This window comes from Triplophysa rosa, linkage group LG9 (assembly GCF_024868665.1).
Source record: "Triplophysa rosa linkage group LG9, Trosa_1v2, whole genome shotgun sequence".
NCBI lineage: Eukaryota > Metazoa > Chordata > Actinopteri > Cypriniformes > Nemacheilidae > Triplophysa > Triplophysa rosa.
Genome location: NC_079898.1, coordinates 11274751 through 11339676, shown reverse-complemented (window position 1 = coordinate 11339676; position 64926 = coordinate 11274751). Strand labels below are relative to the sequence as shown.

General features: G+C 38.2%; 2 protein-coding genes across 4 annotated transcripts; one reads left to right on the top strand and one right to left on the bottom strand.

Annotated features, from left to right (window-relative positions):
• Window positions 1-27002: 27002 nt before the first annotated feature.
• her3 (hairy-related 3) lies at window positions 27003-28292 on the top strand. The gene is made up of 4 exons (XM_057341682.1): window positions 27003-27115; window positions 27216-27311; window positions 27433-27514; window positions 27876-28292. Exons 1-4 carry the CDS (start codon window positions 27062-27064, stop codon window positions 28265-28267), a joined length of 624 nt encoding a protein of 207 aa, XP_057197665.1. The 5' UTR covers window positions 27003-27061; the 3' UTR covers window positions 28268-28292.
• Window positions 28293-32051: 3759 nt separating this feature from the next.
• Window positions 32052-62291, bottom strand: LOC130558936 (probable G-protein coupled receptor 153). 3 transcript variants are annotated; one of them, XM_057341675.1, is made up of 6 exons: window positions 61741-62200; window positions 57654-58086; window positions 49516-49705; window positions 38274-38303; window positions 35302-35321; window positions 32052-34563 (listed from the first exon to the last, which is right to left on the bottom strand). In XM_057341675.1, exons 1-6 carry the CDS (start codon window positions 62091-62093, stop codon window positions 33790-33792), a joined length of 1800 nt encoding a protein of 599 aa, XP_057197658.1. In that variant the 5' UTR covers window positions 62094-62200; the 3' UTR covers window positions 32052-33789. The 3 variants fall into 3 exon arrangements, with proteins under 3 accessions (XP_057197658.1, XP_057197661.1, XP_057197659.1); XM_057341676.1 differs by lacking the exon at window positions 38274-38303 and adding an exon at window positions 37633-37817 and having other exon boundaries at window positions 34019-34563; XM_057341678.1 differs by lacking the exons at window positions 35302-35321; window positions 38274-38303 and adding an exon at window positions 37633-37817 and having other exon boundaries at window positions 61741-62291.
• Between the last annotated feature and the right edge of the window lie 2635 nt (window positions 62292-64926).

The window sequence follows — 64926 nt, the reverse complement described above, 5'->3', positions numbered from 1 at the left end:
TGTCTCTTCAAATTTCTGAACATGCAGGACTGCCTTTAAAGTCCAACAGTGTCATGCTTGTTGTTTTTGGTTTTTAGTTTTCTTTTCTCATTTGCTGGTTTTCTCCCGTTTCCCCGTTAGGCTACTCACGAGGCTGATTTGTTCATTACCCACACCTGGTTATTAGTTCCCGACGCCGCTATTTTACCTTCCCCTTTTCTTTCAGTCCCTGCGGCGATGTATTGTTTGTTACTCGTGTCTGTGTGCGTCTCTACATTTTCTTCCAGAACACGCAGAATCGGATTTAATCTCCATATTTACGGACAGTTGGGACTATTCATAAACGCTGGCTTTGGACTCTTCACTGGCTTGGTTTTTCCTCGCAATAGCTCGCTCCCTTTCCAGACTAGGATTACACACGGACTTTTGTTTGCTTACTGAGCTGTGTCCAGGAATTCCCTCACGCTTTTGTTTGCTTGGTTTACCGTGTACCAATAAACGCTATTTTTGATTCTCTCCCGCATCTGAGTCATATATATATATATATATACCGTGACAGTGTGTGCGTGAGTGCGGTAAAACAGAAAATATTACATGTGCAATTTCAAACTAATGACCCTATACTTAAAACGCTCTTTTTCCCTTCTTGGCCAACCAACCAATCACAGTCTTCAAAAGACATAACAACGGGGTCAGCTCCACCTCCTCACTTAGATAAAAGTTTTTGTCTTTTCCTTGCTCACAGTTGCTCTCAGATTGGTCCTGAATAAGGCTCCTACATAGAAGTTTTTAAGTTAAATTAAGAGCTTTCTTAGAAGCTTTACGAATACGGGCACAGGTCTTCCTAAGGTATGTATGTGTTTCACACGGAATAATCACTAAAAATTCAGTAATTAAATAACACAATTTGTAAACCCTCAAATCCTATAAAAATGTGCAAAGGACATTACAGAGGCTTGAGTGGACATGATCAAACATTTACAGCCGTTTTCAGGGTAGGAGAAGGCTTCAGGGCATTTGTAAAGACCCAGCATAAAGTAAAGTATTTCCTTCAATGCATGACTGCAGTACACGGTTATGGTATACAATGGCAAGAAAAACTATGTGAACCTTTTGGAATTTCATGGTTTTCTGAATAAATTTGTCATAAAATGTGATCTGATCTTCATCTAAGTCAAGGGTCAACAAATAAAATGTGTCTAAAATAATAACACAACATTTTTTTGGTCTTTCATGTCTTTATTGAGAACAACCAAAAAACCTTGTAGTGCTTGTGTAAACAGTATGTGAACCCTTGAGTTAATGACCTCAAAAAAGCTAATTGGAGTCAGGTTTTAGCACACCTGGAGTCTCGTTAAGATAATAAGTTTGGAAGTGTGGAATACAGCTACTTTGACTGATAAAAACCCCTCAAACTTTTGGAGTTTGCTCTGAAGACAAGAACAAGTTTATGTGAGCTATGCCTCGCCAAAATGAGCTTTCACAGGATCTATGATCAAGAATTGTTGATTTACATAAAGCTGGCAAGGGTTACAAAGTTATTTCAAAGACTTCAGAAATTCACCAGTCTACAGTTAGGCAAACAATCTACAAATGGAGACACTTTGGGACTGTTGCTACTCTACCAAGAAGTGGGTGCCCAGTCAAAATGACACCAAGAGCACAACGAAGACTCATCAATGAGGTAAAGAAACAACCCCGAATGACAGCCAAAGATTTGAAGGCATCATTGGAACTTGCTAACATCTCTGTTCATGAGTCTATGATACGTAAAACACTGAACAAGCAGGGTATCCACGGCAGGACACCACGAAGGAAGCCACTGCTTACTAAAAAGAACATTGCTGCATGCCTGAAGTTTGCAAAACCGCACATTGACACTCCACAGCGGTACTGGCAAAATGTTTTGTGGACTGATGAAGCTAAGATTGAACTATTTGGAAAAAACACACAGCACTACATCTGGCGTAGAAAGGGCACGGCATATCATCATGAAAACATCATCCCAACTGTAAAGTATGGTGGAGGAAACATCATGATTTGGGCCTGCTTTGCTGCATCAGGGCCTGGCCAGCTTGGAATCATTGTGGGGAAGATGAATTCCCAAGTATATCAGACAATTCTTCAGGATAATGTGAGAATGTCTGTACGTCAGCTGAAACTGTGTAGAAGGTGGGTGATGCAACAGGACAACGACCCAAAACACCGGAGCGAGTCCACAACAGAATGGCTTCAGAAAAACTAAATCCACCTTTTGGAGTGGCCAAGTCAGAGCCCAGACCTCAACCCAATAGAGATGCTATGGGTTGACTTGAAGAGGGCCATACACATGAGACGTCCAAAGAATATGACCGAGCTAAAGCAGTTCTGCCAGGAAGAATGGGCTAAAATTTCTCCTCAACGATGTGCAGGTCTGATCCACAGCTACAGGAAGCGCCTGGTTGAGGTTATTGCTGCCAAGGGGGGTCAACCAGTTATTCATTCTGAGGGTTCACTTACTTTTTCCACTGCCATGTTGAATGTTGAATGAGTGTGTTCAATAAAGACATGAAAGATCAGATTTATTTATTTATTTTTTAGACACATTATGTTTGTCAATACCCTTGACTTGGATGAAGATCAGACCACATTTTATGACAAATTTATAAAGAAAACAATGAAATTCCAAAAGGTTTACATACCTTTTCTTGCCACTGTATGTAAAAAAAATAGGCCAAGTCCTTCAACAGCAGAGCAAATAACATTTTTGAATAAAAATGTTTTTATGTAAAAATGTGAGACATTGTGGTTTGATTTCTTTTATTAAGCCTATATTCATTTTCTCTGACAAAATAGCCCATATCATTTACAACGCAGAGCCTAAAGTTTACAAAACCAGGCTCAGGCAGTTGTCAGACATATAGCCTATTAAAAACTAAAAATAACTAAATTTTCAACGAACGCTTCAACCAAGACTCGGACCTCCGACGACGGTACGCCAGTCAAGAGCACTAATCGCTCCCCCACACATTCAAACAAGCACCCCATACAAACATAAATTGTAATTTGTAACATAGACGTTTTGGGACAAAACGCGCAAATGACCACTAGGTGTCACCGTGGAGACGGGTGTCGGATTGCTTCGAAGCCTTGAAACCATACAGGCCCTGTCCCAAATGGTGCACTTCATGTGGACTTGCGGTCTCGTGGACTTAAATTGCGCATGCTCGCCAAGTCTACGAGTCCGTAGAGTGTCCCATTTGTAATTTTTACGCTCTCAAGTGTCCTCATCAGCGACCCCTTTGTGCCCTTGATGCGGTCTTCGGCGAAGCCCGCACTGCAGCAGGCTCCACACAATTTACAACCCAGAAGTCCTTGCGAACGCCCAATCACAGAAAGTATGGGAGGAGTGTCGTGGATGTCAGACATATACATATAAACATGACAGATACATTTTTAAATGTATGTTTTGATCAAATTCAAAATTAATTTCTTATTCACATTATTGCTTATTTTATATTAAGCCAGCTATTCAAGAATAAAAACTTTTAATGCAGTACATTTTCTTACTTTAGTTAATAAGCCATGTTTTGTTGTAGATTTATATCTAGTTGTCTCTGGGCTCTGTAAAGCTGAACAACACAGCTTCTGTATTACAGAGATTTATTAAATAACAACATATGTGCATATTAGGAACACATTATGCACATTTAGTATAGTGTATACAAATAAATTAATATACATATGTAGTTGCATTTACGTCATGCCAAACGAATGCATTACAAACATAAGTATCTATTGTATAATGCTCGGGTGGCATATCAACATATGAAATACAGAACTATAAAAACCGGCAGCTCCAGTCCCAAATAGCAACAATGGGACAACAGTGTGGTCGACTTCACGTGGCGCTGCGCAGACTGATCAGCGAATGACAACAAAGTACCGCGAGAGTGATTAGAAAGCACCGCTTGCTCTTTCCGGTGTGAGGACCTCAAGTCTGTCCCAAAATGCACTCCCACGTACCCTTGTGGTCTCGTGCCTAGTGCCGTATAGGTCTGCACTTCCTGACGTCACCAAGTGTGGACTCGGAGGACACATTTGGGACAGGGCCCAATAGTAGGTACTGTTTTTGTGTTGGAATAGTAGGTACTTCTGAGTGCATGCCAAAAGAGATTGCAAACACTGGGACGTACTAACAGGAAGCCGAAGCGAAAGTGGCCGTTGTTGCGTGAGTCATTCTATAATTAGGGGTACATTTCATATCATCATATAAGTGAAGAAATCAGTGTGTTTTTTTGATAAATATTCTACTTGTTTCCATAATATATCACTGGAATGTGCAAAATTCATTAATTGGCAAGCTTAAGCTCAAATGATAACTTAAATATTTAAATCAAAATAAACATCTGATTCATTATTTTGTCAACTGTGTTACAGACAAAAGTTGTGTCATAGAAGACATGAATGAAATACTAAGCATTTGATAAAACATTTGTTTGGAAGTTCTTTAGTCTATTCTTCAGTGTGTTTGTGGTTGTTTGTCTAACTGCTTTGAAAATATGAATTTTGAGCTGGATAATTGATATTCTGTGGGATAGTATCATCAAGGATGATTTTTTTCCCTCTACATTAATCCACATTACGTTGAATTTAGAGTTATTCAACATTATTATGTCAGACCTTGCTCTCTAAAAATGTCCCCCATCATTTTTATTACAGTTCAGCCAACATTTAAACAAATTATGGCACAAAAATCCCATGTAACACAGTTGACAACAAAGTAACACAGTTGACGGGAAGCATTAGGAAAAGAAGAGAGAAACGTTGCTTTATGATAAAAACATTATTTTTGATAACAAATCTACAATCTGTCAGATGCAATTAAGGCATGCCACTTTTCTCGTTGTTTCTTTAAATATGCAGCGCTTTTCTCAGGATCCGCATCGTACTGGCGCTGCTTCTCAGCAGCAGATAACCTCATCTCTCTAGACCATGTCATGGTCCTGCCTTCTTGTTCATGATTTTCTAGTCTTGTGGCAGGATCGTGACAGATCCCTTATGTTTAGTGTGAGAAAGTCATGGTTTGTTTATCATTTGACATGCCATGTGCTTCTCTCAACGGTTTGTGTGGAGAAGAACCCATATGCAGGCAGCAGCGGTGAAGGGGTTAACAAATTATTTATTTAACAAATAAAACACAAAACAAAAACCCACAATGGGGTAACGAAGACAGGACTAATATAAAAACAGAAACCAAAATACTGAGGGGGCAAAAACAGCAGGACAAAAATAACTAAAACTTAAACACGACACAACGTCTTACCAAAACAAAGAAGGGTAACAAAGGCAGGGCAGGGTAAATAACAAACACGTACTTCACAGGCAAGGCAAGGAATCAAGGACACGAGCAAAACACACCGCCATCTACAACCAGGTAGGTACAAGAACAACGATCGAGCACAGGACAATGAACATGAGGATATTTTATAGGGAGACAAACAAAGGATAATAAACGAGGGGCAGGTGAGGAACATGAGGCAGGGAAGCAATACAGGAAACGAGAGGGGCGGGGCCAATGACGAGACACGAGAAAGCACATGGCATGTCAATGATAAACAAACCATGACTTTCTCACACTAAACATAAGGGATCTGTCACGATCCTGCCACAAGACTAGAAAATCATAAACAAGAAGGCAGGACCATGACAGACCAGAAATTACTCTGTTTTGAAATAGTGTATAGCATAATTGATAGGGCTAAAATTACATATGTCATCAGGAAACTGTTATTTCAAATCACTGAAACATATCAAAATGATCCATGAAATTATTGTTTGTTAATATGAGTAGGCTATAGGGGTAGAATGGAAAATATCTATAATGATGTCGTTAAGTCTAGCTAGAGTATAAGGATTTATTCAGTGTATGGATAATATTGTTGAGTTAATCCCTGTATCATTCAAAATTTTAATAACAATAATTAAAAAATGGTTTCAGATCAGCTGACTTCTTCCCTGATAAGTATAACTCAAATCATGCATTTATGTAATTACTACCTTATTACAATTTTATATATTATAATTTAATTTCTGTGTAGTATCAATTTAATCAAGTTAATGTTTTTAATCAATGGACTTAATAAGCATAAACCCAGTAACCCCTTACAACATTGTCAACCGTGTTATCCCTGTCAACTGTGTTACACTTGATGGGTAACATAGTTGACAGGTAACATAGTTGACATTTCCTCCATTTTAGACCCATTTTAGGCCCTACAGACCTTAAACATGTCACCATATGACCTTGATCAACTTATATTTCTATGTACTTTCTTCACATTTTGTTGATTATAACATCTAAGATAAATACACAAGAAAATGTTGATAACATAGTTGATGAACAATTAATCCACTCCATATGCAGACAATCATTTTGATGAAATATTGAAGAGGAGGAGTTGAAAATTACCACACTGTCTTCAGAATTCCTGCCAAAAAGGGCGTGGCATCACACATTGTTGATTATTTGAATTTGGAGCAAACCATTGCTGATTTATAGGGGTTATATAAATGGGTAACATAGTTGACAAAGATTTCTCGGACACACACAAAGTGAATAATTTTATGTTTATTAAGGATTCAAATAGTTTTAAAAACACCTTTATCATGTTTTAATGATTATTTTGAACAAATAATGCTGAAAATAATATACACAAACATGTCTTCTAGGGTTAATTTTGAAGAGCAAACTTGAAATGCATGAAATCGGACAGCACAAAAACTGCAAATTCCCGTATATAATTTGCATTTTTTGCTAAATAAATTAAAGAACTTGCTAACTTTCTTTATTAAAAGAAAGAGAAATATCACCTAATATAAAATTGGTCATTGCTTGAAATTAATATTTAGTCAAATTGATAAATACACCCCATGGACATGGTATGTACCCGTAATTATAGAATCACTCGCCTAGACAACATTGTGCCAATAACGTCACACACATAAAATACAGCTCTTCTTTCCATTAAGGTATTTATTATTCATTATTTCTATGTAATGTTTACTGTATACTTACTTTGTTATTTAGTGACGCATCAGTTATATATTTATTAATGCAGTGGAGCGTCACTAAACTCCGCCTACTCGCGGTGAGTTGTGGGTAATATCAGCCGTATAGAGTTGCATCATTCTGCACTTCAATTTCTACCGGAAGTAGTAGACCATCGGGAATCTTTGGAATACTATTTTCAACAACTACGATTTGGGACATACTAATTCTACTTTCGAATACTATTAGGACGATAGTATGCGATTGGAACGCAGGGACAGGTGTGTGGCTACCCGATCCGTCCCGGAAACACGATTTGTTCCGCGCATGCGCGAAACTGACGTCACTTCCTGTCTGAAATAAATCGAACACTTACGGCAGTTTCGGGTATGTAGGCTATACCGTGACTGCTGTTGTTTTACACTCGGAGTTTAATATATATTTATACATTTTGTATTACATTTATTAATAAATGTATTTATTATATCTGTAAAGTTTCTTTTTTCTTAATTTGTTTCTTACAATGCTTTGAGATATTTCCTGGCTTGTTAAATTGTTGCTGAATTATAATGCATGTTTGTTTTAAGGTGGTCATAAAAAATAACTACCCGATCCATTTCGGTTAAAATTTGGTTAATATGTGGCACAAATTAACTTCATTGAATTAAATAAATGGTCAAATTAAACTGAATTGTTTAAATTTGCTAGACACAATTTGGAAAATACAGATGTCATCAGATGTGTTTTCTTTCTATTCATTTTCTAAAGATAGGTTCTACATAACTGTTCTAGATATTTAACTGCATTTAAGAAACACACAGAATACAGTTATATATATATTCTTTCAATTTATTTATACATTTGTTCCATTCCTCACTCACTCACTCACTGCGCTACACTCACTCACTCACACAAAACACTCATCTCATCGCACGCACACTCACTCACTCACACACGCACACTCTCTCTCTCGCACGCACACTCACTCACTCACACACGCGCACACACACACTCACACACTACATTTCTCTTTGTAGAACATAGCATTGACCTTTAGGCCTTGGTCATCAACACGGTACGACAAAAATGTTTCCATGTCTTCTTGGTAATAAATATAAACAAAAAGGCATCTTCGCCTCAGAGAATTGACCCCCAAGAGGTTCTTGATGGCATTTTGTTGATCACCCCTGTGCATCTGCAAAAAGGCAGGCTCTGTCACCTCCCCACGGAATAAGTGTCTGTGATTCTGTACCCAGTACCACGCTGTATTTAGGTCTGGACAATGGTTGGCTGCTGCACCTATTGAAGTAAATGAAGTTTATGCTTCATTCTAATTGGTTGACTAATTAAATGGCCTATAGTCATTTATTCCTTACATAGTAAAATGGCACAACAGTTATACTATTTATTCAGCAATCATGCAAATGCTTCATGTATAACCACTACTGTATAATCATTAACCTTATCAATGTCCTTGTCATCCACAACTCTTCTGCTGGGTGACAGTTTGGTGGTGGTGAATTTCGACACCCTAAACACAGGCTCAACGATCCCCTGAAGGAGTTGGGATGCTTCTTCGGTCCAGTATGCAAACCTCTGTCCATGCCTTTGAAAATATATGTAAATGTATATGAACTCTATGTAATAGCTTTAGCTAACTTAATACAGCCAAGATACTGAAATTATATCTGTAGAATTTTTAACATATCGTTATTGGCATCAGCCATTAAAAAAAACATTGACAACTAATAAATATAACTTGTCAATCAAAAAGGTATACAAAAACCAGAGATGGCAAAAGTTCTTAGCAATAGATACTTGTACAGAAAAAAACAGGAAAAATTAGAAAAGTAAAGTACCACCTCTGTAGTATATTACCCATTCTTTCACATCATGGATTAATGTAGACCAGTAGTAACCAGCAACAACCCTGTTTTGAGTGCCTCTGATGCCACAGTGATTGCCAGTTCCAGGGTTATCATAGCACTCCGCAAAAACAGACCTCTTCTCTTCCTCGGACAGGACAACTAGCCGCATGTACTGTTTAATTGGGCCGGTGTAGAAGAGTCTGTCACCTGTTTGAAGAAGAAAAAAAGCATGAAAAAGTTGCAGTTAAAAGAAATATCATATTATCTGATATCTGACTAAAATTAAACTCCATAAAGGTCAATAAAAACATCACATAAATTTAACCAATTTTATATATAAATTGATTTTATAATTATAAATGTAATGATTGCAATGGAAATTGTATTGGTTGTAATGGAAACTATAATGGTCTCTGTGGGTCTTTACTGTGTGTTGGGATCTGCTGGTGTAATGTCATCTTGCAGATGGTAACTAATAACACAATTCAATCCTACAGGAATAATGCCCAAATCACACTACAAAGAAAGAAATTTGTAATGGTTTTAATGGTAAAAGCTAATGGTTCATAGTAGTATTTTAATGTAAACCATAAGCATCTCTGTGAAGGTTTCTATCGTTTTCTTATTCTATACGGGAATTTAACAAGTACAGTTAATGTAGCTCGATATTTTAAACATAACTTTGTAAATTAAGCACATGACCCAGGTTGTAACAGATTGTCAGTTCTCCTTTTAATTATAAAATCGCTTAACGCAACTTAATTACCTTTGATGATAAAATTCGAAGACGCCCGGTTCACCTTCCGACGCTCTGTAGGACAGTCAGGAATTTCTCCTTTTAAGAGAAATTTTTGAAGTCTTTCATAAAATGCAAAGAAATCCATACCGCGCTGTATTGCCAATAAGAATGAACGCAAACTTTTAAAAAACGAACAAAAATATACAATGAGAAAGAAAAAAAACACTTTGATAATGAAAACAATAAACTCAGTTGCAAGAATGTGACATGATTTCTTAACAATTTTCTAAGTTTCGTTTTTGCAAATAATAGTTTTGAATTCGCTGCTAGATTTTTCATTTGCGCTTTCCGAGTTTTCGTTTACGCTTCTCAATTTTTCGTTCGCCTTTCTGGCACAAACTCACGTGTAGGCAGGACTTATGGCCGCTTTACGCTGATTGGCTAGTGAGTTTTTGATTGACAGCTCCCTGACAAGGAAGTCGATACTGAAGACAGTACAGTGCAACGAATCTTAGAGAACGATCTGCATGCTGTTATCTTTATTGTTTGTACTTAAAACTACTTTCTTATTTAGTTAGTATATCAGTAATTGGTATTTGAAGTTGGTAAGTCACGCGCGGTGTGGATCCAAGCGTCCTCCTCATCCTCAGGTAAATGAATGTAATTCAGATAATAAAGAAAATCGCTAAAAGTTTTATTCCTGTACAGTAGCAATTCTGTCTTTACTTAGCTCGTTCATTGTGTGCTTTATACTTTCTGTCAGGTATTATTTTATGGACTGTAAGATTATTTTCTTAAAAAGGAAGGAACGAACAACTTGCATTATAACATCCAATAAAGACAAGTTACAGATTATTGGGTTGTGAGAAATTAACGTGCTAAATGAAAACATTGCTGCATAGTTACTGTACAGAGAAACTTTTAGCGATTTTATTATCTCGGTTACATAAATGTGCCTGATGGTGACTTGTGTCCAGCTGAGGAGGAGGATGACGATGTTGCTCTTGCATACAGTCTCCTTTTAAAGAATTAAGTCCACTTATAAGTCAAGTACTGTATCATTCTTTTTAAACTCATGGTGAATGTACAGTATTATACCCCTTTCATTACATTCACAGAAAGTACACCTCATAAAACACTACCAATACATTCAAATGACATTTATGTTTTTTAAACGCTACAACAAAACAAATTCATAAGGTGACATAATTAGAGGCCTTTTGAATGTTTTATTAATTTAGTCTGCCTCTTGCAAACATCAATTTCATTATGTATTTACACACCTACATAAAACAGGTTAGAGAAAAGCAGAAGAGAGACTTCTTAAACTATAAGCAAACATTTAAAGATAGAAACGATACATAAAATGCCACCACGATTATAATGTATAAATTAGAAATATGAACTGGAAGCATAACACTTTATTGTATATCTCCTCAAAACTCACTAGGCATCTCGTTTTCCTGATATCATTGTAATTATAAATTATAGACTGCTGTCTTGACGGCCTCTAAACCCACGTAAAGTTGCATGTGAATATGGTTATCTATCCTGTCTTTACTCGACATTGGCTTGTTGTTACGGCGTCATAGAGCCTGGAAGCGTGTCCTACTTTTAAGCGCGTGAAAGTTGGCAACCCTGCTAATATACTAACAAAATAAGAAAGTAATTTAAGTTCAAACACTAAAACAATACAATACAGAAAACCGCAAACAGATTGCTCTCTAATCCGCTGCACTGTCTTCAGTATTGACTTCCTGGTCAGGGAGCTGTCAATCCAAATCTCACTAACCAATGAGAGTAAAGTGGCCATAAGTCCCGCCCACACGTGAGTTTGTGCCAGAAAGGCGAACGAAAAATTGAGAAGCGTAAACGAAAACTCTGAAAGCGCAAATGAAAAATCTAGCAGCGAATTCAAAACTATTATTTTCAAAAACGAAACTTAGAAAATTGTTAAGAAATCATGTTACATTCTTGCAACTGAGTTTATTGTTTTCATTATCAAAGTGTTTTTTTTCTTTCTCATTGTATATTTTTGTTCGTTTTTTAAAACTTTGCGTTCATTCTTATTGGCACAAAAGGAATCCCATACATAATTTAGTCCCCATAATATCCCTTATAATGGAACTGCGGATATGTAACTCTTAGAAATAAATCTTTATTTTACAAAAACTGGTGGGAGAAAGGAATATGGTCTGTGCTTCACATATTGGATAATACTGGATGTATAATTTCGTATGAGAATTTCTGTTCCAAATTCAACATATATGATCAAAAACAATATGACAACATTGTCAGAGCAGTCCCTCAGTGGATAATGCAAATGTCAAACAGTCTGTCTCAAAGTAATGTAATCTCTTGTTTTCCTTAAGCTTTTGGTTAATGGAATTGCGAGCACCACTTTAAGTTTACCAATCCGTAAAGCTTTTGTTAAAGAGCTGTATCGTTGTTTTTCAAAAAAAAAAAATCATTTTTTTTCAAACGATGAAATTAAAAAATTGAGAACTAAATATCTTAAATTTCCAATTCCACCTGAGGTAAAGGTCAATTTTAAAATCATTCATGGTATCTATCCTTCTAGAGAATTTTTAAGATGTCGATTTGGTATAGTAGACTGTAACAGTTGCTCATTTTGTGTTGATGAAATTGAAACAACCGAACATCTCTATTTTGACTGTAAGTTTGCTCATGCATTTTGGGAGGATTTGCATTACATTTCCAAAGTTTGACAATCTTCCTGAGTTAACAAAGAAACATATTTTGTTTGTTTTGTTTTTGAGGGATAAAACACATGATTTAGCAGTTAACACAATTCTTATTCTTGGAAAATTCTTTTTACATAAATTTAAATTTCTGAAGACAATTCCCAATTTTTACATATCTCACAAGGATTTATGTCTGTATTTCTTGTCACTGAAGTTTATGAGGGAGAGAAATGCTATTTGTTTGTGTAACTTAGTGGAGGATTTGGAACTTGTGGAGAACCCCTAGTGTGTGTTATTTTTTATTTTATTTTTATTTAATTATTTTTTCTCTTGTATTGTGTTATTCTGTTAATAATTGCATGTATGTAATGTATTTTGTATTTTTAGGGACCCATGCCACCCGGAATGGCTGGCAGATTTTCTAGCAGCAATAAAAAAGAGGGGAAATATCATTAGAAATGTGTGCGATACATAAGAACCTTTTCAATCAGTGTTGGGTAAGTTACTCTCAAAAAGTAATTAATTACTAGTTACTAATTACATATTCAAAAGTGTAATTAGATTACTGTACAAATTACTATCTCCAAAAAGTATTTAATTACTTATTACTAATTACTTTCTATATCCTATATCAACCTTGGTTAGTTAAGTGATTCAAGGATAGGCATGAAAGGGCTCTTTTTATTCATTCAAATAAATAATATTAAACTACATAAAGTAGTATTATTAACTGACCAAAGTATTACAAATGTGAGAATTATACATTAAAGCACAGATTTTAAAGTTAGACTTTGCATTTTGATGTCAATTCCACTATTGCACACACATATAATACACAAAGTATTTAGTTTAATTACATCAAAAGTAACTGTAATTAAATTACAGAAAAAAATAAGAGTAATCCCTTACTTACTTTTTCAAGGGAAAGGTAATTAAATTACAGTAACTAATTACTTAGTAACTAGTTACACCCAACACTGTTTTCAATACACCCATAATGTATGATTGCAGAAAAAATATATGTTTTTATGAAACATTTATGGAGCAACAGATTTTGTGTGAAAATAAATCATGGTTAATTTTGTTTAAAAATCTTACAAATGTATGATATGACAAGGGGGCCTTTTACCCCACAAACGGGGTACATTTACATATACATTTGGCGGACACTTGTCCAAATCGACTAACATTGCAATATATTATACATTTGTTTTTGAGTATGTGCAATCCCTGGAATCGAACAAACGACCTTAGCATGCTAGAGCCCTGCTCTAACCACTGAGCTACAGGAAAACTCATAAACGGACACAGTATTGATACAAATACTCTAGATAAATAATATGGTTTTAATCATGTTGAAGTGAAACAATCACTTTAGCAAAGTTTGTACTATTTATTTGTTTATTTCAATTAATTAAAGAATTTTTATTCAATAAATATGTAAATACTGTCATTCAAATATGGTAATGTCACGAATCACAGTGGAAGAACCCAATTGCAGGCAGGCGGGGTTGAAGGGGTTAACAAGGATTTTAATGAAACAAAACTAAGACAAAACAAATACCCTCGATGGGAGACAAACACAATAACCAAATGCTTAAAAAAAACGAAGACAAAGAAAAACTTCCCACTATGGGGCAAAACAGAAACTAAGGCAAAACTACACAAACTTACTTTTGGGGACACATGCAAAAAACAAGGCAAAACAAGGACGCATAAACACGAGGTAACAAACACAACGAAAGAGCACAGGACAAAGAAACATGAGGGCATTTATAGGTAAGACAAACGAAGGATAATTAACGAGGGCAGGTGGGAAACATTTGACAAGGCAGGAAAGCAATACATGAGACGAGAGGGGCGGGGCCAATGACAAGACACTGGAGAGAACGCATATTATTGTCAAAAGGACAATAATATTTTTCTCTCCACACATAACCAAAGACTTTGTCATGGCTCTGCCACAGGACCAAGAAAAACAAGACTAAAGGAGGCAGAACTATGACATGTTAATATCACAATATTAAAAAACTGAAACAAAACTATTTTGAAAGAGTAAAGATTTTGAAAGCATTTGTACGGTGGCGTATTGCTGCCACTTACATTTAATTTTTACACTCAATTATGTCGTTTTAACGAGATAATATGTCGTTAAAACGAGATCATATGTCATTTTAACGAGATCATATGTCGTTAAAACGAGATCATATGTCGTTTTAACGAGATCATATGTCGTTTTAACGAGATCATATGTCGTTAAAACGAAATATTATGTCGTTAAAACGAAATAATATGTCGTTAAAACTTAACAACATATTTTTCTCACGCAAAGTTTCATTCAACAAAACGAAACTGAATGCATGAAGGGTAAATGAATTCCGTTTTTTTACGAGATGGCACATTTAACTGAACTGATTTATTTTTACTTTTTCCTCGGTTTGAGTCACAAAGACATTTTATTAGCATTAAGCCATGTTGACAGGGTTATTATTAGTATGCGGACACTGCGTCGGCATCTTAAACATCTGAGACTGTATAGACGAAAGAATCAAATGGACCCATTGGAAGTGGCATTATTTCTTGTTGATGAACTAGAACGTTATGGGAAGCTACGTGGATATAAACTACTACATCTGAAATGTATCCAGGCTGGATTTGTTGTCAATCAAAGTGTAATTCGACATTTATTACATATTCTGGATCCGTATGGAGTGCAACTCAGAAAGAGGAATCGCTTAAGACGTCGCATGTATATAAATCCTGGCCCAAATTTTATGTGGCACATGGACTCCTATGACAAACTGAAACCTTTATGAAGGTATTTCGGTATCGGTATCATATATGTATACTATCATGTATAATTATTCCATGACTTATTATCTTGTATAGATATCATTTCGTAATGTATTTTAATGATATCATTCTGTATATTATTGATAATACGTTGTGTACTATGGTTTGTTTTAAAGTATAATGACAGGCCGACTACATTTTCCGTTATGTATACTATAATGTTCATTGATATACTATATAAAAATGTACATTTACACAGTTCAACATTATGATTCTATAGCCTAACCCTTGAGAATTATTATTGCTTTAGTTATAATGTTACCAATATTATATTAATATATTAAAAAAAACACGTTCCTGGTAGTATAATATAAATGTAAATTAAATTCAGTGAGCAATGTATTATTGACCATTATTGCACTTTTAAGCTATTTCTACTTTTTTATATTTTTTTGTTATTTTCAATAAAGGGAAAATGAACAGAAATTGTATGCAGGACTGTGCAATTCCACCATATACAGTATTGGGGTTGTGGGTTTACCTGGAAGTTTCTTTTCTCATGGAAGGTTTGGATTTTTAACAGATGAGCTTAAACATATTTAATCAATATTTAGTGTACAATTATTTTCTCATGTGATAATTACTAGCCGCAGGATAATGCATCCAGTCGGTTGTTATTGCCGAATAAACCCCTTCAGTGTTATACAAGAACTGATTCTGATCATTCTGATATAGGAGCCTTACACAATGACAGGCTGACTGTACATTTTCTGTTTTTAATTTTGATCATTATCGTCAGCGAACTTGCTTCAGCTAAGTTAGGTTGTTAATTAGGTTGCTAATTTATACATCACCCTTATCAGAGTCAAGATCTTTATTGTCATACAGTATGTACCTGTTTTAAATTATATTTTGTAGATGGGGTAGAAAAGCAATGAATATATAATAAAGGACAAACATAGAACAAAGATATACTGCAGTAAATATAAAAGAGAATAAAATAGAAAAGTTAATTTATAGTAAAAAAGTGGCCGTAAGTAGTATTTTTGTTAAGGAAAATGTATTTATTGATTTAGAGTTTCATCTTAAATTAAATACTGTATTAGTGATTTAAATTGTGTTTTTTCCTGCCATTAGGGGGCGGTGTGGCTCAGCCGCGTGACGTCATCAAATGCCGTTCTTTCTCTCGCCTCTGAGCTTTCAAGTGCACAAGTTAGTTTTGCAACGGGTGTATCTCGAAAGTAGTAGCAAAAGTCAAGGCGGGGAGATTTGAAACTGCAGTGACAGGTTTGAGAGGTTGTAGATGCCTATTTGTGGTTGCAATTCAAATCTGAATCTAGGAAAACGTGTAAATATGTGCTATGCATTTGTATCTGCCAATGTATTTTGTAAATGCCAGTTTACACGTTTGTGACTATTTTTCTGCAACTTCAAATTCAGAAGACAGATTTGTGAGTTTTTGTCCACGAGTGCAAATCTCAATATTCAACTTCAGTTTTTTATTTGACAAGTTTTGACATTGGGGCTGTGAGTGTACATTTTAGTGTACGGGTACAAATACTTACTTTACAAGTTCACAAATTAAAATCTACATGCTCTCAAGTGTTGCTACTGAAATACCTTCATACTTTTGCCCCGTTTTACCCTATTGCTGTAAAATGCATTTGTAGTCTATAGGCTAATATCTTTATCAGTAGGCTAACAAAAACAAAATTACTAAAAAGGTTAGAAAATGTTCAACTAAGGTTAAAATTGCATTCGGTTGGTCCATTTTTTGTGTATTGAAATACCACATCAGGACCGGCCCAGGCTCTGACGGTGCACTATGCAAGATTTTAGACTGAGCCCCCCACCCCAGCGCGGGAGCACGCGTCCAGTTTGTGCTTGAGCAAAGGAAATCGGCGTGAGAGCGGAGAGATTCGCACGCTCGAATTACATGAATGCGCTCTCCCATTGTAATAATGCGCTCGTGGCATTTGTCATTAAAATAACGCCATAGTAACCCGGCAGCGCGGCTTTGGCGAGTGAGCAGACTCAAATCTGCCGTCAAAACATTGAGATTGCAGAGAACTGTAGTCCTGTGGTTATAATAGTAATTGTATTGATTTAATCAATTGGAAACTATAATGGTCTCTCTGTTGGTTTACTGGTATGGGTTGTATTTGTGGGATGTTGTCTGGCGGATGGGAACCAAAAAAGGCATCAAATCCCACTAGAATAATGGTAAAAGGGAATGTTGTAATGGTTGTGAAACGTAATGTTTCATAATGGTATTTTAATGGAGACAATATCTGTTTTTTCCTATTGTTTTATTTAGAGTATAGAGGTAACAGCGAGATGAAAAGCTCCCAACGTTTCAGAATGCGTTTCCATATTACACATTTAAAGGGATACTCCACCCATAAAATGAAATACTTTCATGAATTACAAACCCTCAAGTAGTTCCAAACCTGTATAAATGTATTTGTTCTGTTGAACACAAAGAAAGATAATTGGAAGAATGTGAGCAACTAAGATTTATGGGGTAGTCAAACAATTGTAGGCTAGTCAAAGGTGCCCCTGTTTGCTTTCCTAAATTCTTCAAAATACTTTCTTTTGTGTTTAACAGAACAAAAATATACAATATTTTTCTGCTATGGTAGTCAGTGATGTCCCAGAAATCTCAGTTGCTAACATTCTTCTTGATATCGTTCTTTGAGTCCATCAGAACAAAGAAATGTATGCAGGTTTGAAACAACTTGAGGATTCATGACAGAATTTTCATTTTTGGGGGGACTATCCCTTTAAGTTTCACTGTAAAACTTTGCTGTAGTTTTTGCAGCAGGTTTGCCAGTAACTTACTGTAGATTTAATTACTACTTAATGTACTTTCCAATTAGTACTGTTTTCCATTACTTTAATCAAAATCAAAACACTTTGACTTTTGAGATTCAAAATGAGCAAGAGACTGACATTAGCACAGCAGCACTGAAAAAAATGACATTCTTCCTAAACATTTTTCTCTTGTTTTCGGTAAAAATATTTAAAACTTCTTAAATTACGATACATTTACATAACAAGAAAAGTGACCCAAGATATTTAGTCTTGTTTTATGAAAGAAAAATATATAAACTAGGTAAGTTTATGCTTAAAACTAAATTGTACATTAAATCTACATGTAAGTTACTGGCAAACCTACTGTGAAATTACAGCAAAGTTTTACACTGTTATTTATCCTGTTCAGTTCAAGAGAGACTGTACTTTTGAAAATGCCCCCCCCAACCCCGTGTCATTTTTGCGGTTTTATTCGTCAGTTTTTCTCTCTGGTAAAATTCTGTTCTCTGTCTTAAGTCTTTTATGCACCAGTGATCTATTCATTCCTTTACCTGGACTCGACTGCAGTCTCATTAGGGTTTCCCTTATGAAAAACAGTTTTTTTTTAACAGCAGTGTTAGTATTTGTTTCAATTTTGTCAAATATTTCGTTTGAAGAGGCTTCACGGAGTTACATTCAGACTGGTTTATTCGGGTCAGAAAGATTTCTGATTTGACTGAATAAATGTAACTTCAGAGTTACACAAACAAAGTCGTTTTAACTGCCGTCAGATAACTCTCCTTTTCAATTGGGTCTGTTAAATTGACTTCATTGGAAAAGTCATTGGGCAAAAATGTGAAGAAAATATAAATTGGTAAAAGTTTAACTGCTCATTTCGCGTTTAAACAAAAGCCAATGTGCACCGTTTATTGTTATACAAATGTGTCTGAAGTCTCGAGAAGTAAATGGCAGATGTTTTGCAATTCAAGGCGCATCAATAGGCAAGATAGTGCTTCACAAAAAGGGAGCTCGTCTTTTGTTAAGCTCTTGTGTTTCGTATTGAAAAGCTTCTGAAAAGGTTCATCCTTCATGGAGTTTAAAAGATACTTTCCACTAGTTCATTTCAGTCCTTGGGAAAACCCAAACCAATGTTAATGTGCCTCTCTGCTCTTTTGAGGCCGATGTCTTTGTACACACAAGCAAACACAAGGCATTGTGCACTTAAAACCAGAGTAAAACCTTTTGAATAACCTGGAGTCTAGTCTATAGAAATTCATGATACTACATGTTTGATCAAGCCAATACAAACATGGACGACGCGTGGCACTGTATACAGCTTCAATTTATATATGTATTTATATATACAGTATATATATATATATATACAGGTCGAGTTATGTGATGTAGGCTATGTGTAGAGTTTTATTCCGGAAGACCTTGGCTTTTAAGCGTCTGAATTTTACCTCTGAATAGTAGAGGCGGTCCTCTGATTTGTTTCGCTCTTGCTTGACCTGTTGATATGCAGTGAGAATTCCTGGGGCAGCCCAGTTGGCATTTTATTCAGTTTTGTCATTTAAGATTTAAAATGTGTTTCGTTAGACACAGCTCACATCTAATGGTAAACATATAAGCCTTCTTTCTTTCTGTAGGCTATCCATATAAATTAGTTTGACGAAATGAATCTAGATCAATTGTTCCTTTTTTACCTGATTTAGGATCTGATAAAAGGCAGTTGAGGTTAACCAATCACTGAGAGGGAAAGTGATATGTTTAATAAACATATAATATTATAAAATTGTAATTTCGTGGGTTTTAATAACAAACATTTTTGATTGAACCGAATTGAGTTTATTATTCTGGCTTTTGAAGTGTATTTTGTAGCTATATGTTAAGGGTTTTATATATTGAGCTTTATTTAAAATGCACAGTGAGGGCCTTTCTCCAGAATGTCGGGCTAATGTGCTACAACATGTTTAATTTAGGCGTGAAAATAGCGTGATAAACAACATCGACGAGGCACAAAAGAATGAAGCCATCCACCATGCCGGAGGTGCTGTTCCCCGATTTCATACTGATTTTGCGCCACTTTGTTCAACTGTTTGCTGCCAATTATTTGGCGTATTAAGTTCAGTTTACATACGAATGTGACAGTCCAACATGGATAGAGACAAACAAATATCATGATTTCTGTATGAGGAGGAACGTTTGTCAAATAAATACAAGATTTATGCTGGGTTATTAAACCCAAAATGCTAGGTTGTTAATTTAAACCAACGGTTTGTTGTTACACGGATTTTTTTTACGTGTAGATTTCCTCCTCATAATGTTATGCTTCAGTGAATATGACCATAAACAATGTTTACAGGCAAATGTTCTTTAAACTGTGCTTTGAACGCCGCATTACTTTTAAAAACTTTGATTCGTTGATGGAGCCAATAGTCGTGAATATTAACGTAGGCTATCGTTACGGGTTAATCGCTTCAGTATATTCATAGAAATGTACAGTCATTCGATGCCTTGAAAACTTCTTAACTAAAGGCTGCTTGAAATGCTAATGCGTGTGGCTGGATCACTTCGTCTGTGCTCTGCGGTATAAATACGTCTTTTGTATGGTGAGGCCCAAAGAGAACGCCGTAAAACTATCAATGACCATTCTTTCTGTCGCGTGTCCTGCGTTTGAAATAAACGTCCCTGTTTTCCAGACGACAACAGTTATAGTGCTAAACTCCATTTATCGTGTTCTGTTGTAGAAAAAGTTTGTATTTAACATTCTTAAAAAAAGATGCTTCGTGATGAAATATTTTGGCTTGATGTTTCCAAGTGAAAAAAATGTTAGGCCTATTTTTTTAAGTATGAAAGAAATTCTTCTTTAGGGAACCAACAACCGTGCATAAGGCGTCCCTGTGAAGAACCGTTTGTTGCCCATATTTTAAGAGAAGGACAAATTAATCGCAAATGAGCATGTTTTCTCTTTTCGATGTCTGTGTGCCTACAAATTCTGAATTTAGACATTTTACATTTTTACATTCTACACGCTGTGATTGTTTCGTAAAATCTTAAAACGCCCAAAAGTGGCCGTGGTAGCCACGGTGTATGAGACAACAGAGAAATACTTTCCCAAGCATTGGATCTATTGATGGTTAAGTGTGGAAAATCAGGCAGATACGGTTCGAAGACAGGAGGCGTTCCTCTGATTCTCCTCGGTCTCTTCGAAGGGACATCTTTGAGAATTCAGCATATTTTTCAGACTGAATTTAAAACCACAATTGTGCATTCAATATGTTTCAATTTCTTTGTATAGTGTTTTTTTCCCCACAATTTGTTGTAAATTGATAGTTCTTTTACACATAGGATGATTGCTTGTAAAGTTCCTGTTTTCTTACATTTTTCACAAACAGTGTTATTATGGTGTCTCGGTACCAGCAAAAATCCCCTACGTAATAAACCTCTAATTACAAACTGGCTAGTTAGCATTCCAAAAGTCTCATTTTTAATGATATTTGTTCCACGGGCGGGACAGTGGAATGCTACTAAATATAAACACAAACAGTTGCCATTTATTACTGCCTAACGTTTATTATTGATTTAAGTTATTGTTTCATATTTGCATCGTAATTAGTTAAGTACAACACTGAATCACTCACCATTGATCTAACAGGGCTCAAAGCCATTTTAACGACATAATGCAACAGCTGAGCGCTAATTTATGCAGTCACCTGCTGACCGATGCAAAATTACAATTTGTAGGCATACAGTTAAATACAGTTGTATTTATATTTATTGAACGTATAAATGAACAAACAAACTTGCAAAGTAGATGCGTAAATAAACAAAGTATTAAAATACACACATTTGGGGGTAGGGCCCTTAATAGCTGATAGTTGTGTCATGATTGATTGAGACTATTTTTGTCCTTGTTTTTGTAAGGGTTACACAACAAGTCATTTCATTTTGATTATAACCAGTGATAGAACTGGCCAAGACTCACTGTGGGGGTTGGCTCTAGTTGGAGACATATGTTATATTTTTACACCGTATAAGCAAAAACTCCACTGTACTTATGTATAATGTGAATCTCATTGTCAGTCCATTTCATGGATAAAATATGGAAATTCTTGAATTTCATCCCCCTAACATCAAAATAACAACTAAACGCTAACACGTTTTTATAATTGTTTGTCACACAGCCATCTATTACAATTGACTACTAAGCAAGCAGGCTTTAGAAAATGATCTCATAAAATGTCAGTTCCATGGAACACGCATCAAATATGCTGCTATTTCAAAAGTGTCTGGATTATGTGCTTGGTTCTACAAGGCCACATTGTAGGCTACTGGTATGAGCTTTAAAACTGCCACATACAAAAACATAATCTTTTTAAAGTATTTTTTCAAATATTATTCTGGATTGATGTTACTAATATGACGAATAATTGTTTCTTGTTAGGATGATAACCTAGAGTCCAGTGTGTTTAGAACACAACGCAACAAGTACATAGGGAATTACTTCAATCTGATACATTTAAAGTTTATTGCACAGGCGCAGTACTGCCTCTAAATTAAGCCAGACTGCGGTCTCTACATTAGAGACACATTCGAAACGGACCCCAGTGGGGTACCAGTCACCTTGAGGATGTGCTCATTAGAGAGGTAAATTGTCATTTTGTTCAGCCATTGAGACCTCTGCTGTGCGGAAACAGAGAATGAACCGTGAAACCAGAGACGAATAGTTTCAATAGTGCAACCCAGCGTGGCATATGGTGCACCCTAACCGAAAGCTGACACCAACAAATTGCAGATTTCATACTAATTTTCTCTTGCTGAGAAAAACTCATGCCACCCACGCGACTCGTTGAAAGCTCATAGGGTTGCCGTCATGTTGCAAAACGTTGTCCTCTTTTTTTAAATGAACATTTTGTATTTATTTATTATTTATACATAGATACGACGTTTTAAATTAGCATTAAATAATAATAAAAAAATAAGGCCTGCAGTTAATATATTGATGTAAGTATGATTTTTCTACATTTACATCTTTTTTTGTAGAGCTTTTGGAATAAGGAGGAATTTAGGAAGAATTTTTTTGTCTTGAGATCGTAACATTTCGCCGAAGGGGCGTCAATGAGTGCGGTTTATAATTTTACAAGTAGGAATATTTTTGAATATAGGGTAGAGCTATAATATGATAATAATATGATTATATGAGGCCTACAATACGGATATCAGATCAGGATCTATTTTTACATCTTTAGACAAAATAATGGCAATGACATATTTTAAGATATGTCAGGGCAATTTATTTTCAGTTAAGATAGCTCTAACTTTCATTTTGGTCTGGGACTATTCTTAAACCATGTGAAACCGGGCATTAATATAATACATTTTACTGATGCATTTCATTAGGATTAAATACATTTAATTTGAAAGAAAATATGTAGCTGTCCCATCTATTACTGTGTGTAATATATTAACAAATAATAACGAATATCTGGGGAAATTTTCAAAGAATATTAAACTATAAGCTCATCATTTCTTGAGAGAATTAAAGAATTCTGATTTTACGACGTCAAAACGTGTTGCAGCTTTTACACAGTGCGTTTAAATCCAAAACGGGGTCCTTAAGTCGTTCGTGCTTATACTAACGTGTTGGAAAGTGCGGTGAGGTAAATGCCAGATTCTTTGCAACTCAAAGAGCATCAACATACTAGATTTGGTGTTAAACAATGAGAGGGGCTCTTTTGTCTTGAGATCGTTAAAAGCTTCACAAAGCCGCCATCCTTCACCGAGTTTTAAAGTTACTTTTCAATAATTCATTTAAGTCCCTAAGAATACGCAAAGCAATGTTAATGTGCTTTTCAGTTTTTTTTCAGCCAGTAACCTAGAGACAAACACAAGCCATTGGCCGCTCTAGCCTAAAGACTTCTCATCACATTTAGTCTAGTCTAGAAATTCATGAAATAACATGTTGATCAGACCGCGTAGCTTTTTATGCCTTCTTTTTGGAAAATTTCAGTATGTCGTATTGCACATTTAATAGCATAAGGGCCCTCACAAAATTTTCATTATAGTATTCATAAAACGAACGGACGTCAGATGTGAAATGTATAAATCGCAAATGATTTTGAAATTGTGCGCAGCAGAACAGTTTCCGATCTTCGCCTTGAAAATGAGGTCTAATTAATGTCAAACATTCTGGGAGTTTATTTGTTACACTGTTCTCTCTCTACTTGACGAACTTTAACCTTCCCACCTGGAAACACGTCGAAATTGTGTAGGTTATTAAAATACAATTAACATTTCTAATGACTTTGACATTTCATTTTTACTTCCTATGTTTCACCAAAGAAGTCTTAAAAGCCAAAACTGTCCTGTCCTATTCGGTTTAACTGGTACTGATAATGTTGACATTTGGAAACCCGTTGATTCTTTTTAGCACCTTGCGTTTTTGTATTTACGTAGCCTATTATAAGGATGAATGCAAGGCCTTATAGGAAAAGAAACGTTTATTGCAGTAATTGTATAATTGCTTCACTAATTGTTGTTAACAAGTCATATAATACTCCATTCGCTACAGGATCTTCTAACTCTAAGCGCGCATAATAAAAGACAGTTGGGGTTAATAAGTTACATGTGGAGAAAAGAGAAAGCGCTTCCACGCTTTTCATAAACATGCGCTCAACTCTTATCACACGCTGTTTTTATGCCAAACGTCCTGTCTCATTGCATCTGAAAATAAGGAAAGGTTGAACTGTCTTACGTGGAACATGGCAATAAAGTGATTCATCTATTTAAGCTTTGTGCGTCTGTATGTAAATGCTTTTTTTTCATTTAATCTAACAACTATAGACTTTTCCCACAATACCGTGACCAAATAAGATTATTTGCTGTTGAAATTAACAGTTAAATATATTTTGGTGTAAATGAGAACAAGGGGACTAATGGTACAACATGTGAGCGTGAAACTGACGTGTAATTCAATGTCGACAAGGCACAAAAGAGAGCCGCATTGCTCCAATTTCATCCCGATTTTGCGCCTTTTACGCTGTGAAAGAGAAACACTGCATGTATTGCGCCAATTTTTTGTTTTTTTTACAAATAATTGAATCTCCAATTAAATTTAACATGCAAGTGCACGTGTTTCTCACACCATGCAGCGCATTGTAGGGCAAGTAACTAGTTCAACAACATACTGAATTGACACATTTGTGATCTTATGGCGATATGACACACAATCCTCAATGCTTTAGCTTCTAACTATTAATGTTTCATTTTACTTTGCATCGATATTTTAAAAAGAGACAAGCTTTTTATGTAGGCGGGCAAAATAACCCTTACCTCTTTTTCCCAATCAATAACACATCACATCTTGTAAAATGAATTCTTTAAGCGCTTCACGAAGTTTTGCCCAAATTATGGTCGAGCATTAAAGAAATCGTATCTCTAGACACATCTGTAAGGTACAGTCTTTTCTTCTACTTTTTGAAGGCTCTTGACTAGAATACTGGGATGGTAATTCACATCATTTGTTCTCGCTGTATAAATACAGCTATTGTATACGGTGAGGTCGCATCAAGTGAATAAAGCAGACTTAAAGCTTTCAGTGGACGTTCATTCAGTCTGTCGCGTGTCCTGCGTTTGAAGGTTCCCCCTTTACATTGACATTTACAGTTACATTTATACATTTGGCAGACGCTTTTATCCAAAGCGACTTACATTGCTTTATCCTATACATTTATACGTAGGCATGTGCAATCCCTGGGATCGAACCCACAACCTTGCGTTGTTAACGCAATGCTCTTATCACTGAGCTACTATTTTTTACTAATTCCCCCTATTCCCCCTATTTTTGCTATTGCGCATGGCCTGGGCAGTACAACACAACTTCGACCCTAATTCGCAACAGACACCATAAAAAGCCAATGTATGACCATAGTCTAATATGCATAGTGCAAGTGCAAGTGTTGAGGTCCAAATGTCATTTAAAAGGAACGCTATAATATGATGTGATAGCTTTATCCTTTTTGCTCATTGGCTAAAAGTTTCCATATTTTCACTGGGTCGTTTTCATACTTTCACGTGGATGCTAAAGAATCTTTACTGAAAAAGATCCTCTTTTCTATCAAATGGAGGCCACCTTGTGTGCACCCTGTAGGATATTCCCAAGCACTGGGTCTATTGATGGGGAAGTGTGGAAAATCAGGCGGATAGGATCTTCGGACAGGAGGCGTTCCTCTGATTCTCCTCGCCCTGCTCTTTGAGGGCACATCTGTGTGAACTTTGCTTCTCTTTAAGATCACCTCATGAAACCTAAAAGTGTATACAGCTCTGCTTGCAGAATGACCATGAGCATTCTACGGAATGCAAAATAAACCTTACATTTTGCTTTGGTTCGTAAAAGTTTTACATTTTAATTCCGTTAAAATTATTCTTATTTTCTTTATTGGCAGAAAATTGCCACCTTGTGAAGACACGAAAAAGATTTCCACGGTACTGCCAGGCGTGAAACTTTCGGATAAAGGGTTGAATGGGCAAAGCTAATTTCTTCACAGTTCGACTGTTTTTTCCTAACATTTTCCATTGCTTTTATGGTGTTGTACATTTCACCCCACACGACGATCACTTAAGACCGGCACTTTTTTTCTTTTATATAAAGCCTATACGAATTGTGCAATTTATAAAATATTCTAACACGAATGATATAAATAATAACACGGTGATTAGCTTTTTCCCAAGCATTAAAGAGCGTCACTGGGCCATTTCGAGTTCCATAAAACAAGTAAGCATATTCTTTTTGGGCAATAAATACACTAGCTTACATAGCTAACATTTAGTTTCATTTAGATGAATTGTATTTTCCTTAATAAAAAACGAATAAATTGGGAAATCCAGCATCTTGACAAACAGACTACATGTCAATGCCGAACTCACGTTTTTTCTTTTCTTTTGTAAAAGCAAAAAACAGCAAAGAGAAGCTGAATGCTGATTGGCTGTTCAGCAGAGGGACACTAAATGGATGTCCTTTGTTGTACACCAATGATGCGCACGGCGCATTGACATGTTAAGTAAGCCTCTCTTTATAAAGTTAAAAGGCCGAATTCTTTCACTCTACAAGAAAATCGGATCATCTGAGCACATCGAGCACCTTTAAAGAAGAATGGCTTCGAAATCGGACAGTGTGGTCACTGCAAAAACTCAGTGCGTTAAAAAGGTGTTTAAAGACGCGGTTACGTGTATTTTAACTAAGAACATTCTATTACATTGTAGGCTTATGTTACATGGGATTTAAAAAAAACTATCTCGTTCTTTAGGTTTCCAAACCATTGATGGAGAAGAAAAGAAGGGCACGAATCAATAAATGTTTGAATCAACTGAAGAGTCTCCTGGAAACGGTCTATTCTAACAATGTAAGGAAATTAAGTCCTTAAACAAGATTGAATCTGTCATTTAGATCTACGCTAAAACAACTGTAATTTGTAATCTCTGTCTGGAAAAGTTTTCATCATTTACCTTTATTGTATTCTTTAGATCCGCAAACGAAAATTGGAAAAGGCTGACATTTTAGAGCTGACCGTAAAACATCTGCGACACCTGCAAAACACCGAGAGAGGTTTGTATGGTATTTTGTAAGGCTCATGTCATAATCTCTGACATTACAAGTTTCCAAGAACTGGACATGTCTTTTTTTCATTATCATAATTATATATTTTGATCTGATGAATCACAATGCTTGACATTTGTTGTGTAGGCCAATGCAACTGGGCCTTATAGAAGTTATATAGTAGTAGCCAGCACACGTTGAAACTCAACGTGTTTGTTTGAGATAATGATATATATTTTATGATATATATATATTTTTCTAGATCTTTCTAATGAGCAGTTGTGTCCAGAGTTTTGAATGATTATCTGTACTATGTGAATAAGTGAATTACTGGACGTAGACACTAAAGTGTGAATATCTGTCAACACAGGAACCTCCACATGTTGTGATTCTGCGGAATATCAGGCTGGCTACAGGAGTTGTCTAGCTGGTGTCAGTCAATATCTCCTCATGTCGGACACAAATAGTAATTCCCACTCAATGTTGACACATCTCAAGAGCGGAATAACAGACTCCAGAGTTCTTCATTTCAGGACCGCGGAGAGCGATGCGTCACACGCTCAGCATCTGTCGCTCAAAGCAGACGCTTGTGGCTCTGTGTCGAAGAGGAATGACATTTGTCAGAAAGAAAGAATATTCGTCCCACAGATTGAGACCCCGGGATCCATGCACACGAAAAACAGACATATCAGTCTTAAAAATGCAAATGTTGATCAGCGATTTTTGGCGGCATTGAAACAGAATTATTGGCGGCCATGGTAAAACCTCATCACGTTTTAAAGGCAGAAACTTCTCAGTTGCTCTAATTTCTGTTTATCATGCACTGTATATGTATAGATCTTGTTTTTGTATAGCTGTGGAACAAATGTTTATTTTAATAATAAATAATAAAAAATCGATTGAATGTGTCTTTTTGTAAACAGCATTCAAAATGTAAATGTATTACTTTCCAACTGTGGTAAACTCTCCACTGTATTTGACTTCTCCTAATCGCAAGGTTATGACACGTAAAACCGTTCGTAAACTAGCGATTTAACCTCATAGTTTCACCTTTATTTCTCACCATATAAGAGACAAAATGGGTAACAAACTATTCTGATGCGCTTTCGTTATGGCAAAGCCTTCGTGTACAGTTACAGACAGAAAATGTTTTGGTAATGAATTTCAAAGTACAAATACAAAAGCTATGATTTTACACAACATGCTATGAATTATAACCCTATACAGTACCTGTATATATATATATATTGATGGTGTGATGAGCACTTTTCAAAGCTTATATTTTCAAATGTAGGCTAGTAGTCAACACTGAGACCTGTAAGTAATACCGCATAGCTATTTTAATTGCAGTCACAAAAATGCAGTGAATTTGGGTAAACAAACGAGTAAACAGAAAAATAAATAAATTTAAAATAAATGTTCACTCTTTTCATGATATTCCTTTCACACTTTTCGAAAGACCTTTTGGCTAATTACTTAAAAGAACATTTTTGCATTGGAAAAGTGAAAAGTAAGACATTGCTCTTACAGAAATTTTAGTAAATGGTTCTTTCGGGAAAAATGGCCAATACAGAACAATTTGTCATATGCCTTTTAAGGAAAAACAAATCATGTACACTGAACACTGACACAACTTCGTTGTGGATTACATGTACATTTAGTCATTTAGCAGACTCTTTTATCCAAAGTGACTTACAGAGAGTTCAGGGAGCAATAAAGCGTTATGTCATAAAGGGGCAATAATACAATACGTGTTAATGCCAAATTACTAGTTTCCAGAACAATAAAAGCCAGAACAATACCTGTTGAGAGAAAGAGAGAGGGGGTTAGTTTTTTTTATATGCTGTCAAGTATTTACAGAAGAGATGGGTTTTGTGAATGTGCTAGGACTGAGTTAGGAAGAGTGTTCCACTAGGAAGGAGTTGTGAAGGAGAAAGAGCGGGAAAGAATCTGATACGGGCTTCGAGAAGGCAATACAAGACGCCGCTGGTTTGCTGAACGCAGGGATCTTGATGGGGTGTAGGAGGGTGTGAAACTATGCCGGTGCAGATCCGGTGATAGTCCCGTAGGCAAGCATTAGTGACATGAATCTGATAAGGGCGTCATCCGGTAGCCAGTGGAGAGAGCTGAAAAGGGCCGTCACATGAGCCCTTTTGGGCTGTTGGAAGACGAGGCGTGCTGCTGCGTACCGAACCAGCTGGAGTTGCTCGATAGCCTTTGCAGGAAGACCGGCAAGGAGAGCGTCGCAGTAGTCCAACCTTGAGATTACCGGGGCCTGGACAAGGAGTCGTGCCGCATGCTCAGTGAGATACGGTCTGACCTTTCTCACGTAGAATAAGGCATATCGGCATGCAAACGCGTTGTCTTTGCAATGTGATCGTTGAAGGACAGCTGTTCACGTCAAATAGGACTCCGAGGTTCCTGGCTGTTTTGGAAGGAGCGATTGTTGTATTGCCAAGTCGGATGGTGAGATCGTGTTGCGCCGTGGGGTGTGCCGGAAACACGAGTAGTTCCGTCTTGGCAGGGTTCAGCTGGAGGTGATGCTCTTTTATCCAAGCCGAGATGTCCTCTAGGCAGGCTGTTATGTGAGCTGCTACAGTGGTATCGCCTGGGTGAAATGAGCTGTAGATCTCGTCAGCATAACAGTGACACGAGAAGCCGCGTGCCCGTACGATGGGTCCCAAGGACGTCCAAGCACCGATCCCTGAGGGATCCTAGTGATCATGTGGTGAGCAGTGGACAGCGAGCCCCCTCCACGATACCCTGAAGGAACTGCCGGAGAGGTAGGATTTGAACCAGCGGAGAGGAGTGCCTGAGATTCCTAGAGATGACAGGGTTGCTAGCAGTATCTGGTGATTGACAGTGTCAAACGCTGCAGATAGGTCTAGCAGAATCAGGACCGAGGATTTAGATTCCACCTTGGCTAGCCGCAATGCTTCGGTGATTGAAAGCAGCGCAGTCTCAGTGGAGCGGTTTGTTTTGAAGCCAGACTGCTTGTCATCCAGTAGTTTATTCTGGGAAAGGTAGGAAGACACCTGGTTGAAAACTGCCCTTTCAAGTGTTTTTGCAATAAACTGGAGGAGAGAGACAGGTCTGTAACCGTCGGTAGCAGAGGGGTCCCAATGTGGGTTTCTTAAGTAGGAGCGTGACCTGGGCCCGTATGGAAAAGTGCCCGTAAGCAGGGAGGTGTTGATGATGTGTGTGAGTGCGCTGGATATGGCCTGAAGGAGATGGGAGGGGATTGGCTCAAGGGGACAGGTGGTGGGGTGGCTGGAGAGAAGTCTGGTGACTACAGTGTCAGCCAGTGGGGCGAAAGAGGAGAGTTCAACGTTTGAAGTGAGGGTAGTGTGTACCGAGGTCTGAGGTGCTGAGATGTGTTTGCTGACGGATGATGTTTTCTCAGCGGAAAATACAGCAAAGTGCTCCGCAAGATAAGTGGGCGGGGGAGGAGGGGGGCATAGAAGAGTTAAATGCCTTGAAAAGCTGCAAGTGTTAGGTGCATTGCTCACCTTGGGGCTATAGAAAGACGTTTTAGTAACACTAGCAGAGAAAGAGAGCAGTGACTGATTAAGTTTATAATCGATATAAAGTCATTGTTATACTCCGAATATATGAATAATTGTCGTGATATCACTCATCCTATTCATTAAATTTAGCATTCTTTCTTCGAAAACTATTGCATCATTTAACCAAAAACACGTTTGATAAAGGACCCTATAAAATACTTTTTCATATTGGCCTTTTTGAATTTGAAAGCTAATTTGAGTTGTCTTTGTTCGGTTGTTACATTTTGGCATCAAATACAATATTTATTTACATACTTCGATCTGCAAAGAGAACAGAAATGTTTATGCTTTCATTGGAAAGTAAATGTGAAGTAGGCAACTTCAAATAACAATTATAGTAGTTTGCAGAAGGACTACTCCAAAGTGAACTTCCACAACTATACTTATAGTGTATACTTGTGTGCACAATGTAGTTTAACAAAAAGTTGATAAAAAATACACTTTCCCAAAAAACGCAAATATGACTCAAAAGGGCTAATGTTATTTTGAAATGGCTAATGTTTTAAAAGCATTTATAGAACTAATTTAAATATTATGTTCTTTAAGAATTAAATGCAAAACGCAAAAAATGTTAAACGGCTCCTTTATTTTAATTCGCCATCGTACTTTTTGAGGTGACTTTAAAATTGTGATCACTGAGACAAAAGCCGCTGTAGTTCTGCAAGAGCATGGTGTTCTGTTTACACCAGAGAGGAAAAAGAGCCAGAAAGCCAAAGAAAAAGAATGTGACATAATAGGAAAACACATTTCAGTTTGAAATCTATCAAATTATAATATTTGGAACAATAAAACAATCCATTTTCACCTCGTAACCTTAGCTGTTGTTGTCAATCTTGCAAAAATAGCTAATGCAGTAGTGATTTATTCCACTTCCAGTTTTAATGCTACTACATATAATTATTTTCTGCAAAAAATAATTTATATTACTTCATAAAACAACTGCCAGGCCGCTTCAAGTTCAAGTCAAGGGGGGGGGGGGGGGGGGGGGGCGGTGCATGTCCATTATAAAGCTGCCAAGATACCACCTGATATTTCACAATTCATCTGTATTTCATTTAGATGTTAAGAAGTGCATGCTGGCAGCAGCAATGTGGCTTTTAATAAACATATCAACAAAGATTATTTAACAATGGGACATTTCTGGATTTGCTTAGAAAATGTGTTCATATTACCCTTCTGTTGTTTCATATGTATGAAATGTTCACTTTTTCACTAAAAGGGCCCTTTCTTTAAGACGCAAGAATGTGCAACTTGTTTTGTGAAATGTGTACAGGCTGCTGGAGTTTTTTGTAAAGTCTCACTTTTTGATTAAAGGCTGTATCATGGGAAAACAATGCATGAGAAATACATTTTTAATCATCACAAAGCACTTAACAGAAATTCTTTTGAAACTATTTTGTTAAATGAAACAGCAGCCACTTATTGGTAGCCATGTCTAGATGTACAAAGATAATCCTGCGCTTAAAAATACTAACATCTTCCAATTTAAACAATGTAACAAAATATTATTTAAGTTTAAAAAAACATGCCACGCCATCAGAACCAACAAAAACACAGGAGTCTGTGAGTGGTGATGTGTTGTAAGCAAACACTATGTGACTGATTTACTGCTGAAGTTGCACAACCCAGATCTGTGAGCTCTTTTATTTCCGTAAATAACCGTTTACAACCCACAGAAAAGCAATACATTTCTATACCATGAATTACTAAAATGACGTCCCCATGCCATCTCAAACCTTCTCCCAATAATACTAAGAAACACAGCTGCAACAGACGGCAAAAGTTAGTTTGACATTCGACATTCATTAGACATTCGGATTCATACCAATTAAACTCTTTCCGCCTGTTATGTTTTGAGCCCAAACTAACTCAGATAGACATAAACATATGCCCTTTACGTTGCACAAGGCTTAATTTCTAGAAATATATATTTGGGTGAACTATCACTTTAAATTGGTACAGTATATTAAACATCAAAAATATGATTTCTGTAATCAGATTAACAAGACTTGTGAATTATAGGGAATAATATTTTGAATATTTTACAGTTGATTTGATACCTTTATCTCAAATGGTGTTGTCGTTTAATGGATTTATATAATTGCATAGATTAAAAGTATATATTATATATACATAGGTCTATATATATTTCTAGAAATGTGCAACGTAAAGGGCATCTGTTTATGTGTATATGAGTAAGTTTGTGATCAAAACATAACAAGCGGAAAGAGTTTAATTGGTATGAAACCGAATGTCCAACCCGGTCTCATGAATTGCGTATAAATAACACGCTGTTGCATTATCGTGAAATACGTATCCCAAAGTTCGATTTTGCGTGCATATGATACGCCAATGTTTGCGTGCACCTCGCTGGAGAGCAGGCGCCATTTTGAAACGTACATGAAGAGGAAACACTGAAATAATTAAAATAATACTGTTAGGTTTAGGGTTTGGGTTAGGGTAGAGGTTATAATATGCACGCACGCTAACATTAGGTTTATGGTTTGGGGACAGGCTAATAAGACAAATTGCCGGTTAATATGCACGCGCGCTAAATTGGCGTATCATATGCACGCAAAATCGAACTTTGGCGTACGTATTTCACGATAATGCAACGCGCGTGTTATTTATACGCGAATGCCAAACGTCAAACTAACTTTACCGCCGTCTGCAACAGCTATATAATATTTGTGGGGAAAGTGTGCATCAGTTTGTGGATCACATAGATTCGGTGGTAAAAGTGACGTAACCCGGGGAAGCCGATTGCGAGCTTATAAAACTATTTGTGCTTCCTTTGCTTTCCCCTTTACACAGGTTCTTGCCGTCCAACCAAGTGGGTGGCGCGTCGACCTGTGCTGTCCTAACATCTGAAGAGGGCCGAATGCCCGTCCGCGCACTCGGGCCCGAATGATCCATGTGTGTAGCGCGCTTCTCGTCGTGCCCATGTTCGTGTAATGCCCTCGTGCCCGAGCCTTTGCCGCCGTCCTTCGCCCTTCTCGAAGCATCCTGGGCGATTTCAGTCAGCGCAGCACACTTGCCCTGTTCAAAGCAGCGTCTCAGCGCTTGAGGCTCGCGTTCAAAATGCGTGAGCGGGAAATGCGGCAATAAGATGACGTGTTGCTCGAACGTGTCGGGCACGAGAGAGACCGCCGAGGCGCGGCGCGGGCTCCGCATTGGACTGGCCAGCGGCGTCTCGTCGATGAAATTGATGACTTCGTCGCGGCTAAAGCACTTGAAATCGTCCTCATAACGCTCGACCCGCGGAATCTGCTTGAGCGAATGCATGTCCTCGGACCGCCGCCGTTTGCGGCGAGCATGGTTCTCCTCGCGGCAAGTTGCCGGGCTGCTGCGGCGTCTCTCGTGGTGCGGCGAGCTGTACTGCGGGATGCCGATGATGTCCTCCGTGGAGCCCCAGCGATGCAGGTAAGACGGGATCTGACCGGTGGTCCACATGTCGGTTTCGTCGTGGGAGTATCTTCTTGTAGGGGGCACCTGGAGTGACACAGACATATGATAAGTGACGACCGAGGATCGAGCAACAGTCAACAGAAACGTTTCTGCATGCTCTCGATGCTGATGTAAAAAAGCGACGATGAAACCCCGCCCCTAACCCTACCGCCACAGGCGTGAAAACAAATCAAAGTATGTGGGCAACTCCGTGCAAAGGTCAACTTTATCCCCAAAGCTCTTTTCAACGATCCGAAAATGATGCAAGTTATCTCTTAAAGCGTTTCAAAGCATGGTTTTACCCTATAGGCAGAATTCTTGTACCACCCATATTCCTGATGAATGGGCACATGAAAAATAAAATATAACAACTGTTTTCTGTTCTTTGACGAGCCATCTGTTGGGTATCCCTCATCCTAAATAGAAAACATGCATGTAGAGACAATCTGTAAACAGGGGTTTAGGAAATGTTCGTAATAACTTCATTCTTTACATGATAACGTAATAACTACATACGTTTACGTTTTGACTGCAAATGTCACATCCATTATGCTGGAATTGCCCATGTACTAAAACATATGAATGAGGTCTATGAAATTCAGCCCCCAATATTGAATGAAAATAATGAAATATTGACGTATTGCCATGCGATAGGTGTTAAAATAAAGGTAACTTCACGAGCAACCCAGGCCTACGTTTGAAAGTAGTACTTTTAACTCCCTACAAACGTTTTGTGTGCAAGGTTTATTTTTCTAATGGCGTATTCTTCCAATTTATACTCACATTCCACATTGTTCTGAGAACTACACAGGAAAGACATAAAATGAGTTTTTAGTATTTGAAAGAAATCTAAAAACACTATTCAAAGCACACAGCACAAGCCTATAGCAGGAAAGCAACTGCTGTTGGTTCAATGCAGGAATGGGACAGCAGAGTTTGTGTGAGTTGAGGTTTGATCGATCATGATCGCACTCTGACCAGCAGAGGGAAGCAAAGCATTATTAAATCGTTCTTCACAGTTCTAATACATTAGAAGTGTTTTTATAGCCTTTAACCAGCTACAGGACCAGTGTTGGGTAAGTTACTCTGAAAAAGTAATTAATTACTAGTTACTAATTACATATTCAATAGTGTAATTAGATTACTGTACAAATGACTCTCTCCAAAAAGTATTTAGTTACTTATTACGAATTACTTTCTATATCTTACATCAACCTTGATTAAAGTAATTCAAGGATAGACATGAAAGGGCTCTTTTAATTCATTCAATCAAATAATATTAAACTACATGAAGTACTCTTATTAACTGACCAAAGTATTACAAATGTGAGAATTATACATTAAAGCACAGATTTTAAAGTTAGACTTTGAATTTTGACGTCAATTCCACTATTGCACACACATATGTTACACAAAGTATTTAGTTGAATTACATCAGAAGTGACTGTAATTAAATTACAGAAAAAAATAATAGTAATCCCTTACTTTACTTTTTCAAGGGGAAAGTAATTAAATTACAGTAACTAATTACTTAGTAACTAGTTACACCCAACACTGTACAGGACACACTGAAACCAATGTCTTAAACGTTTGATTTTTGTTTCCCTGCTGCTTTAAATAAAACTTTGTTTGCTCTCAAAACATTAGTATCTCACAAGAACAATACTACTGTTTGACAGCACTTCGTCGCCTTGGAATAATAAGGTTCTGTTGGCATTCTAAACAGTTTTCAGATTGCGAGCTTCAAAGTTTTTGCATTCTATATAAAAACCTTTTTTGTTTTCTAAAAAAGCCCCAAATTGCACATAACATAAAGAAAAAACATCACATCATATAAACGAGTTGTAACAAGAATATATGAGTAACTCAATTTTAACAATTAAAAAAAGTCAGCTACAAACGTATAATTCCAAGGCGACAAATTGTTCTCCGTGTTGTTTTCTGTAGGCTGACGGCAAAAAATAATGACGTTCTGATACTCGATGATGATGATGATGCAAAACACTGGTGAAATTCAAAAAGCGATTCGAAACAGCGATTCTGTCCTCTAATAATACAAAGTCATACTGTTCTATTATTCTAAACATTAGTGTTTTGTTGCAAAACAACATCCTTCCAAGCACAATGCTAGGATTGTTTTAGATTTTAGATAAATTGTTTCATGCGACATGTTTATTAACAGAATCAGCGATGGAAGCCGGTCTGGTACTGCAGTGTGCCTAGCCTAGCAAAGGTTCTTTTGTTTCAGTCCGACATTCTCTTATAGCTGGTCAGTTATGTATGATACAGATGGGAAAGAGCTCAGGCTTTCAAGTAAGTTACATGTGGATGTTAGTAGTGAGCGCTGATGGGCTACATGTGAACTAGGGCTGCACGATATTGAAGAAAATGCGATGCAATGTGCTTAAGGTTTGTATAATCTATTTCAATTACATTACAATATATTTAAAAACCTGAAGAGGATATAACCAACATACTGTACATGTTTTACACTCTTTTAGTAAAGATCAAGCTCAAACTTTGACTGTTCGTTACCTTTTGAAGTATTCAGATGATCATTCGGTTATTGCAAACAGTTGCCATATTTTCATGCATTTTTCATAAAATATCTTACAGCCCTTAGGTGAACTATCAGTTTAAATTCAAGATTCAAGCATTACACAGCTCTAAAACTGATATTTGGTTATGAGCTCTTCATTACCTCGTACTGTAAGCTTTAACGATTTGAATTGTGTTCTGCAACACGGATCTAACATCAGACTTTACGCTGTAGCGGTGCAGAGTGTCCACATCATGAGATTTCTGTCCTGAGTGTGTTTTGAATTAGCATTCAAATAGTTTCATTCGAAACGTTTAGGGAGTGACTTCAATGACTAGGCCTATACAGAAGATACACTGAGGTGAGCAAAGCAAAGTAAGGGTTAGGTCACTCAAAACATCATTCTCCAATGCCAAATCTGAATATGTAAAAAATGAAATAGGTAATGAGTGCAGATAGTATTATTTCGAGTGAATATATTGCGTCTTTGAAAAGGAGGAGGGCCATGGCAACATGCACATTTGTACAGTTAAAAAAACAACAAAATATGACAAATGAAATCAATGCAAGTATACCTGCAAATAGTGCATTTTATCTTCCTGAAGCTCCCTCATTGGATAACCCTGGGGGCCCCCCCTTTCTAAGGTGGACAATTCGTACTTGGCAATACGGTCTACCGTCATGATATCAGCAGCGGAGCTATAGTCAAATGCTCTGTCATATATTAAGTCCTGATGAATGCCTCCGTCCTGGCTGTTTTCTGCAAACGCAGAAAGCATATATATATATATAGATATCAGGATTAAGAAGATAAAACGTGCTTAGAATACACAGACAGACAGACAGACAGACAAACAGACGAAGAGGCAGGAAAAAACAAGTCCATCATCTTTTCTTTCTTTGGTTTTTGGGGTCCGCATTGGACGAAAATTGCCAGTGGATAAATCGCTCTAGGACGAGAGCAAAGCATTTTTAATAAGCTTCTCGAATTTGATGCTCTGAAATGATTACTTGGTGTTCATGTTTTTTTTTCTCAAAGGTTAAATGCAGTTGTAGGGCAGTGTGAAATGCTGATCTTCTAGCCGAATGGTGACACAGCAGGATGGACTGATGAAATGCTGTTAGCGCAAGCAGCTTAGCATGCACTCGAGTGGGACACAACGACGACGACAACAACAACAACAACAACAACAACAACAAAGACCCTCATACATACAACTGAGCTGTGTTACACATGGCAAACCGTCTGGAAAGAAGCAGAGCACCAATCAAGTGGTTAAGACACAAAATCCTCACATTATTCACCATTACCATGTGACCTCATTTCTCTCACCAAACATAAATACCATTGTAACCATAGTTTCTGCTGTTTGAAACACTGTGGGATTTTCTCTAAAGAGTGCAAGAGGGCTGCAGATCCTCGAGGGAGTAAGAATGATATGATGCTGGCTAATAGAACGTTTCATTCTAGTAATTATGATATTGTGGGCAGTGGTGCAATGGGAGTATGGAAGCATACTGGGAGCAAAATTCCATAATTCCAATATGCAATATGGCAATGCAGTATGGTAATGTATTTCTGGAGGTACATTTTTATTTTTTATATATATCATATGTGCAATTTTAGGTGCAAAATGAAAATGAACATTCAGTCATTTACATTTGCCAGTTCCTGCACACTATGTTACTTAACCTCTTAGCTGTCGGTCCCCTTTTTTGAGGGTGGGGCTAAAAAGTGATTTCTAACCCCAAACTGTCACCGTTCCACTGTTGGAACACCTAGTTTTACTTCAATATTTCACAACTAAAATCTTATCTAATCATGACAAACTATGTATCAGTGGAAAGGTCTCAGACTCTAGAATACATATTTGACCAGTGTTTTACAAAAATAAATTATGTAGGGGTAGTCATTTATTCATTTAAGACAAGAGTGAGCATAAAACTAATTAAATGCTGCTAAATGTCACCGTTTCAGTGGAACACTGAAGTTATGCAATACAATTCCATTTTAATCCTGACAAACTATATATCATTGCAAAGCTCTAAGAACGTAGATTTTATATTTCAGAACTGTTTTGCAATAGAAATCACTTAGTAAAAGCAATTTTCTCAAATGTCACTGGACCCATTTGGTACCATTATGAATATTACATATTCATAATCATATTTTATTGTAAATTTAAAAATAAATCTAAAAAACTTCTATTTCATTGGAAAGCTCCAAGATTGTCCTTCTCATATATAATGATGAAATTGATAAATTTTTAATTTGTTTGCAGTAAACCAGTGGAGCCTATATGACACCTAGTGGCAGTTGTTGGTGTAACGATTCAAATTATACCAGAAACCACATTTTTGTGTGATATCAGCTTGAAATTTGACAAAAACAACTTGTTTAGAAGTATGTCTTTTATTATCTGGGGGGTTTTTTGACAAGAAAAGTTTTTTTGAGATTTTTTAGTAAAATAAAACAATGTTTATTGATTATTTTATGGACAATTGTAATGTACAATTAAACTGCTATAACCATTTTTCAACTCCAGACACTTTTACAATAAAGTATAGAATCTCTTCTTTATAACAAGACCAAGATTAGGTCTCTAGACAAAAGCATTCCAGAGTTACACTGATTTAAACAGATATTTGAATGCCTTATGAATTCAATTTGAGTGTGGTTTGCTTTCTCACAAGTAATGTTAGGTTTACACTATTGCTTTTTTAATAATCGTACATTTAGGTACGATCGACATTTTTTCTTAAATGCATTAACAAGAACAGGTTGAACAGTTGGGATGGCAATTTCATTCCCAAACCGCGTGTTGAGTGTAACAAAATTCAATGTGCACTTGAAAATGCATTTCGAGGTAACCACGCCCCCTCCCCCATACAGTTTTATTGCATAAAGGCACCTTATGCTGCACATTCTTTAAATACAGAAATACATTAGCAGAAATGTACATAGACTACTGCATTGCCTTTGCTGCTGGGCATTGATGTCTTTCTTGTGTGCACTTGTATGTACTCCACAGCAATGTTGTCCTGTTATATTTTTGGTTTCTATCAGGTGCTCTACAGCGGGCTGGCTTGAAGGTTAGTGGGTGGTATGACTGAAATCATTCAAATAAAATGGATTCTAATCAAAAGGCTGCACTGTGCATTCGCTGCATGCAAAGTATAGGCTGTACAACACGGTGCAATTGCTTTATGGCAAACATTATAGAGCCCTGAAATGTGGGGAAGACGTATAGAAAGTGTTTTTAATTCAACCAAAATGTGAAGTAAAGTAGAGAGGGAACTTTATGTGTGTACACACACCTTTCTAATGCGGCAATAACATAAATCCCTTAAGTCAAATATTTTTTTCTGCCTTGAAACATACACCCTATAGTGTTTTTTTTTTTCGATTGTTGTTGCTCTTGGGTGTAAATAACGAAGTAGTTGTGTCAACAGTTTGTGTGAATAAATCAGTTTAGCTGTAAACTTAAGTGATTCACACATGCAATAAATACATTCATGCTTCTCTTTTTGTGCAACATACACTACGTTTGTCTAACAGACGACTGAAAGCTGGAATTTTGTTGGCTTTGTACCTTTGGCAGAAAGTTTGGTTACCATGGTGAACTTTTTCGATTGAAATCAGATTTTCATCATATGTGAATACTTCATAAAAGCCTCAGAGCAGATGACAAATAACAGCCATCCATGATCATTCAACCGATCTTTTCTTCAAGAAATGCTTTTCAGGTTTAATACAACTGAAGCATTTGATAGCTTTTGTGGCATAGAGTCAATGACCACAGAAAAATATTATAATTGTTACAGTATAAACACACATACAATAATCTTAAGAAATTGCATAAAGACACTTTTGCAAACACTATAATAATCTGGCCGAAAATCGAAGTCACATGATAAATCTACTTATTTATATACAATAAATCACATGATTAACCTATACAAGTATAAAGCGGTGGTCAAAAGTTTACAATCACCTTGCACAATCTGGAAAATTTCAATGCCTTGTGTTTCCTTCTTGAGCATCAGAGAATGTTTGTATCTTTGTAATAGTTGTGTATGAGTCCATCAGTTATCCTCAGTGTGTAAAGACATAATGTCAACATCATACGTTCACTGCTGAACAGAGGCCAGATATACAGAAGATGCTGGAAATGCATCGGTCAAGCGTTTCATGGCTCAGATCAAAGCTTAAACGGATTTGCCAAGTGAGAGATGTTCTTGGGGCTACATACTGCCTAACCATAACTTATCCCTAAAACCAAGGCAAAATGCTAGGTGAATTACAATGGTGTGGAAACACCTAGACCTGGCTGTAAACCTAAACTTCAAATGAACCGTAAACGAGTCCCTCAAATCTGATTGGTGGATTAAAATGTTCTCCCGGGGTCAAAAATAGCCAGATTTCCACTATCGAGCCAGAAGCAGGCGTGCTAGTAAGTTGCGTTTCCACAGTCACTTCCGGGCTTGATCGTGCCTCGCAGGGGCTTAAGGTTGTTCCACATTGCGGGGGACACGGGACAAAGTGAAACGGATCCCAGACGAACCCAGCTTTCATATCAAGCGCGATTTCACTCCGGTAAGCCAGGTGGCGCTGATGGACAATGCGGTCGCCGTTGTTTCAGTAAAATAAGAAATGCAGGCAGCTGGAATCATACAGACTGATGTAAAACGTTGTATAATCAGTTTACAAATTAACATGATTTGAGAAAATGTCAGTATTTTTTCATGTCTGTGTCATACTTTAACATAAAAATGTTCGGACTGGTTATGACTGTTGTGTTTATAGCACTACATAAGCATATTTTCAACAGATATTGATAATCTGGCATTACTTCAGAAAAGATTGATGTATGACGAAGTAATAACGCGCAGATCATAGACATTTATCTGTAATATTTCACTGCAAAGTTTAATGTTTTAAACTACAGGAAATATAGACCAGTTTGTGTTTTTGTTATACTGAACATCTATTTATTTTAAGCTAAAAATCACAATGTACATATTAATCATTTTAAAGATTTGTAGGTAATATTACAGTTTAAATTAAGGATTTAAACAAGCCTTAGTATTCATGAATATTATTAAAGCAACACTTTAGAACTTCTGCTCACAGGTTCCTCCATGTGGTTGATAAGTGCAATTGTCTGTTAGCAGTGCTGTATATAATGTCGCTGTATAAGATTCCCCGTGGGCAGCACAATACACGTGAATTTGTTTACTAAGCTGATGGAACCGGTGAATGCAGAAATGTAGTTTGGAAACCATATGGCACTCTTTAGCAGGCAGGGGATGGGCGGGGCTGTGTGTACTGACCCCAACACACAACTCACAGAGTGTGCTTATAGCTGCTATGAGGCTGCTCAGGTAGCAGCGACAGTAGAATTCATCCAGTTAAGAGTTGTCTACCACTGAAATAAAAGACTTTATTCTAAGGTCGTAAAACTACAAAGTGTTGCTTTAAATAAATATGTTACATCATGGTGTATATGTGCAAATATGATGAACACCAATCTCAAACAATGTGACATTTCTCTCCTAAAACAGTAATCTAGAACAAATAACTAATAATAAAAGTCAGTAAGAACACATTAGTAGTATAATATGTTCCTCTGTTCAGAGCCGGTGTCCTGATCTACTATGTGTTTATTGCTGGAGAGTTTGCAGTCCATTTTTCTCCTACATGTGATGTAAAGCTCAAATTTAATTGGAAGCTGTGAAAAAATTTGTTGTCATGGACGAAAAAAAATGCGATCTATCTGAAGAGTTTCATAGGAATTTATTGTTTTTGTTCTAGTACGTTATCGCGATGAACATTCGCACCGAATATTCACAGGCAGTGTGGAGACTCTTTTACTCAGGGCCAATTAGCCAGCGTTGTTTGGCTCGGCGAATACCTTGGGCCAAAGCGAGCTAGCTGGGACTTGAGGAGTGGTTAAGTTCAAAGACGGAGTTTAAGTCAGAGGAACTGCGGCAAGACGTGCGTCTCACTTTATAAAGATGCACAAATAACTGCATATTAAACTCAAAATGCAGAATTGCCAGCACTGATGTAAACGTACCTTTTTAAGACTTTGACGATTCAATAAAAATACTAATTCTTAATGGTCACATTCTTTCCCCCTCAGATTTTTGCATGCAACCTCCAAATGACGAGTTAGGCATCTATTAATCAGTTGCACGATTCTATAGGAAGAAACTATATCAGTTTTGTGCTGCACCCTCGTCATCTTTTGGAGATTTCGCCGTTTTGAGCTCTTGCGATACTTCGGTGTAGTCTGCGCAGTCGAACACACCTCTTGGCAGTTGGCATAGCATCGTTTAAAGTGAGTAACTTTATTTTACAGTATCAACACTTCAATTTCAGGGTTCAAAGACTGACATTACTCTTAAGAAAATATATTTTCCTCAAAATTAAATTAACTACCAATACATTAAATCCTTTAATATAGATTTGGAAATTCATAGAGTAGTGTATTAGTTAAAAGAATATATACAATATATTGAATAATAGATAAAGAATTGCCACTTTTCATATATTAAGAGATTCACTTAAATGATTAATAATGTAATATATTGTATTATATATTTTTGTTTTACAATAAAAGGACTTTTATCAATAATAATCAATAATAAATCTGTTTTAAAGGCAGTTTAACAAAGTGTAATAACCACTTTGCTTCGTTTTTATTTGCTTTTGCTTTTGCTTTTGTGCTCTATGTTCATTTGTATGCAAACAATGACTCTTTTACTTCTATGGCACAACATTGTATACAAGATATTTGTTCTGATGCATTTAACTTTAAAATGGACATATTTTTGTTACTGGGTAGAAGATTATGGAGGACTAAACCTGCAAAAATTATAAATGAATTAATGTATAAATAAATAAATATATAAACGAATAAATGTAATAATATGAAAATAAATAAAGGAATGAATGGTTTGATAAAACAAAATAATTCGTTTTAGCTATTATTGATCTTAGCTTTAACTTTTCTTTTCATTTTTTAAATTGATTTATTATTTTTTGTGTCCATTTTTAATTATTTTTAATTATTATTATTTTTTATTTTTAGATTATTTTATTTATCATTTCCTTTTATTTTTACATTTATTTATTTATACGTTTATTTATTTTTATATTTATTTATTATCGCATGTATTTATTTCCACTTTTATTTATTTATTCTTGTATTTATTCTTACTTTTCTGTGTCTTGTATGATAATTAGATGGGTTGGTCTTGCCTACTATTGGTTCAGCGTAGATTGAAGCGTTTGATCGATTACTCTTGACTTGTTTTGGACTAACGTCACGTCACTCACTGATCGTTTGCTTCGTGTATAACGTTTATGGCGTGCGCACAATTAGCTAGAGAGTTACAGCATTTAGCCAATGAAGTCGATAACCATGCATCAAATGACTATGTGTCATTCAGATTAGATGCACTTATTGAGGATTTATTACAGATTGACGGAGAGATAAATGACAAAGTTCTTCAAAATCTGTGCGAGTCAGGGGGTGCTAAGGTGGTGACCAAGTTCCGGTTACAGGTCCTCTGCCAAAGAGGTGCATGAACGACCTCAGCAGATTCGTCGATTCTGAAAGCACAAGACGACTTGATATTAAGATGTCTAATAAACACAGACTTTCTTGTTACATGATTTTGACATTCTTGTTAAGATTGCAAATTATTGGTATGATCGCCCGTAACGGCTGAAGCGAGGTGAAAAAATAAATAAAGCGATTTGACACGGGATTCGTACCCATACAATAAAGCGAGGCAGCGTGTCACTACGGTAACAATCACACTAAGCTATTTCGCAATGCTAGCTGCTGCGGATCTTTGCAATAATATCAAGATGTCACACAACAATATGCAGCTGGATGAATCAAGGGAATATGCCCGTTTTAACTTGTGACCTCTGTGTTATTTATCTCTTATGGAATGTAGTTTACGAGTACCGTTTAGTAACCACGTCTTTTTAGAAGGAATGGTTTCCATTTGATGGCCCCTGTAGTGAAAGAACGATGCTCATTACTACCGTGTTAACTTGTGACTTAAGTTCACTATGTCTCAATTCATTTACATTATGTTACATCATGTTACATTAAATCTTTACGCTTTTTCTAACCGAAAGGCTGCTTATAACTATCACTTTGACAAAGCGTTAGCTTGCGACTTCGGTTTACAAGCTCATCTGTGTAGTTAAACCTTATTACATTTTGTGCTTTATGATTTTCACCAGTTGAACTGTAACGCCACCATACCATAGCACCCTCTGACTCGCACAGACTTTGAATGTGCTGCAAAGAGGCTAACAACCGAGGGAGAACTTTGTCATTTATCTCGCCGTCAATCTGTAATAAATCATCAATAAATGCATCTAATCTGAATGACACATAGTCATTTGATGCATGGTTATCGACTTCATTGGCTAAATGCTGTAACTCTCTAGCTAATTGTGCGCCCGCCATAGTTACTTAACGTTATACACGAAGCAAACGATCAGTGAGTGACGTGACGTTAGTCCAAAACAAGTCAAGAGTAATCGATCGAACGCTTCAATCTACGCTGAACCAATAGTAGGCACGACCAACCCATCTAATTATCATACAAGACACAGAAAAGTAAGAATAAATTTAAGAATAAATAAATAAAAGTGGAAATAAATACATGCGATAATAAATAAATATAAAAATAAATAAACGTATAAATAAATAAATGTAAAAATAAAAGGAAATGATAAATAAAATAATCTAAAAATAAATAATAATAATAACAATAAATAATTAAAAAATGGACACAAAAAATAATAAATCAATTTAAAAAATGAAAAGAAAAGTTAAAGCTAAGATCAATAATAGCTAAAACGAATTATTTTGTTTTATCAAACCATTCATTCCTTTATTTATTTTCATATTATTACATTTATTCGTTTATATATTTATTTATTTATACATTTATTTATTTATAATTTTTGCAGGTTTAGTCCTCCATAGAAGATTCATAAATCAATCAGATGATGTTGTAATTTTAATTCTCGCAAAGATTTGTGTGATGTTTTGAGTATGCTTAAATCAATCAATAGTAATGCTTAAGAGATATTATCTATAATATTGCTTGAAATACATGTATTTGTACGTACAGGACTGTCAAGAACGGGAGGTGAGACATGGACAGAGGACCCAAGTGCAGACAGAGGGTAAGGGGTTAACACAAACTTTAATAAATAATAAACAAAACAAAAATCCACGTGGGGGTAAAACAACAAAGCACACGGGTATAAAACATGACATCAGGGACAAGGACTAACTACACCTAACCAGACTAAGACAACACTTGAATTAAATACAAAATAACAAAACTACACTGACAAGACAGGAACTCACCACATATGTGACCCTGGACAACAAAACCAGTCTTATGGGTCAATTTTTCGAAATTGAGATTTTTTTTAAAGCTGAATAAATAAACTTTCTATAGATATATGAGTTGTTAAAATAGGACAATATCTGGCTGAGATACAACCGTTTAAAACTCTGGAATCTGAGAGTGCAAAAAAATCAAAATATTGAGAAAATTGCCTTTGAAGTTGTTAATCAGGGGCACTGTGGCAGACCATCCACTCACAAAAATAAAGTTTGTATATATTTAAGGTAGGAAATTTACAAAATATCTTCATGGAACATGATCTTTACTTAATATCCTAATGATTTTTGGCATAAAAACTCGATAATTTTGACCCACACAATGTATTTTTGTTTTTTACTAAAAATGTTCCCGTGCTACTTAAGACTGGTTTTGTGATCCAGGGTCGTATTATGACACACACAATGAACCAGCACAGGACAGAGAACAAAGGGGTATTAAATAAGGGATCAAATCAAGAGGGGACAGGTATGGGGCATGAACTAATAACGAGCGCTAACGAGGAAACAAGAGGGCAGGAACAATGAGGAGACCTGGAGAGAGTATGGGGAGCCATAAGGTCCAAAATTACCTCCCTCCACATGAAGCAAGAGGTTCTGCCATGGCTCTGCCACACGATCAAGAAAAGCAAGACAAGATGGGGCAGAACCATGACACAGGACATGTTTTTGTGTGTTGTGCACACTGTTCCCCCTTAAAAAAAAGGGTGCATGACGCCCCTGCATTCTTTAATGATTGTCCGCTAGTCACCTTTATTTAAATGCAAATAAGGTCCTATTCTGTTTTCAGACAGTTATAGGTATTGAGCGCTTTTACTGATGAGCACATTATTTTAATAGCTGACAGTAACTTTTGTTTTTTTGTGACGTCCACCCATTTAAATCGTCTGCCAGACATTCTTTATTATGTGTATATTTTTACATCGTCAAAGATCTGATAATATAACAAACCATACAGTACATTGAAACAAAATACATGAGTAGAGCTGACTAATTTAGATTTTCTTTACAAATACTGTGTAGATCGTTTGCTAGTGTATTATGTAGCCTAGGTAAACACATCTGCTTAACAATTGCTTATTGATGTAATATTGTGCTGCATAAAACAACTGTGTGTCTGTCACAAAGCAAGGGTACACCGACACCTTATTTCAGATGATTTATTTCTAGCAATATCTTACAGGTATTGTTGGTGCATGAACTGTTGCAGAGCGCTTCTCGGCACGGATCGCGCTCTTCTATAATCCAAACCTCCGTCTTCTTATTTCACTTACTTAGTAAGTGTTTAGTGTTTGCTTGGTCAAAGACAAGACAGCAAAGTAATAAACAACGAGCTGCCTCGATTTTCTCTCTCATGTTTGTTTAGTAAAGATGCAATCCAGCTTCTCTCCTGTTTGACTAAAGGTTCTTTTTTTGTTGACGTTTGCTGCAAATAGGTGTGTTTAGGGCGGGTTTTTAGAGGAGTGCTGTCGTGCTGCTGGCCTGACAGTGGAGACGCCGTGTCTTGAATTTGGCCCTTGAGGCTACTGGCTTGGCCCGGATCGATGAAAGCCTTGGCTCGCACCGGCTCGATAGTGGAAAGCCGGCTAATGGTGTTGACTTAAGAACATCTCTCACTTATCTCAAAAGAAAAGAAAGAAAGCCCTAAAGAAACTTACACCCTACAGTATTAAGAATCAAGTGAATGTAAACGTTTGAACTCACTTTTTTTTGTAAATTCAGTTACTATATTATTTCGTGTTGTGGACATCTGTTATGTTATGTGAAATAACTTGTTAAGGGCAGTGCTAGATTAAATACAACAATTCATTTACGGTTAGAATTTCTTTTTTTCCTAAGGTGCATGTAAACTTTTGACCAACACCTTACACGCACGCACGCACGCACACACACAAACTGTATATTGTATCCCCTAACCCTGAAGATCATAGAAAACCTTTAGCATTTTTAGATTTTCAAAAATATAGTTCTGCACTATTTATCAAGCATAGCGTCAGTTCTGGCAGGTCACGTGAGTCAAGCTTGCATCAGCCGATCACATCAGGTGGAGCTAATCATTGTTAACCAATAGTCATACAATACAAACTAGACTGTCCTATTTAAATTGCATTTCTTTGATCAGCTGCTTAATCGTGCCGCACTCAAAACCCACCTCCATCCCCATCTCCACGATATCTGCTTGTATCTGTCAGATCATTTTAATTGAATCCTGTTGCGCATCAGGAACTGTTCTGGTTCTCCAGGTGCGGAGACATGTATGCAAGGCTGCGTGGACAGGTGGAGAGTTTGCCCCGAACAGTTTCATTCCACCAACCTTAAATATTGCTATCATTTAAATAGTTGACGACAGTGGTCCTGGCAGAAATAAGCTTTTTAGCCAGTGAGGACCTCAATTTTGGTCCCCACGATGACATGAGTCCCCATGAGTTAGTGTGTATATAGGTTTAGGTCCCCACTGGGATATAAAAACAAGGCCACACATACACACACACATCGTCAAAAGTTTACATACACCTTGCAGAATCTGGGAAAATGTAGATAATATACTGTATATACTGTATACTGCTAGTCAACGGTTTCGGGTCATTAAATAATAAGTTGTATGGATTCATATCCAAACGTTTTTAAGATCAGTGACCGTAGTGTTTGATTTGAGGATTGTAACCATCTCTAACTCTCATGTTGACTTTAAAGTAGCCCACTAACATATTGACTCAAAGACATTTAGTATGCATCATGACGATTATATGTGTATTTATATTATTTACCAAAATTATGCAGGCAGTGTTCAATTTTTCTTTCAGCTTTTCAAACTGGCCGTAAGATTAATAATACAATAACTCTACTATCATTAACCTTGAATCAAATCTAAGGGAAAAGCCTAAACATTGATGTTGTGTTACTTAATAAAAACAAAACAAAATGCAGACTGAGTAGCAGTTAAATGCAGTTGTCATGTTGAACACAGCTTTTGACACATGCTAAAGAAAGCCCAGTGGTCTATACCTTCATCCGCATCGTCGTTGGACATAATGGCCACGCATTTCTCCCAAACCATCTTAACGTCGGCCCTGTAGCGGTCACAAGCCCATAGAAACATGGGCAGGAGGATGGACTGAGCTATGGAGCACCAGAGGACACACAGGACCATCCAGCTGTAAGAGCGATCGAATTTCAGACTGGCAAAGCTCACCACCTGAATGAGACACAATGAAGCGCTGACATTAGTTACATGCGCCCGTTAAATGGACATGTTCAAAGTCAAATTAGGAGGCAAAACAGCAGGTTCCATTATAACACTTGAATGTCTCCTTTATATAGGATTTCGGGTATTGCCGACCTCAATCCCGAAAGTAAACATCTGGAACAGCAAACGAAGCTGGTTATCCGACCTCTGAGCTCAGGGCAGATCAATCAACCCCGACCTCAGCGAGACGCGTCATTTGACATCACAGACAAGAAGGCGACTAGCCCTTCGCAACCTTATGTGAACCGCAAACAAACTTTAAACTTTATTTACAACACGTAATAATATGTATGAACATGAACATTAATATATCCAGAAACTGTTTATGAACAAATTCTACGTTTGAATAGCTACCATATAACGATAACATGGACTGCTGTTACGTTCTCTCGGCGTTTCACAGTGACATCACGTGGAAAACATGCGAATGTGACGCGTGGTTGACTGGAACGTATTTACAAAACAATATTCGAAATCCGAGTTGTCTGGAACGCAACATGATTACCTCCTGAAGACGTACCCTGGAACGGACCATATTCGTTGCAACAACGTACCAAATAACGTTTCTGGGGCGTGACTAGCATGTCCCAACGACCAAACTGTCATGATTCTGCCGCATCATGTCATGTTTCTCATGGTCTAGTGGCAGGATCATGACAGAACCTCATGTTTTATGTGGAGAGAGGCATTATTGTCCGTATGGCCTTCCATACACTCTCTCCGGTCTCGTCTCTGTTCCCACCTCTTGTCTCCTCATTATTACTCATTAGTTATTTCATGCCCCGCAGCTGTTCCCTCTTGATTTGTTCCGTTACTTAGTGCCCTTGTGTCTTCTGTCTTGTGCTGGATCATTTGTGTTGTTTCCCCGGTCACTTGCCTTGTCCTGTATCGCCATGTAAGTCTAGTTTAGTTATTTTTAGTCATGTCTAGTGTGGTAATTGGTCTTGTCTAGTTTAGTGTAGTCAGTTTATGTTCCTGTGTTCCCTTCCTTTTCCTACCCTTGCTGTTTTGTTGTTTTACCCCCTTGTGGGTTTTTGTTTCATGTTTTGTACTTATTATTAAAACCTTTGTTAACCCCTTACCCGCTGTCTGCACTTGGGTCCTCTGTCCTTGTTTCCCGCACCACAATCATGACACAAACAGGCACTTTACCATTTTTATAATTTTATTTAAACACATTGTCCTTCACATGGAGGATTAAGTTAATTTGTCATTTAATCTGTGCAGTAAAGATTCAATTTTATGCATGATTTGAGCAATTTTCTATTTAAATATGTATTATACGAAGTATAACGATATTATTAAAACTTAACACAGCACTGTACATCAGCATCAGACATTTTATTTAGATACTGAAGTAAATTACATAAATAACCAAAGACTTCAACACAATATAATTAAATACAATTAAAGCAGATATTTATTGACAGAGATGAATAAACATTATCTTTAAGCTTAACATTATATTTTTGTCTTACCACATAAGTTTAGATTTTTTATTTGAAGCTTTGTGTACGGGGCACATGAGGCGGGCATGGGCATCGCCGCAAAAATTGCATGTGTGCAGGTATCGGCAGCGTTGCCTGGTGCACCTGCCTGCATTGAAATTCATGCATATGTCGTGTGCGTGGGAGCTGGCAGCATCAGGCGGGGGTGGTTTTGCTGGGCGATTCGGCAGGTGTGGGACGTAAGCTGTCGATCTGGCGTGGGGCAAGACCGGGCATTGAGGGATGGAAGGGGTGAATAGAATAGAATGCCTTTATTGTCACTGTATGCATGTACAATGAAATTAAAAAAGTCAACTCCATTTCAGTGTAGTCAAACATAGTCAAACATTGCAACAACAGTGTAAAGAATAAAGAATAACATATGCAGATAAGGCTCACAGTCTTGAGGAGTATGTACATTTTTAAATATAAATACGGTACTATATACAATGTTAAATATATGTAAAAATATTGCACACTATACAGTATATATATATATATATATTGCCCATTTTGATATGAAATATTGCACATTGTATGGTTTTACACAGAAGGTGAGGTTCTTAACAGTGTTTAATAGTGACTAAACAGAGTCCGGGGGTTGGGGTGATTGGACTAAAAGCAGTGCATGTGAGAGTTCAGGGTAGTCATTGCCTTTGGGATGAAGCTGTTTTTAAATCTATTTGTTCTGGTCTTAATGCACCTGTAGCGCCTACCTGAGGGCAACAGTTCGAACAGGTCAGAGCCAGGGTGGGAGCTGTCTTTGGTGATGATTTTAGCTCTGTTGAGGCAGCGGTAGGTGTAAATGTCCATCAGGAAGGGGAGAGGGCAGCCAATGATCTTCTGTGCTGCCTTTACAACTCTCTCGAGCCTCTCCTTGTCTGCAACGGTGCAGTTGCCGTACCATACTGTAATACAGTATGTCAGCAGGCTCTCGATGGATGAGCGATAGAAGGACAGCAGTAGATTAGAGTTTAGTTTATACTTCCTGAGGATTCTCAGGAAGTGTAACCGCTGCTGAGCCTTCTTGCAGACAGCCGTGATGTTCTCTGTCCAGGAGATGTCAGCGGAGATGAGAACGCTGAGAGACCTAAAGGTGTGGACCCTCTCCACACACTCGCCATTGATGTAAAGGGGGGCTGGGTCAGTGCTATGCTTCCTGAAGTCAACAATGATCTCTGTTGTTTTCTTGATGTTCAGAAGACTAGGGGGCATGCGGTGGTACTGTGGGTGACTGATCGACAGACTGCGCATGAGATGTTTTGGCACCCCAGGAAAACCCGGTTGTGCAACTCAGTGTCCAGAGCCCCCCAGTAAGGGCACTGGTTCCACTGAGCCACCCGGGTGGCGCATTTGGCGGAAAACATCTTGTGATACGTGTAAAAGTGGGCTCCCGCGTAAAAAAAAGCAAGCTGCGCGACTATGGTGAGATAGTCGCCGAGCTCGCACCTCCTGTGAGGGAAATCCGTGCAAATTACATCGGTGTATCGTAAAAAAGCAAGTGGGAAGGACAAAGTGCGAGAGTGACTATGTGATGCATTTTTAAGGGTAAAGGAGAGGGGATCTGGCGGTCTGCTGACGGGTTTGAGAGTGGCAATAGGAGTGAAAAAAGATCGATATCCGCACCTGCCAGAACCTGTATCCTGATGCGGCCCGAGAAAGGAGGCGGTTCCAGCGCTGGGGCATTGAGTGAGGGCGTGCTTGAGAGAGAGAGAGAGAGAGAGAGGAGAGAGGGAATGGTGGCCGCTGGAGCTGCTAGCGGTGGTAGCCTCACGCATGCAGCGGCTTCCAGGGAGTGGGCCAGAGGGAAGGAGAATGGGCCGTGGCTGGAGGGAAGTAGGCCGGGGGTCTGAGGGAGCCGGAGGCCAGGGCCTGAGTCGCTAGTGGAGGCAGCCTCACGCCAGTGGTTGACAGCGGCACCGCTGGCCATGGGGCTGGGTTGGGGAATGCAGAGGGGAAGGAGTGCATATAATCCGGGGCCTGCGGAGGAGACATGCTCACTCTGACAGGGCGGGCAATGGAGTTAGCGGCCGAGATGGCACAGTTTTGCGTTGGCGCTCACAGATTTAGAGTCCGGGGCACAGCCTTGACTCGCCGAAGGCCTGTGGTGATGACCTGATGAAGTCCAACCTCACCGCGCCGAGGTGGTGTATTGCCCGGGCCGGGTCATATGGAGAGCTGGGTGCTTGGCCCGGCTTGTCGGCGGCACTCGGCTGCAGGGAGGACCTCGGCAGAGGAACTCCGGAATGCAGTGAAGTATACTATAGTCCATATATCTCTGCTTTATTCAACCGCTGGCTGAAGTGGATGTCCTGGTTAGCGAGGGCCTGCCGTAGGCCTGCAACGGTCTACTTCATGATGGCTGGGATGGTGGGGAGAACTGAAGCATACGAGGACGCTGGAGAAGGATGTTGGCACTCGGCGCTTCGAAGCGCGGGTTGCAGAGCGGAGAGCCGGGCAGTCTCGCGACTGAGCCGTGGGCTCGGTTTCTGCGTCCAGACCGGGGCTGCAGCGCTGGGAGGGTGCTGAAAGATCCTTGGCAGTGGGGGTGTCGTTACCAACGGGGGTCAGGTTTTCTGACATGCTGAAGACTTGTAGAGATAATGCAGGTAAGACAGCTTGTCTTTTTATGGGAAAGCTCGCTTGAGCTGATGCAGTAATTGCTGATCCCGAACTTTGTTAATTAAACATCATTAAAATAAATTGAATTTATGCAATTTACGCGGGTGATCCCCGCGTAAAAAACAGAAATAGAAATCTGTATTTATACAGAAAAATCACATCCCTGTTATTTGTCGAAATGAAACGTTGATTAATATCGACCAAAGACAATGCAGGGAGGCCAGCGGAGGAGGGCGAAGAAGCGCCGCAGTCAGAGGGGCCATCGTCCTCAGGTACCAAAAGAGGCACATCCATCAGCACTCGAATCAGTTTGATAAAATTCGACCATCTATAGTAATAGTTCATAGTTTATATATAACAGCAAGTAAAGTAATGAGTAAATAACTATAAAATAATATTATGTTAGACTGTGCTCTTTTGAGTTGTCATTATGCACATTTGGGTAGAACAGGTGCATGTGCGCAGTTGCGTGCAACGTAGTAACTTCACTCAACAAGTATCTGCATTGTTTATCTACGATCGATCTCAGCTTTTAACAATTAGAGTGACGACGGACGATTTTGAAAATGATTTTAAGAGATTTGGCTTTCTCCCACTTCTTGGGGAATATACCTGGGCATCTGTGCCGTTTTTCTACCGGTGCTCGGTCTCGGAGACGACGAGGGAGGAAACGAGGAAGGTGAAGTGGCCTGATCGTAAAACTTAAGCGGACCTTGGGCGGTAGTGAACTACGAGCCATTCTCCGCCCGTGTGATGTCACCGAGAACAGTTGAATAATCAATCGATGGCGCATGCATGGCTGGATTTACCCGGTTCTGCCTGACAGTTCGGTCTCTGTTAGGCGGACAGGCTGGCCCCGCGTGTGCACGAGAGGCATCGACTCACGGAATCTTCGACCTCTTCATTGTGAGTGGCTCCGTATGAGAGAGGATAGCACGATGCGGATGGTGTTGCTTAATGCATGTTCTGTTGGAAACAAACCTTTTATCTTGAATGCTTTTATCACAAACAACAAGTTGGATTGTCTCTTCCTGTCTGAAACCTGGCTAAAGGTAGGAGACCTGTCTCCGATGACGGAATTGCTACCACAGGGCTACTCATATTTTAACTCGCCTAGGTTAACTGGGCGAGGTGGAGGCTTGCTGTCTATTTTTAAAAAGGACATATTTTGTCAGAAATTATCGCCTGAACTCTATAACAGTTTTGAGCTGATTACTTTTTATATTACACTGACCAAGCCTGCGCTGGTTGCACTTGTATATCGCCCTCCTAAGCCAAACAAGGACTTTATAAATGAATTCACTGACTTTATGAGTAAATTGGCCACACAATATGAACGTTTTTTAATTTTAGGTTATTTAGGTTACAATCTGGTTTTAAGTCTGGTCATAGTACAGAGACAGCGTTGATTAAAGTGCTAAATGACATCTATTTATCAACAGACAATGGTAAAAGTGTTATTTTGGTTTTGCTTGATCTTAGTGCGGCATTTGACATGGTGGATCATAGGATTCTAATTGAGCGTCTTGAACATTGGGGCGGCTTAAAAGGCAATGTGTTTAAATGGTTTGAATCCTATCTTACCGAAAGGTCTTTTACAGTGAGAGTTGGGAACTGTAATTCTTCAAGATTGCATCTGCCCTAGGGAATTCCGCAAGGGTCAATTTTGGCGCCGTTGTTGTTTTCGCTCTATATACTACCATTGGGGGATATTTTTCGAAAACACAAAGTATCATTCCATTGTTATGCTGATGATACTCAGATGTCTCTACCTGTGAAAGAGTCAAGCACAGATTCTATAAAGGTAATAGTAGATTGTTTACAGGAGTTTAAGGCCTGGATGGCCGCTAATCTTTTGATTCTCAATGAAAATAAAACTGAGGTTATTGTCTTTGGCCCTAAGAATCAATAGGTGATTCAATGTTTAAGTTCAACGCATCTGGGAGGTTTTATGAAACCCCATGTGAAAGATCTGGGCTTCGTCTTGGCAAATGAATTAAAGATGGACAAGCAAATTAACAGTAGTAGTAGTAGTTCAACACCTCCTGTGTGTTTCTAGGACAAAATACAAACACAGGGGAGATAGAGCCTATTCACAAGCAGTTCCAAAACTGAGGAATGACCTCCCTCTCATTATTAGATTTGTCAACTCATTGCCAGTCTTCAAAGCTATGTTAAAAGCACATCTTTTAAAAACAAATGAGGAGTTGTTGTGATGCAGGTTTAGCTCATTTAAATTGTGCCCATGCTGTTATGTGTTTTGTTGGTGTCTATTTGTGTTTGTGTATGTAATTTTATTGAGATGTTGTGAAGCACTTTGGGCAACCTGGTGTTGTATTAAACTGTGCTATATAAACAAACAAACAAACAAACAAACAAACGAACAAACCTCCGAGGATAGTGGGGGTCTCGAGTCACTGGCACTGTTATTTTGGGGGTCGCGGGCTGAAAAGTTTGGGAACCCCTGTGCTAAATGACTAAATGTGCAAACTGTGTATACAAAATAGTTTGTTTCAATTGAATTATTTCTGGTGGCTTACGGAGACAAAAACATAAACATTTTGTCTGTGTCCAATTAAATATGGACATCACTGTTTAAGGATCCTAATGGTGGGCCGCCGTGGATCAAAAATGCCAGGGCTGGTTTTTCCAGTTCCAGCCCTGTTTATAAATGACAGCAATGAGGTGGTTTTGCTCAAAAATATAATTTATACATATATTATAAATCATTGATTTGTGGAGCATCACTTCAACAGCTTTATAATGGGAACTACAACAGGGGATTAAAATGAGTCTGCTTCTGCATCTAGGAATAATACAGTAAGAGTATTTTCTCTCATTTCTACATCCCAGCAGTGCTTTTATTCAACTCTAGTCCTACATGTAAACATGTCTATGTAGTCTACACTTGTCAGTGCTCTCTCATTTGTAAGTCACTTTGGAAAAAAGCATCTGCGTTAAATTCTCAAAATTATCTGTTTTCTTTTATCTGTTTTCATTAGGATATTAACTAAAGATCATGTTCCATGAAGATATTTAGTAAATTTACTACCGTAAATTTTTGTGAGTGGATGAAAACAAAAATGGCCTGAATTATGCTTGCAAACTTCACTCGCTGCTGCCCGCTCTTTGGGAATTACCCACTCAAGTTTGGTATATACGTAAAGCTTAGAATTTCTGCTTTCAGGTTCATCTACTCAACACCACTACTTTTAAATAGTTGTATTTCGGCCAAATGTTGTCCAAACCATACATCAATGGGAAGCTTATTTGTGACCCTGGACTGGTACCCTGCTCTTAAGTAGCATGGGAATATTTATGGCAAAAACATTGTACTGGTCAAAAGAACTGAAAATGGCTAACATTTTTACAAATATCTTTCATTGTGTTTAACAGAACAAATACATTTATATAGGTTTGAAACAACCTGAGGGTGTGTAAATGATGACAGAATTTTCATTTTTGAGTGAACTAGCCCTTTAAGACTGGTTTTGTTGTCCAGGGTCACATTTATTCAGCTTTCAGATGATGTATAAATCTCAATTTCCAAGAATTGACCCTTATGACAGGTTTTGTGGTCCAAGGACACAAATTAGAAATACAGACTCTAGTGTGAAAGTCAACTTTAGCACAGTTGCCTGAGACATTGTAGAGATCTCTTCTGAACTCTAGACAGACTCATTGTTGATTACCTTGAGTGGTTTCTCAGGAGAAGAAACGTCCAGTTTTTGATACTGAAGAATCATGTCAGAATCATCATATGCTTTAAAAAGAAAAGAAAGACTCACCAATATCGGAAATCCAGTTAGAAAGTCGTATATAAAGACAATTCCACTGATCAGATAGGTGATCTGCAGCGATGTCTTGATGGGTTCCGAGCCATCAATGGACGAGCGTCTCTTTCCCTGGGCGTCCTCCACTACGATAGTGGGCACGTTGAATTTGTTTTTGTTCGCGTTTTGGCCCATCTGGAAAGAGAAGGTGTGGAAAAGGGCGATGCCGATGCAGATGACGCCCATCGCTACGCTGCCGCTGATCAGCAACAGAAAGCAGACGCCGAAGCCCAAGCCGATCTCAGTGACGATGAAGCGACAGTTGTCGTGGGTGTAGAAGCGTTCTGTGGTATCGTGCCAGCCCACGGCCGGCAGCGTGGACAGGATGAAGGAGACCATCCAGATGCCCATGACCGTATGGACTGCCTGCTTCTTGGTGTTACTCAACCTGGCAGAAGATACAGAAGATTCAACATTACAATTCTGAGAAGTCAAACGGCTGAGGAGGATTATAGCTTTTTTCTTCTTTTTATTGTCATCAGCATGCTGCTGTGTGGTTGCTACGCTGTTCTAGGTGGTTGTTTACTGGTCAAAGTCAAAAGAGTCCACCTGAAGACCCTTGCCTCAACAAGCCATGCCAATTGAGGTTGCATTCATTCCCAAAGCACAAAATGACAAAATAATACTTAAATACTCGGGGTTACAAGTTAAAAAAAACCTTATAGTGATATTTGCCTTTCCAAGCATCTTTCAAGTGCAGTCAAGTTTTCTTTCACAGTGCTTTTTAAAAGCGTCTACTTTGAATTAATGAATCAATGTAAATGTAATTTAATTCAATCTGAATTGTATCAAAACAGCTGTACAAGAGAAAATGTGTTAAAAAATGATAAATAGAAAAACACATAGAATAAATAACTTACAACCTTAAAAGTGATCAAATCAAATACATACACATACATTCAAGTCTGTCTCTGGTTCTGTGCCCTATACACTTACACCCCTGTGATCCGTGAATGAGCGGCGCTTGGTGGCCCCTACACAGAGTGCAAGAAATCACTTTACCGCTTATTCTCCTCCACTACTCCATATTAGGGGAATAATCTTCCAAATTGAATCTGGTCTGCCACATCTCTCACACCCTTCAAGAAGCAACTAAAGACCTGTATTTTCCATGAATACATGACAGGAACATGCTTAATGCTCTTCTTGGTATAAAAAATGAACACTAATCCTCCTCTCTCCCCACAGGTACCACCAAGCACTTTGTGAATCCTGATAACTTGTGATAGCACCTCTTGTATTATTGTTGCCTCCTGCATAAGCTACGCTCACTCTCTCCCTCACGCTTATCCTCTTTGGTTTCATCTGCTCTCCCTTCCCCTAAGCAGCTCTCATTACTGAGTGCTAAGAGTGCTGCCTACTGAGTACTGCTCCACTCTTACATCCTGCTTAGACAGCTTATGCCCGTGCCCGTGCGACCTCCTCTTTATAAACGTGCGTGCGCCACTTCCCAAGCAAACTTGACGGGAGAATCGGGAGATTCTGGAGACAAGGGGCGACACAAATGGTGAGTTTGAACTCAAATTAGATTGTAGAAAGTAAGTGTGATAAAAACGATTATAAGCATTAATGCCTCACACACATTTAATTTCACCTCACATCCGTTAAATATTCACATGGTCACGGAGATTAAATCTGCAGTTATTTGCGCTTGTATTGAGCGATAATTGTTTCATGCACCTTGTAAAGTCCAACTCGAATCTTAAATAAAAATTCCATCTAAATATTTAATCAGCGCTGTCTCACCATCACACTATGAGCGCATGAGGAGGAGATGGCCCGATCGGCAAATACGATAACTGCAGGACACTACAGTGCACATAAGCTCTCGCACAATCGTTTCTCTTTATGTCCTTGTTATCAGTCCTAACGTCTCGGTTACGTTTGTAACCTCGGTTCCCTGATGGAGGGAACGAGACGTTGTGTCGAACCGACAGATGGGGTTCGTCCTTGAGAACCAATCGCTTCTGACTTCTCTAGAAAAGGCCAAAGAAAATTGGCAAATGAAATTTGCGTGCCGGACTCCGCCCCCGGATATCCGGGTATAAAAGGGAGACGGCATGCCTTATTCATTCACCTTAGTTCTGAGGAGCCTGAGACCTCTCACGACTGCTGCAGTGGACAGCACGTGTTGTGGCAAGAGGACACAACATCTCGTTCCCTCCATCAGGGAACCGAGGTTACAAACGTAACCGAGAGATGGGGTTCCAATGGAAAACGCCATAACACGGTGCCCTGTCACAATCTCAACGAAGCGACGGTGACAGGCCTGGGCGTGTCAGCCGTGAACGCTACCGCGAAATTGTAACCTACCAGTGGGTAAGTAGGGGGTCCCAGAGCTTTCTTGAAAGATGGGAAGGCCCCTACCTTCGGCCTCACAGGCGGCAGCCTTGTTTCTCTAACAGCGAGAAGCCGCCCGGAACCGTAAGGCACTGGGTAAGCGCTACTTCCTCAAGTGGGGGATGCGCTACAGAGACCACTTCCTACCGCAGGGAGGAGAATAGTGGAGATACCAACATGGTCTCACCGATAGGGAAGAACTCATGGGAAGAAAGTGCGGACTGAAGGAGTTAACCGCGAGGTGGAGGTCCACCTAAGGAGGTCATGGGTTACCAAGGTGGGAACCAGCATGAGGATACATCAGACGGAACCGCCCTGCTGGGGGGTTGCAACGTCTGGTAGCACTAGGTCCGGATAGAGCTATGTTGCGAATAACTCAGGTGATACCCGGCCTAAGGGGCAGGGCTGCTCTGCCCAGCCCGCCCACAGGAGGTGCTTACTAGTGATGGATGGAGTGCCTGTTCTTCACCCAGTGGGGGAAGAAGGGAGGCTAGTTAGTACGCTGACCCCCTTAGGAGAAAGGAACTCAAACACTTCTGGAACTGCCAAGAGGCCCAGGGGAAGTCGCTGCAGGAAGGGACAGTCCACTGCACCACGTCGTAAGATTCCAGCAGTAATTCGGCGTAGAGATTGAAGTCTCAAAGTCGATCAGTGTGAAGGCTCCGAAGAAAAAAAGGTGAATGAATGCAGCACGCCGTCTCCCTTTTATACCCGGATATCCGGGGGCGGAGTCCGGCATGCAAATTTCATTCGCCAATTTCATTGGCCTTTTCTAAAAAAGTCGGAAGCGATAGGTTCTCAAGGACGAACCCCATCTGTCGGCTCGACACAACGTCGAGAGACCGACAGAAAGGGAACTAAAGATTAACATTGCCTCATGTGATTATTACAAATAATATTTCATGTTATCAGATATAGGGAATAATAAATGTTTAATCCAATATAAGGGTGTGTTCGGACCTATGAATGAGATGTGTGAGTATCTGAGCTTACAAGCGCGCGCAGATGTAAATAATTTCATTTATATGTGTGCTCAAATACCCACACTTGTGCGGCCGACTTCTCAGGCCGTCACAGTGAATATTCAGCATATGGTATACTGTATATTTGTTTAACTCTTGTTCAAAATGGTAATTTTCTGAACCACTAGCTGACAACACAACAAGCTTCTCCATACAGCCGTTACAAACTGCATGCACCACATATAGAACAAGTGGATAAAACTAAAAGAAATATCCGCTGGAGCACAGGTAAAAGGAGAAGAAAACTATCCGACGCGTCTCCAAACAGCAAAGAGCTGAAATAATGCTCTGAATAAACCGACTGTTGACAGCTTCCAGCAGTGTACATTCAATCTGTGCAGAACAACAATCTGTGGATCAACAAGCTGTGATCATTTCATATAACATATTTGAAATGAAATGTGTATGATCTACACATGACTGACAAAATTCACTAAGCAACAACAACCAGTGCTGTGGACCGTAATTCCCTGAAACCCTTCGAATGATCCTAAACATTTGTGTGGAGAAGAATTGTTAAATGCTCTGGTTCCAAAACCTACCAACAGCACAGAGAAAATGTTGAATAAACAAAAATGATATGCCAAAAGAAGTGAAACTTCTATCTCAACTATCATTGAAGCATTATGTAAATATGCAGTTTATTTTGGCCACAGAATAAAACCGAGCCTTCCACATACCTGTAGTTGACAGGCCAACGGACCATCCACATGCGGTGGTAGGACAGGGACGTGACGGAGAAGCATGTGACCAGGGTAAGGGTGTAGAAGGTGGAGACGAAGACCTTGCAGAGTCCTTCGTTCCACTCGTAACTGGAATGTTGGCGGCGTAGCTGAATGACACAGTACATGGTCACGGGGATGCCCATGTTGAGGATGTGCGTGCCTGCCAGCGTGCAGATGAGGAATTCCAGCGGCTTCCACTTCTTCTGCTTGGCGCTGACGCTCAGGATGCCCCAGGCATTGGCCAGGATGGACACTCCTGAGCAGACCAGCCAGGCCAGTGCATTCGTGCTGATGACCTCATCGTTCATGGTGGAGAGCTGGTGGGGAGTGGGATGGCGAGCGGCGCAGGAGCGGCGGCGGAGGTGGCGGGCGGGAGCAGGTGCCGGGCCCGAGTGCTCATTCCTACGGGTGTGGGCAGTCCTTCCTCTGGATGTGCTGAGAGGACGGGCCGGAGGGCATAGCTGGAAGAGCACATGCACTGCGAGCTGATCCAGTGCCGTAAGAAGCCTGCTGATGAAAGGACAAGAAGGTATTTGACACAATGCGAGACGAGTGGCTAGATTATTAATACTGACGAATGATTTGGGTATTTGCATTGTTGTGGAGGCATAGAGGTTTTTTACATGTCAAGTTATGATATCCAGAGAAATCAAGTTACAGTCAGGACACCATTTGTCCAGAATACTCCAATTCCAATGCTCACGTTGATTGTTTTGTTTGTTTATCGAAACCAACATTCAATAAAGACTAGCATTAACCAGTAACAGCGTCTGTGAGCCATTAAAAAAACAAAGGTTTTTCAAAGGGTTTATTTTTACATAATATTTGCTGAACATGAGGATTCACACATAGATGTGTCTCTCAGAACCAATGGGATTCCACGTTGAGATTCGTGTAATCCGGTTTCAAACCTTTATGCAACCTAATTGGCTAAATTGACTTTTTTGCAGATTCAAAAACATAGTCAATATTCAATGCCATTAGAAAGCCAGGAGCAGGTAGGATTTTCTTGATTATTACGCTAATGTTTTTCGGCTGAAGAAAGACACCTATAAAAGCCTAGAATGGGTGAGTAAATTATGGGATACATTTCATTTTTGGGTGAACTATACCTTTAATTGTTCCCGGATAATTACATGCATTCCTAGTCCAGACCATTTTGTATTTTGTGTTTCTTTCATGAGAAAGCAGCAGTAGATTCTTTTACAGAAGAACTGATGCATCCTCTTTAGATTATTGAAGATACATGACCAGTTAGGGTTGGGTACCGGACTCGGTACTTTTAAGGGCACCGAGCAAATTACATTTATGCATTTGGCAGACGCTTTGATGTATCGATTCACGTTAAATCAATCGGTGGCAAATTTCGGTATCTGATAACGCATCGAGTGCTGCGCGAGGGCAGGTACATTAGAGAGAGAGAGGCACCAGATTTATATCACCAGGACTTGAATTTAAAAAAGCTACCGAATTTATCACCTCGAATTGCACCGTCCTACATTTGAAATATTTGAAAATCTTTTTCTATGAATTCACCGTTCTAAAAATTCAGGTTGTGAAATTCAGGTTTTAATTATTCAGGTTCACGCTTTCAGGTCGTAAAATTCCGGTCTCAATATTCAGGACACCAAATTAGACTTGAGAATTTCATTTGGCTGTAACCGAGTGTAACATCCGGGAATGCAAGAAAGAGCAATCAACCGTTGACAAAGAGACCTAGGAGGTGAAACTCTGATGCTCTTTTGGTAACAGCCACTAGGTGGCGCTACTGTAGCGCGGCTGCCATTTAGCGCACCTACAGTGTTGTAATTGTAAGTACACATTTGATGAAGTTTTAGCCTACTTTATTGAGCATTTATATTTCATGCAACTCTACACATTTCCTGTTCCTATTATTAGATATTACTCCACTAGGACATTTTAATGTTCATGTGGCCTATCACAAAAAACTGCATATTCTAGTGAAGATGATAATAAATATATTTTATTTGTAATCCTTTACAAATCAAAGTGTGTGACAAAAACTACATTGTCAGTTAACGTTTAATTTTTTAGCAGCAACATCATAACTGTTTTTTTATTCTTTCAAAATTCTGTCACATACCCCGTAACCCGCATTTTAAGTCTGACGTTACGCACCACCGCTTCCAGGTTCACCCGCTTTATCAGATGCTGTTTTATTATTTCATTCCTATCAATATAGATTTGGGGGAATCAGATGCCATAGGATAAAAACAACAAAAAATAATATGAACTCATGGTGTGATTTAAAACTTTATTTTAATTATTGATGTCGGAAATTCCGTGAGCCTGTAGTGCACACTTTAGTTTATAAACGTTTTAAATATGTAATATGAATAAACAGTGCTCATAACGGCTGTTTAAATAATATCCTCCATCTTGGGCCCGGAAACGGTTTTCATTACATCATAACAAGCGAATACTGTTCAGAAGGCTACAACACATGTGCAGCCCCACATTCTCGATCTGCAAGATACATCCAGCTCCTTCTGGCTTATTATATGGACAGTATAAACAATCACATGATTTGATGTCATTGGTATATAGAATGCTGTGTAAAGGATTATAAATTAAATTAGGGCTGCAACTAACGATTATTTTGATAATCGATTAGTTGGGCGATTATTTTTCGGTTAATCGGATAAAAAGTAATTACATCTTTTGCTTATGATAAGTAAATCAGATATGGGAAAAGTATACACAACTGAACTCATTAGCTTTCTCCCAAAATGTTGTGAATGTCTCCATAATTAATACACCTGGTGAGTTGATTCAGGTGTGTCATATTATAAGCAACTGACAATAGTCTCTCCCAAACGTGGGAGCGAGGGGAGGGTCGGCCAAGGAAATCATTTTTTTGTGCCATGAAAAGTGAGATATTTGTCATTCAAATGTAGTGAAGTGCAGTAAAAAGTAAACAGAAAAATTAATACTTTAGTACAAATACTCAAAAAGTGTACTTATGTACAGTACTCAAGTAAATGTACTTCGTTACCCACCTCTGAACTAAATAAACCACCAAATCAGGGTATTTAGCCTATTATGTACTTTGCAAAGTGCAAACGCCACAAATTGGGTTTTACTAATATAATCTTTAATTTTGTCATTTAAAACACCTCT

Excerpts from the sequence above, each read along its gene's own strand:
- her3 (XM_057341682.1), top strand. The coding sequence starts at position 27,062 with ATGGCTTCGAAATCGGACAGTGTGGTCACTGCAAAAACTCAGTGCGTT. Across the intron at positions 27,312-27,432 it reads AAACGGTCTATTCTAACAAT|ATCCGCAAACGAAAATTGGA; the intron begins GTAAGGAAATTA and ends TGTATTCTTTAG. Across the intron at positions 27,515-27,875 it reads CCTGCAAAACACCGAGAGAG|GAACCTCCACATGTTGTGAT; the intron begins GTTTGTATGGTA and ends CTGTCAACACAG.
- LOC130558936 (XM_057341678.1), bottom strand. The coding sequence starts at position 62,093 with ATGAACGATGAGGTCATCAGCACGAATGCACTGGCCTGGCTGGTCTGC. Across the intron at positions 49,706-57,653 it reads TAACTGGATTTCCGATATTG|GTGGTGAGCTTTGCCAGTCT; the intron begins GTGAGTCTTTCT and ends TGTCTCATTCAG. Across the intron at positions 34,564-37,632 it reads ATAAAATGCACTATTTGCAG|GTGCCCCCTACAAGAAGATA; the intron begins GTATACTTGCAT and ends GTGTCACTCCAG.